This window comes from Rhamphochromis sp. 'chilingali' (assembly GCF_963969265.1).
Source record: "Rhamphochromis sp. 'chilingali' genome assembly, chromosome: 21".
Lineage (NCBI taxonomy): Eukaryota > Metazoa > Chordata > Actinopteri > Cichliformes > Cichlidae > Rhamphochromis > Rhamphochromis sp. 'chilingali'.
In genome coordinates, this window is record NC_137949.1 from 1,337,733 (window position 1) to 1,409,821 (window position 72,089).

Below are 72,089 nucleotides of genomic sequence, written 5' to 3' on the forward strand. Positions count from 1 at the left end.
GCTGCAGATGATTCTGCTCACACCACGTGACAAAGGAGTCGACCACAGCCCGGTACTCTGTCTCATCATCCCTGCTGATGCATCCAACCACCGCAGAGTCATCAGAAAACTTCTGAAGATGGCAGGTCTCTGTGCAGTGGCTGAAGTCTGTGGTGTAGAGGGTGAAGAGGAAGGGGGAGAGGACAGTCCCCTGTGGTGCCCCTGTGTTGCTGATCACCTTGTCAGACACACACTGTGGGAGACGTACATATTGTGGTCTTCCTGTCAGGTAATCAACAATCCAGGACACCAGAGAAGCATCCACCTGCATCGCTGCTAACTTATCACCCAGGAGGGTCGGCCTGATGGTGTTGAAAGCACTGGAAAAGTCAAAAAACATGACCCTCACAGTGCTCGCCGGCTGGTCCAGATGGGTGTAGACACGATTGAGCAGGTAGATGATGGCGTCCTCTGTTCCGAGACGAGGCTGATAAGCGAACTGAAGGGGATCCAGATGTGGTCTTACTATGGGTCGCAGCTGGTCCAGGATGAGCCTTTCCAGGGTCTTCATGATGTGGGAGGTCAGTGCCACGGGCCTGTAATCCTGGGGGCCACTGGGACGAGGCGTCTTTGGTACAGGGACGAGGCATGATGTCTTCCACATCACCGGGACCCTCTGCAGACTCAGACTCAGCATAAACAGTTTATGAAAGACTCCACACAGCTGGGGGGCACAGGTCTTGAGGACAAGGGGACTCACTCCGTCTGGTCCAGCAGACTTGCCTGAGTGAAGTCTCCTCATTTGCATCTCAACCTGGTATTGAGTGAAGGTGATGGGTGGGGGAGGGGTGTCAGGACTCTCACAGGAGGCAACATGTGAAGAGAGAGGCTGGCACAGTGGTGTGGCTCTGGATTCCAGGCTGACTGCAGGTGAGGTTGTGGGGGTGGGAGCAGACACTGTGGTGTCGAATCTATTGAAAAACAGATTCAACTCGTCGGCTCTATTCTCACCTCCCTCAGCTCCCCTGCTGTTGGTTGGCCTGAATCCAGTGATGGTCTTCATGCCCCTCCACACCTCTCTCATGCTGTTCTGCTGGAGTTTCCACTCCAGCTTCCTCCTGTAATTGTCCTTAGCCTCTCTGATCTTGTCCTTTAGTAACACCTGGATCTTCCTCACCTCCTCTTTGTTGCCCCCTCTGAAAGCCCTCTTCTTGTTGTTGAGGAGGGCTTTGATGTCCTTAGTCACCCACGGCTTGTTATTTGGGTAACAATGAACAGTCTGAGCTGGAACAATGGAGTCGGTGCAGAAAGTTATGTAGTCTGTGATACACTCAGTAAGCCCATTGATGTCCTCGGCGTGAGGCTCACAGAGTGTTTCCCAGTCGGTCACCTCGAAACAGCCCTGTAGTTCCGCTATTGCCTCCTCTGACCACCTCCTAACAGTCCTGGTGGTCACAGGTTCCCTCCTCACAATTGGCACATAGCGGGGGGTGAGGTGAATCAGGTTATGATCTGACCTACCAAGTGGGGGGAGGGAGGAGGAGCTGTATGCATCCTTGACGTTAGCATACAGTAAGTCTAAAGTTTTCTCTCCCCTGGTGGGACAGTCCACATACCACAGTCCACAGTCCAATACCAAGGCGTTCCCAGGCCAGCCGAGAGATATAATCTCTCCAGCGTGTCCTGGGTCTGCCCCGGGGCCTCCTCCCGGTGGGACATGCCTGGAACACCTCACCCAGGAGGCGCCCAGGGGGCATCCTTGTCAGATGCCCGAACCACCTCAGCTGGCTCCTTTCGATGTGGAGCAGCAGCTGCTCTACTCTGAGCCCCTCCCGGATGGCCGAACTTCTCACCCTATCTCTAAGGGAGAGGCCAGCCACCCTTCGGAGGAAGCTCAGGTAAAAGCAGAGGAGGGGGGCTATGTGTTTACGTGCATAACGAGTGGTGTTGTAACAGCAGGATCATTCACACACACTGTTCTCCTGATTTGGAGGTTCTGGCAGTCTCGTGCAGACCTTTTTACATCCCGAGGGAGTTTACAGTAGTTATTGTGATAGCTGTTTATATACCGCCGGATGCTAACGTTAGCACGGCTCTCAGCCTCTTGCTCAACACCATAAACAAACAACAGCTTGCCCACCCCGATGGGGTTTTTATTGTCGCCGGCGACTTTAACAAAGCGTGCCTAAAGACTGTGCTTCCTAAATTTGTCCAGTTTGTGGACTTTGCTACGAGAGGAGAACACACTTTGGACCATGTCTATTCAAACATCAGGCATGCTTTCAGAGCGACACCCCTCCCCCACCTGGCTGGATCTGACCACCTCTGCATGTCCCTCACCCCCACCTACACCCCCCTGCTGAGAAAAACAAAGCCCCAGACAAAGACAATAAAAACCTGGCCTGAAGGAGCCCTTTCTCAACTGCAGGACTGCTTCTCAACAACTGTATGGGATTTATTCTCCAGCCACAACCTCCAGGAGTACACGGACACTGTACTCTCGTACATCAGGAACTGTGTTGACAATGTCACCGTCAACAAAAGGGTCAGGGTGTTTCCAAATCAAAAACCCTGGATGAATAGCGAAGTGCAATCCCTCCTAAAAAGCCACAACACTGCCTTCAAGTCAGGGGACAGGGCTGCGTATAGGGCGGCCAGGGCAGACCTGAGTAGAGGCATCAGGAAAGCTAAGGCTGCCTATAGGAGGAGGATTGAAGATCACTTTGCTGACAACGACCCCAGAAAAATGTGGCAGGGGATCAATCACATTACCAACTACAGAAGCAATAACCAGGCAACATCTAGGACTGATGCCTCACTGGCTGAGGATCTAAACCGTTTCTTCGCCCACTTTGAGACGACCAAGCCCTCAGCTGCCACACCACTTCCACCCGCCCCCAGCACTGGCACACTAACACTTAGGGAGCACCAAGTGAGGTGTGTTCTAAGGTCAGTGAATCCCAGGAAGGCGGCAGGTCCTGATGGAATACATGGAAAGGTTCTCAGAGCATGTGCTGACGAACTGACCGGAGTCTTCACTAAAATCTTCAACCTTTCCTTGTCATCAAACACCGTCCCGCCCTGCCTCAAAACCTCCACCATCATCCCCATCGCCAAGAAGACAGCTGTGGCCAGCCCAAATGACTACAGGCCTGTTGCACTTACGCCTGTAGTGATGAAGTGCTTTGAGAGACTGGTCTGTCAGCACATCAGGGCCGGTCTGCCTCCCACTCTGGACCCCCACCAATTTGCCTACAGGACAAATCGTTCCACCGAGGACGCTATCACCATAGCGCTCCACACTGCACTGAGTCACCTGGAGCACCGAGGAAGCTATGTGAGAATGCTCTTTCTGGACTTCAGCTCAGCATTCAATCATATCATCCCGGAGATCCTGGTCCAGAAACTGTCTCACCTGGGACTCTCCACCCCCATCTGCCTCTGGATCAAGGACTTCCTGACAAATAGACCACAGTCTGTCAGACTCGGCCCCCACCGGTCCAGCACCATCACACTCAGCACCGGGTCTCCACAAGGATGTGTTTTGAGTCCCCTCCTGTTTACGCTCTACACATCCGACTGCTCCCCTACCCATCTCTCAAACACCATCATAAAGTTCGCGGATGACACCACAGTGGTTGGACTCATCTCAAGGGGGGAGGAGTCGGACTATAGAGATGAGGTCAACAGACTGACTGAGTGGTGTTCAGTTAACAACCTCCAACTGAACACCACGAAAACTAAAGAACTTATCTTGGACTTCAGGAAGGGCAGAGCAGACCCGGCCCCACTTTACATTCACGGGAGCTGTGTGGAGAGGGTACACTCCATGAGGTTTCTGGGCGTGCAGATATCTGATGACCTCTCCTGGACTGCAAATACTACAGCGGTGGTTAAAAAGGCCCAGCAGCGTCTCCACTTTCTGAGAGTGCTCAGGAGGAACAACCTGGAGGAGAGGCTGCTGGTGACATTTTACAGAGCCACCATAGAGAGCATCCTAACGTACGGCATAACAACATGGTATGCAGGGTGCTCAGCTGCGGACAGGAAAGTACTGCAGAGGGTCATCAACACAGCCCAGAAGATCACTGGCTGCTCTCTGCCCAGCCTGGAGGTCACTGCAAACTCTCGGTACCTCAGCAGAGCTGGCAATATCATCAAGGACCACTCTCACCCCAGCAACCAACTGTTTGAACTATTACCGTCAGGCCGACGGTACAGGTCACATAAAACCAGGACAAACAGATTCAGGGATAGCTTCTTTCCCAGAGCTATCACCGTAGTAAATAAGCACAAAAACAATTGAACCTATTCCATACCGTCACTGTCATTATATTATGCTGCTATTCATACTGTCATCATATTAATGCTGCTATCCTGTATATATTGTACATACTATTGTTTGAGTACTTACGATTGTTTTTTTTGTACTTTTTATATTTTACATTTATATTTATTATTGAAACTTGCACCAAGGGAGTGGCACTCCAATTTCGTTGTACTCTGTACAATGACAATAAAGGCTATTCTATTCTATTCTATTCTACACACACACACACACACACACACACACACACACACACACACACACACACACACACACACACACACACTGCCTGTTTAAGAACTGTGCGTATTTAAAAGTAAAAATAATTATTCTACAGACATTTTTTCCCATCAATGATAAATAGATGAGGTCATTTTATACTAGTATAAGTTTATACTACTATTAAAATATAAACTTTATAGTAATTTAATATCAGGCTTCATGTTTTATAAATCATATGTTGTTATAGGCAATCATGTGAAAATCATAAAACAAGCAAACAAAACTTTATTCATGAGCTCAGAAATACAGGGCTAAATGTAGAGTTTTAAATTTTAATTTTGAATACATTTTAAAATTATTAATAACAACAAATTATATAAAAATATTAATAAAAAAATGAAGGTCATGCTTTAGTAACGAGCTGATTAAACTGCATTCATTCAGCCAAATACTTTCTCATAGATGCTAATCAGAAAGTGCTGTGTGCGCCTGCACCTGTTCAGCTCAGAGCTCAGAGCTGCCATCCCATCTAAATCATCGTCAGGACTTTCTGTGTTAATGTACTGAACCTGTTATAAACAACTTTTTCCAATTCCATTATCTCTACATCACTCATCGGTCAAACTGGTTGGAAAGATGAGACTAATCTTCTGCAATGATAATTCACAGAGGCTTGTTTACCTGCTAATGTCGCCATGTTTCCACATATATTGAATACCGTAGCTGATTTTAAAGCAGTGAACACAGAGCCAGCGTAGGCTTGCCTCACATGCTGGTCTCCCATCAGTTTAACCTGAAAGACCAGATGTTTATTCACAATACAGATGTGCAAACCACCAGGAAAAAAAACTGCTGGCCTCTCTTGACCAGCTGAGGTCATTGCAGATAGACCTGTCCATAAAATGGACACAGCTACAGTTTCCTATGAACACAAAACAAGCTCAGGTTGTTCAGCGAGAACAACCAAAATGTGGCCTCAAGTTAATGTAAAGGGTGGATGCAAACAGTCCGGAAGCATTATGGCAGAGTCTGAGATGAAAGGAGAGATTGCTTTACTTTGGTGTGTTTTCACTGATGTCTATTTTTAGATTTGAACAGACAAGCCCCGTATGCCTTCCTTATCCTGAAAAGTATGCCACTGGGATGTCTTTAGTATTTTCCTAGAAAGCTTGAGAGACGCTTTCTGAACGTTGGGTTTTTAATTAGGAATTTGTTGCAAAAGCAGTCAATCAGACATTTACATTTCAAAAGTTTAGCCTGCAATGTAAAAGGAGGAAGCAGGCAAAGGATAAGGAGAGCCTCATCTGTCAGTTTAACATAAGAAATGAAAACATACGGAAAAAACATCCAGATGGGAATTATTACCAAAACATGACGTTGTTGCTCAGTGTCATCGCCAACATTTTCTACGTGTTAATCAGTGCGTGTTGATGAAATTTATTTCCTGTTTTTATTTGAATAAAAACCTGACCATTTCTTCTTTTTTGTTGACATGCTTTTCAATAATGTAATATTATTAGTAGTAGTATTTAGTACACAACAGTGGCTTTACATTGACCTTGTATAATCTTATGTTGTTGTCAGTAATTGACTAATATAAAAAAATCAATAATAGAAAAACTACTTTTTTCTGTTGTTGTTTGTTGGTTGTTTTGTTTGTTTTAGTGTTGTGAAATGTTAAAAACAAATAAAGACTTCAATTATAAAAAAAAAAATAATAGAAAAACTACAGGAGATTACACACCACACAATTTTATTTTTCATTTATTAACAATTAAAATAAAATTTTTCTGTATTAGCTGAGCTGAAAATCACATTTATTAAGCTTCACTCTATATTTCCTGCTGATAGCCACGCCCACCCACAGTGACTCTGCCCTGCAGTTTAACATCTGCTGGATTAAGTTTAAGACTTAAAAGGCTAGACAGCGCCTGTATCACCTACGACAACTGAGGAAGTTCAGGGTCTCTCCAAAGATCCTCAGGATTTTCTATACAGGCGCTGTGGAGAGCATCCTCACACAGAACATGACATCGTGGTTTGGGAACAGCTGTGTGAAGGACCAAAAAGCTCTCCAGAGAGTGATCCGTACAGCAGAACGCTGCTGCAGGATTGCTCTCCCCCCGCTTCAGGACACCTACACCAGGAGATGCCGGACTAGAGCAGCGCAGATACTGAAGGACCCGTCCCATCCTGGCAACAAACTGTTCCAACTTCTGCAATCTGGTAGAAGGTTCCGCATCTTCCGGGCAAGGACAGAGAGACTCAAGAGGAGCTTCTATCCCCAAGCCATCTGTGCCCTAAACACACACACCCGCCCTCTCACATCATCTATAATTGACTGAGACAGGACTCTCTTCCAAACACTCTAAACCAAGGCACAATGTACATTTCAATTCCTTTCATTTTAAATATGTTTATATTGTCTATCCTGTAAAATAGTCAGATATCTATTCATATTAATGTACAGAATTCACCTGCTTGCTGCTACTACTGCACATTCACCCAGTGTATATAATATATATATATATATATATATATATATATATATATATATATATATATATATATATAATGGTCTTCCTCTACACCCCCCCCCCCCCCCCCCCCCCCCCCCCCCCCCAATTTTTGCACATGTCAAGGAGCGTGTCAGGCTACATTTCACTGTGTGTTATACTTGTATAACTATGCATGTGACAAATAATAAAGAACCTTGAGAACCTTGAACCTTGAACCTAATACTCTTCCTATAGGGTGTATTTATTTATTTTGTATTTATTTTTCTTTATAAGTGCAAATAAATATAGAGCATGGACACATCAAATCACCAGCTTTAGTGTTGACTTGCCTTACCCACTCTGTTCATTTCCACACTGGTTTCATAATGTAAAATTCCCAGTGAAAAACCATAAACATGCTCAGTTGGCATGAGTACAAATGTAATTAATATCAGTGAGTTATTAACAACACATAAAAAGACAGATAACAAATGAATGTCAACCTTATGTGAGAGGAAGATGAAAACAGGAGAGAAGAAATAAAGTGGCCTTTGGACCGCTGCCATCCAAACATCTGCATCTCTTCCTGTGTGACCTTTCTGTCATTTCGGGACAGTGGTGGTTCACTGACCCCTCTCGCTCTCTCATTTTTTATTACCCTCACACCTCCTCCCTGCCTTCCACAATTCTCTTCTTATTTTTGGCGGTAATGACTCAACTTCTTTTGTTTAAAATTAAGCGCTCCAGCACACTCCTGTTATGTCTTTTCTTGCTGCAGCTTTTTTATTCTGAAACATTTTGCCTATCTTTGTCTCTGTGTGTTGCAACACCTTCCCTTTCTCCTCCTGTTAGCCTGATATCCAGTCATTTACTGCAGATTGTGGCACGATGGCTAATTAGACTCCTTTCAAATGCTAATACCTGCATTCTCACCACAGTAACCACTAACACCTCTTTTACTGCTCAACATCCTCGTCACAATGCAGGGAAGAGTTTGCCCACAGCTCTCTCTGGCATTATGTGCTTGCCTGCAAGTCTACTTTTCAGTGTGTCTGCATGTGCTACTGAATGACAACACACCACAAGGGGGAGTTGAGAGGTAGAGATTTGAGACTTTCAAAAATAAAAAATAAAACATCAAAGAGGAGTAAAAAGAAGGAAGGAAGCAAAGAAAGTGAAGGGGACAGAAAAGAAATGAAAGGAAGGGAGGTAAGAGGTGGATGAGTCTTTAGGAAATGAGAAAGAGAGGAACAGAGAGGCACGGAAGGATGAGTTAAGTGAAGGAGAACACAGGAGAGTTAAACAGATAGCAAAGAAGGAGAACTAACATCCACCAGGCTGCACACCAGCCGATTAGGGTTAAGCTGCATTATAGCCAGTTACAGCAAGTCGTTACCTTTGAAACCAGCTGTTTTACATGCAATTAGCATTACACTTCTACTGTTCTAAGATTTCCTTTGAGATAGAATAGAATAGCCCCTTATTGTCATTGTTCATGTACAACAAAATTGGGGGTGTTTTGCACCAGCCGTCCCAGAATAAAATATACAAATCAGACATCAGTGATCTAATAAATTGTAATTTTAAGAAGTTAAATGTCTTTAAAAAAAATAGAATGTGGTTTGAAATTGTGACGTGATGATTTCAGTTTACAGTCGCAGAAGAACTCAATCTAAAGATTGTATGTGGTGAATTCCATGAACTTCCAGTGTTTGGGGAAAGCCCAGTTAGGATTTTCCAGAATGATCTTGTTTTACATGATAATAATGATATTGACAAGAATGGCTTCATATACTGGTTATTAAAAATTAATTCAATTATTGTCAGTTATTTTACCTGTTGTATGAGTCAGGGTTAATTTTAATATCAAATTGTCATAAGGCAAGGCAAGTTTATTTGTATAGCACAATTCAACAACAAGGTGATTCAAAGTGCTTTACAGAGACATTAGAAACAAAAACAAATAAAAAGCATGATTTAAAATTGATTAAAACAAGCAAACAAACAAACTAATTAACAAACAAACAAAACAGTATATAAAATCAAAACAGATAAAATCAGTAGTTAAATGTAAGTTTTGAAATTTAAGCTTAGACAGTCTTTTGAATAAATCAGTTTTACGGTAGTAATAATTTAAGCGTTTCAGTTATTTTGGTTTTAGTCAAATTTGAGCTGATTAATGATCGTGATATTGTAGTAGACTAAATCTAAAGTTGATTCAGTTGATGAATATAGAAAGTGTAAAAGTTTGTTGTGTTGTGTGAGAATTGCTCCACACATGTGTCCACTCTTCTGACAAACATGGAGGTGGCTGAGCGACCCTAAAACAAGCAACCTTCCTGTACAAGGAGATGACTTCTGATTGGATCACTTCCTAACTCACCCCGCCTTTCTACACAACTTCATCATTTCTGATTGGATATCGTCAGAACATTTTCATCTTATTTTATTTCAACATGCATGAGTTTTTATTTGGCTATCAGAGTATTTTTGTTAAAAAAAATGACCGTTGATGAGAACAAAAGTAAGAGCAGTGTGACTGACCCTGACTGATCATTGTTCTTAGGTTTTAAGAAGAAAAGAAAACAAAGAGCTCTGTCCCGTCATCCTAACCCAAGCTTTGAGTAAAACAAATGTTTTTTCATGCTTTTTCATTAACATTATTAGTTTCTTTCTCCCCACAATCAAATTACATTTTACATGAAACACTGTGAAAAAGTATTTCCCCCTCTTCCTCATTACTTTGTATTTCTTGCATCATAATTTAATGTTTCTTCACATCATAAAACTATCCTTAATATAGACAAAGGCAACCCAAGGAGATGCACACATGTCACAATTCAGAAAAAGAGATGCAATACAAGTGTTTAACATCTACATTCTGTAGACTAAGAAGACAAAAGTCGTGTGTAATGATAACACAGCATTTCATTAAAAAGTAGAGCATTGGTGGCTGTGTGATGGTCTGAGGTGCCAGAACAGCATCGGAACAACTTTCTGTAACTAATGTAACAGTAAATGTTGCTTTCTACCAGGAAATCCTGAAGGACAATATCCTCCTGAGAACTGAGGAAAGCAGAATCTTGAACTTTTTCTTTGTGATTTCCTGCCACCAAAATGCATGAGATAGCAATGGAAAGCCCAGGATGTCCTCTATTTAACACATCAGCTCAAAATATAGACCAAATGTCCATTACAAAGGACATAAATGAATAGCCTGGTTCTCAGGAGGATATTCAGTCATTAAGCACACTTCAGTTATGCAACAGGACCAATAAGTCCACCACTGAAGAGCTAAAAAAACACACACAAAACAACTAAACAAGTATTTGAAGTGGTCTAGTCAAAGTCTGGGCTCAAGTCAGACTGAGAGAACCTTAAACAGGCTTTTATACTCAAAATCTTTGTCCAATATTAAAATTTGCTTAATGATCTAAACCAGCGGTCCCCAACCTTTTTTGCACCACGGACCGGTTTATGCCCAACAATATTTTCACGGACCGGCCTTTAATGTGTCGCGAATAAATACAACAAAATAAAACTAGTACCGGTACCGAAAAAAAGATTTATTCATAACACACATGAAGAAGACCCAGGAAAACCGAGTAAACGATAAAAACGATAACAAAATAACGCTGAAAACTGATAAAACCCTGAAAACCATACATTTCACACCTGAGCCTCAACTCTCGCGGCCCGGTACCAAACGACTCACGGACCAGTACCAGTCCGAGGCCCGGGGGTTGGGGACCGCTGATCTAAACTACTTAAGTGATGACTATGCAGACCACTAACAAATTACTTTTACTGTTCATGTACAACCCTTTGGTCTTATGTCAGGAAGGCATCTGGCAAATCTGTGGACCCACTGCGAGTAGTGTAAGTAGTACCAACAGGGTCTTGTTTAAAATTTTAAAAGAGTGATATTGTTTTGCTGGTGAAATTATTTTTGTACCCACAGTTGTTCTGCCACAGAAGCAGAACTGGGACAAAGGGCTGTTCAGCTCAGTTTGGTCAGATCTGCACAGTACTGGGTTGTGGGCTTAATCCCCTTTAACATAGAGAGGATCAAGTACAATCAGAGGGTACATACTGTGAGGAGTAGACTGTGTGGTCATGCTTTCTCCTCGGCAGTATACTACCATCTTTCATAGTCATACATTCCAGATGTGTTAACATAGTAAATTTCCAACAGTCAAAAGAAATTGCAAATTTCACACCTAGAAGTTAATTGTATCTGCAGTCTATAGCATCGACGTTAGCACTTAGCATCACCCCCCCACCCCGAGGACACTCTGTTGCTCCCTGCCACTATCACCCCATCACCGTGGATTAAGTGCTAACTAACCCGCCTTTAATTAACTCATGATTAGGTATTAATATCTGGCATGGGTTCCAGGCTTGCAGTTGTTGCCTTAATAAGTGGATTAGCATTAGCCTGTCGCTGTTCCCTCCCTCCCTCTCATGCTCGCTCTCTCTCTCTATAGATATTTATCCTCCACTCTGTTTTCACCCTCCTACAGTTATCCCTCTTGGCTTTCATTGGTGACTGTTCAAAAGCAGAGTGATCCTCCCAACAAGTTTGTTTCTATGATCAGAGACTATAAACTGCTATGATGAACAATTCCCTGCAGAAAGAGCTGCATACAGTGCAGTGCACAAACCTGATGTAGTCAGAACACAGTGTAGATCCAGTATCATCAACAGCTACTCATTTAAAAGGCAAATCTGTGTCTCCAACTAAACTTATGCTTTTACACATCTTTTGTATTGCATTGCGAGCAGCACAGCTTATTATAAACATGACAAAAAGAACTGAATTTGAATTCTAGTTGCAGAGATTTTCTTAAATCAGACAGTTTGTTGTGTGAACGTTGCTAAAGCTTTGCTTTGCTTTGCTGACTTACATTCATGCATTGTTTTTATTCACGAGGAAGACTTTTCATTAAATACTAATTAAGAAGAAGCCGGCCACTACAGGAAAGTGATTTTTGATAATATTCTCCGACTCATGAGCTTTAGTGCTGTGAAAAATGTTTTCAAACGGTATTTGTCCCCTTTCTGATTTCTTGGCTTCATATACTGGTTATTAAAAATTAATTCAAATATTATCAATTTGTTTTCCAGTTGGTATTGTGTGTGTGTGTGTGTGTGTGTGTGTGTGTGTGTGTGTGTGTGTGTGTGTGTGTGTGTGTGTGTGTTTGGGGGGGGGGGGGCATATTTGTAATAGTTGCACTTACAAAAAAGCATTTCAACATTAGAAAAAGATGATTTCATTTCTTAAGGGAAAGAAGCTGTCTAAACTCTAAACCAACCTGATCCTATGAACATTTGTCTCTGTGGACAAAATCCAAAGAGCAAGTTCTCATCTAGACCCTACGACATCTGTTAGATAACATTTCACACACATTACCACAACTTTGGCTCTTAAAATTTGTCAATCACAAAAAACAGAAAACATGCAAATAGTAAAACCTTGAAAAAACTTTTATAAAATCAACAAATAACCAACAAAGATTTGTGTAATAAACGATTTATCTGGTGATTTTGCTTGAGTACTTGACCCTGAGACTGACTCTGCTGATTATCAGACGCACCTCGGTAGATAATGTCATCAGTCAGGGCCAAACAAAGCTCAGACGTAATCGCAGATTTTTATCACGTTTGGTTCCAAAATTCAGTGGTATACGAGAGATGTCCAGTCAAGACGAGTAGGAGAAACATGGTGATGACCACAAACGGCACAGGGTGTCAAATAAAAACAAACTAGAGATGTGCAAAGCAGCCGGTATTTGTATTTGTTGAGGAGGGAAAATTATTTGTATTTGTATTCGAGTAAAATTCAAAATAGGTGTAAAAATCCAGATTTTTTAAATATTCTTTAATTACATCGATTATAATAATTAGTGATGGGTCAGTCGCGAACGAAATGGCTCTTAGAGCCGGATCTTTGACGTGAACGACGCGAGCCGGCTCCTTATCGCGAGCCGTGGGTTGTTTTTTTTTCTTTCTCTCACCCTCTCTCTCGCACTTTTTTCCCGCTTCACTCCGCACACAAGCCATGTGCAGCTGGGCAGAGGGGGGAGGGGCGGTAGTTACACTCAGTAGCACAGACAGAGAAAGAGAGCCAGGCACAACAACGTCACATTAGAAAGGTATAGTAATCATCCACAACTATTTTCAGTTGTAGATGATAAAGTATATTTACGTTGGCCCCTAGAGACAGAAGCACGTACAAACTTAAAAACACGTAAAAACTCCAAAACACGTAAAAACTCCAAAACAGGTACAAAAGACAACAGAAGTGCTCCAGGATGCTAGGGCACAGTGTTGAGCTTTTGTTACCTAGTGGCTACACAAGCCAGGAAGTACCAACGACCGGATTTGGTGTGTGGTAGTAACAGGTAAATGAACTTTTTTTAAATTATTTGAATATATATGAGTGCCTGTGTATAAATACACAAACAATACACACATGCTTTCAATTGTGTCATTTCAGTGATCTAGTAGCTCTGTTTTGAAGTTCAGTTAACTCTAGGAATGTGTTTTGGAGTTTGTATGTGCTTTGTCTCTAGGGGCCACCGCATATATTTATATATAAACATATATAAATAAAACCACTTTTTTTTGCATCAGTGATTTATTTTGTGCATAATTTTATATTATTGTTAATAATAAATTAATTAAAGCAACAAAACAACCTGAAGAGCCGGTTGGGAGCCGAAATAGTCGGCTCTTTTTAGTGAGTCGAACCGAAAGAGCCGGTTCTCTAAAAAGAGCCAGAAATCCCATCACTAATAATAATTATGGATATGCAATATTGGTTGATGCTTTTCCATAAATCCAGCAATAAACATGTAACAAGGTCATTGTCATTGAAAAGAAAATAACATAACAGCCATTGGCTGTTGTTGTTTATGTTATTGCCAGATGGCTCAGCAGCAGCAACACTCTTCTATTTGGTTCCCCAAATCCATGTGGTTAGTTTCAGCTAAGTTAATAAGTGACAACTACACAAGCACTGTTTTAACCTTTTTAACCAAAGGTTAACGTTACTCTGTCAACAGCCTGTTGTCTAAATGACTGAGCTAACAGAGCTACGTAAACAGAGCGAACATGAGAGCCCCGACTGCAGACGTCAATAATAATGTCCCAATCTTCACGGAAGTTATAAACTGCCTCCGGAACCCAGTTAAGGTATAAAAAAATCGATTCAACAAAAATTGTGACGCAGTTCAGTCTTTTTTTCGATCAGCCGAGCCTTTATGTTATGTTTGTTTTTTTTGAAAGGTTTATCTGTTACACTGTTGTCTCTGGTGAACAGTGAGCAGCGTGTGCAGATGTCTCGACAGATATGGTTCAGGTGTATTTGCAACAGTGATGTTCGGGACAGTGTTTCTTCTGGAACTGATTATAGAACAACGAGCACAACACTCTTAACAAGACCAAGGTTCTTTGGACACTTGAAAGACACAAAGTGGCAACTGTAGTCTGAGAAAAACATGTTAATATTTACCAGGTGTTAATAAGGATTTACAGGCAAGAGAAATACATTTTCCAGCATATTAAAGCAAGCCACCTGCATCACTTAGCAGGTCCTAAGAGTAGCTTTCAGGGAGCAAACTCCAATTTAATGAGAATGTGTCTGAAAAAGGCACTTCCAGCCAGCATCACAGCAGACCACAACAAAGTCTGCATGTTTATTCAAGTATTTACAGCCGGCCTGAAGCAACAAATAAAGCTCTTTATATGTGACCTGATGGCAAAGGTTCACATGAATGCAGTGTGAGGAGAATGTAGAATAAGACATAACTCAATTGGTCCAACTGTTTGTGATTATTTAATTTAAACATTGACTTAAAAACAAATTGCAAATCTATCCTCTGAGAAGGAATGTACGCACTGTTTGTGAAAGGGAAGCAAAAGGTGGATTCAGACGTTCTGATCACAAGTAGAATACTTTATTAATGCCAGAGGAAATGATGCAGTCACAGGTACTCCAAGACAGTAAGAACAATAACCAATTAAAGTCAATAAAATAATGTAAATGAATAAATTAGACAGTTACAAATTATAACAATACAAATCGCTCTACACAGGCACATATAGACAGTGTAGGGCCAGTGTTGAAGAGTATATGAATAGTGCTGTGGCGGTGAAGAGTTTCAATAAAGAAAAGGCTTTTAAAATCTTCTTTGCTGGTCAAATGATGTGTTTCTTATTAGTCTTGTCAGTCTAGTCATTTGTCATGTTATAATAACCAAAATTCCACTAGTCAAACAGAGCGACTCAGAAATAAGAACCATTTATTTCTACCATAGAGCTGTTGTCTTTGGCTGTAAGGGTAAATAAAGTCTCACTGTTAGAGAAACCTGATAATGACCAAATTCTTTTGACATTATTTGTATTATGTCAGCAATACCTTCTTGCTTTTTCTTTGTCCCCCAAAAAAGTTATGTACAAAACGAAGGAGAACAATGTCGGTCCGTACAAAGACAGACTTGACGTCGAGGAAAAAATCAAAGGAGTGAAAGGGTTAGACCAGGGGTGCTCAATCCCAGTCCTCGAGAGCTACTGTCCTGCAGCTTTTAGATGCATCCTTGTTCCGACACAGCTGAATCAAATGAATGGCTTGTTATCAGGCCTTTTCCAAACTTGATGGCATGCTGAAGAGGTAATCAAACATTTGATTCAGCTGTGTTGGAGTAGGGATGCATCTAAAAGCTGCAGGACAGTAGCTCTCGAGGACTGGGATTGAGCACCCCTGGGTTAGACCCTTACGAGCACACAGAGTGGACAAAATACGTTAGCGTGCTGCCCAACTTTCACCACGCTCATATTTATAATTATACGGTTCTTGGAGTGAGTGCATACACTCATGAAGTTTAGTAACTTCAGGTCACTGCAACAAGCCCAGGTATAGTTTAGCGACGGATGGGTACAGGACCTTGAAATGCACCGTGTAGAACGACAGACCATCGTACGAACAAAGGTAAGTTTACCAGTCTCACAAATCGTCTTCATAAATACACATTCGTTAACAGTTTATTAATAGGACCTTTGAGCTCAACGGTAATTAATTAGTAGTGGAAATAATTTCTGCTACAGAAATGTAGCAGTGACAATAAAATTGTATGCTGTAATCTTACTGGGCAATTAGTGATACAAAACAACTGTTTTACCCTGTGAATAAAAGTATATGTTTTTGTCAATGTACCATGGTAATAACAGAAGCGAAACGCAATATTGTGTCAGGACAATTCACTATTTATGCACAATAAACAAAGGAGCATAGCGCGACAATTTCTGTTCAGCGCCAGACTTGCTTGTAACCTATATCACCAATTATGTTAAGAAAAATGACGTATTAACTACAACAGAAGACTGACCTTTGTGGAAATGCTTGGAGCAGACTAACATGTGAGCTGGAGTGTTCTGGGACGTTATATTTGGTCTTTGAATGGCTGCAATCCAGGCCACCCGTCGGCTCTTTGTTACTTCGGAAACATCCATCCATCCATCCATCCATCCATCCATCTTCATCCGCTTTATCCGGGGCCGGGTCGCGGGGGCAGCAGCCTAAGCAAAGAGGCCCAGACCTCCCTCTCCCCAGCCACCTCCTCCAGCTTATCCGGGGGAATACCAAGGCGTTCCCAGGCCAGCCAAGAGATATAATCTCTCCAGCGTGTCCTGGGTCTGCCCCGGGGCCTCCTCCCGGTGGGACATGCCTGGAACACCTCACCCAGGAGGCGCCCAGGGGGCATCCTTGTCAGATGCCCGAACCACCTCAGCTGGCTCCTTTCGATGTGGAGCAGCAGCTGCTCTACTCTGAGCCCCTCCCGGATGGCCGAACTTCTCACCCTATCTCTAAGGGAGAGGCCAGCCACCCTTCGGAGGAAGCTCATTTCTGCCGCTTGTATCCGCGATCTCGTTCTTTCGGTCACTACCCACAGCTCGTGGCCATAGGTGAGGGTAGGGACGTAGATCGACCGGTAAATTGAGAGCTTCGCTTTTACACTCAGCTCCCTCTTCACCACGACAGACCGGTGCAGCGTCTGCATTACTGCAGCTGCAGCCCCAATCCGTCTGTCGATCTCCGGCTCCCTTCTCCCATCACTCGCGAACAAGACCCCGAGATACTTGAACTCCTCCACTTGGGGCAGGAACTCATCCCCGACCCGGAGTGGGCAGTCCACCCTTTTCCGGCTGAGAACCATGGCCTCAGATTTGGAGGTGCTGATCCTCATTCCCGCTGCTTCACACTCGGCTGCGAACCGTTCCAGTGCGAGCTGGATTCCGCTTGGCCTGTCGATACCTGTCGGCTGCCTCCGGAGTCCCACAGGCTAACCAAGCCCGATAGGACTCCTTCTTCAGCCTGGTGGCTCCCTTCACCTCTGGTGTCCACCATTTGGTTCGGGGATTACCACCACGGCAGGCACCAACCACCTTGCGGCCGCAGCTCAATGCAGCAGCTTCGGCAATGGAGACGCTGAACATGGTCCATTCGGACTCAATGTCCACAGTCTCCCTCGGAATGCTGTTGAAGCTCTGCCGGAGGTGTGCGTTGAAGATCTCGCGGACTGGGGCCTCTGCTAGACGTTCCCAGCACACCCTCACTACGCGTTTAGGTGCACCAGGTCTGTCCAGCGTCCTCCCCCGCCACCTGATCCAACTCACCACCAGGTGGTGATCAGTTGACAGCTCAGCCCCTCTCTTTACCCGAGTGTCCAGAACATATGGTCGCAGGTCTGCTGATACGATTACAAAATCGATCATCGACCTACGGCCTAGAGCGTCCTGGTGCCACGTGCACTTATGGACACTCTTATGTTCGAACAGGGTGTTCGTTATGGCCAAACTGTGATTAGCACAGAAGTCCAATAACAAAGCACCGCTCAGGTTCAGATCAGGGAGGCCGTTCCTCCCGATCACGCCCCTCCAGGTCTCCCTGTCGTTACCCAGGTGAGCATTGAAGTCTCCCAGCAGGACAACAGAGTCTCCAGGTGGAGCACCCTCCAGCACCCCCCCCCCCCCCCCCCCCCCCCCAGGGACTCTAAGAAGGCTGGGTACTCTGAACTGCCACTCGGCGCATAAGCGCAGATGACAGTCAGGACCCGTTCCCCGACCCTAAGGCCCAGGGAACAAACCCTCTCGTCCACCAGGAAAAACCCCAACGTACCGGCAGCAAGCCGAGGGGATATTAGAATACCCACCCCAGCCCGCCACCTCTCACCAGGGGCAACTCCAGACTGAGACAGAGTCCAGCCCCTCTCCAGGAGACTGGTTCCAGAGCCCAAGCCATGTGTAGAGGTGAGCCCGACTATATCTAGCCGGTACCTCTCAACCTCAAGCACTAACTCAGGCTCCTTCCCCACCAGAGAGGTGACATTCCATGTCCCTATTGCCAGTCTTGGCAGCCTGGGGTCAGTCCGCCAGGGCCTCCGCTCCTGGCCGCCACCCGGCACACAATGCACCCGACCCCTATGGCGCCTCCTGCGGGTGGTGGGCCTGCGGGAGGATGGGCCCATGTCTCCTCTTCGGGCTGTGCCCGGCCGGGCCCCATGGACTAAGGCCCGGCCACCAGACGCTCGCCCTCGGGCACCCTCCCCGGGCCTGGCTCCAGGGCGGGGCCCCGGTAACCCTATCCCGGGCAGGGTAAACTGTTCCCTCGGTATCCTTTTCATAAGGGTCTTCTGAATCGCTCTTTGTCTAGTCCCTCACCCAGGGCCAATTTGCCATGGGAGACCCTACCAGGGGGCAAAAGCCCCCAGACAACATAGCCCCTGGGATCCCTGGGACACACAAACCCCTCCACCACGATAAGGTAGCGATTCAAGGAGGAGACATGGCTCGAACAATTTCTCTTCAACGACGTAATCTGATAAAACCGATCTCTTTACCCGTCGGCTTCCTGTGGCTGTCATGCGACCGGCTATTGCAGTTAATAATACAACAGCTTCTTGCCATTTTTTGTGTTTCTTTTTATCGCTGTGTAACTGATTTCAATTGAAAGCCTGCGTGCGCTAGTACCGCTTGCTACGAGTTCCCAGAATCCTTTGCGGTTTTGCCCCTGAATGACGCCACATTTTCAATCTCTATACAAATACAGGCCATTTACCATTTATATCTCTCTGATTTAGTCTATTTTTCTTCTTTTTGTGTTTTGTGACCAAAGGCTGACTCACGGATACGTTTTCCAACAAACACTGTTGATTCAGATTTCACAAACTTTATTTTTCACCACACATGTGGAACATGTTCACAGAGCTGCACACATGTTTCCATATGTGCTGATTTAATTCTCACTTCTAAAGCTAAGAATTGTGTTGGACAATAATTCATTTCCATGAAACTTACCAACGTGCTCATTTTAGTAAATTACTTATTTAATTTTATTTGTTCTTACCACCTCTGCAATAATTCAGCTGCTGCATGACTGCTCCAGCATGCAATCCCTCAAAACTACCAAGGCTGCAATAGGGACGATGCCCAAAGAAGAAAAGGTACCAGCCGGTACTTTGGTCAGATCTTTGTTCATACGATGGATGAGCTAGCAACATTATCAAAGAGGGACAAAGTGTTCCTAGTCAGTAGGGTTATGTATTTCATGGATTCATGACTGTACAGTCAAAAAAAAGGAAACTGGGTGGTTGTTACATTTACAAAAGTCTAACTTGTAATTTGAACAAAATAATTTCTTGTTTCTATGGTGAACATAATTAAATCATGTATCATCTGTATGAAATTCAACAACATAATTTGTTCTTGTTGATATGACATGATACAATCTAGTAAGAGTGGTTAATTGCTGAACTCATGAAATTCACAAGATCACACGAGATTTCAAACTGCAGGAAAATCACTGGAGTTGTAGGAGGCAGATATCTACACACACACCATGTGTATGCTATTGCTATTTATTGTGGTTTAACCTGTCAAGGACAGAAATGTAGAGAAAATCATAGTCTTGTAATCATAGCTTTCCTACTTTTGTTAAGCCCGGATTAGTGGCATGGTGGTTAGTGCTGTTGCCTCACAACAAGAAGGTCCTGGCTTCAAATCCACAGTCTGGCTAGTTTGCACTGGGTTCTCTCTGGGAATTCCGGTTTCCTCCCACGGTTAAAGGTCATACAGTTATTAGAGTTAGGTTAATTGGGGATTCTAAATTACCCATGAATGTGAGTGCAAATGGTTGTTGGTCTCTGTATGATAGACTGGCGAGCTGACCAGGGTGTACCCTATCACATCTGGGATAGGCCCCAGCCTCCCTGCAACCCGGATAAAGATAGGGGCATGGAAGTCGTTGTAAAGCCATTAAATTTTTATGTTAACCAGACTTTTTAGAGAACCGGCTCTTCAGGTTGTTTTGTTGCTTTAATTAATTTATTATTAACAACAACATAAAATTATGCACAAAAGGAATTACTAATGTAAAAAAATGGTTTTATTTATACATGTTTATATATAAATATATGCGGTGGCCCCTAGAGACAAAACACGTACAAACTCCAAAACACATTTCCAGCATGAACTGAACTTCCAAAACAGAGCTACCTAGATCACTTAAATTACACAATTGAAAGCATGTGTGTATTGTTTGTGTATTCATACACAAGCACTCATATATATTCAAATAATTTAAAAAAAAAGTTCATTTACCTGTTACTACCACACACAAAATCCAGTCGTTGGTACTTCCTGGCTTGTGTAGCCACTAGGTAACAAAAGCTCAACACTGCCCCCTAGCATCCTGGAGCACTGCTGTTGTCTTTTGTACGTGCTTTGTCTCTAGGGGCCACCGTAAATATACTTTTATTTATTCACTCCACATAAAATGTAATAAATAAATCATATAATACAAAAACCAACTATTCACATTTCAACTTTTAACTATTTAAATTTTCAGCTTTTTCCTTGTAAACAAATTTTAAGTGAAACAACACAAAACACTGCAAACCACAACACAATTAAATATAAATTAAAATATGAAAACAAAAAGAAGATGCACATTCTCTGTCATATGGGCCTGCATGAATAAACTTTCTGAGTCCTTTATCATCCACAACTGAAAATAGTTGTGGATTACTATACCTCTCGAATCTCACGTTGTTGTCCCTGGCTCTCTTTCTCTCTCTCTCCCTCCCGCTCTGTTCCTGTGCTACTGCGAGTGTAACTACCGCCCCTCCCCCCTCTGCCCAGCGCAAAGCACAAGGCTCGCGTGCAGAGTGAAGCGGAAAAAAGGGTGAGAGAGAGAGGGTGAGAGAAAGAAAAACAAACCCACGGCTCCCAATAAGCAGCCGGCTCGCGTCTTTCACTTCAAAGAGTCGGCTCTAAGAGCCGTTTCATTCGCGACTGACACATCACTACTAGACTTAGTTGAAGATTAAGTTCAACATTAAGTATAGGGCTTTGAAGTTGACGTCACGCCGCAATGCATTGTGGGAGCGCGGCACCATTTTAGCAGGCCACGAATCAAAACAAACACACTGTGTTGGAAGAAAGATTGCTACGAATCAAACTTAAAAGCAGCTCAAAAGAAAAAGGACGGTATAGAGACAGATTGCATCAGGATGAAAAGAAGACGGTACTTGCCAAAAATAGCGTGCATTGGAAATGTGGACCAACAGATATCTGTGGATGGTAGAGAACTGGATATCAGCTCGTCCCACAGCTGCTATTCAGGCTAGACGCCTTCTTTTGGTAACATCCGATACATGAGCTCCCTCACGTTGCTTCCAGGTGGGGAAAGAATAAAAAGAGAGCCCATTTTCAATCTTATTCCCTTCCCGATCGTGCGATATAACATGGCAACTCAGCAAGTGCGAACCACTGCTGATGCTATCCATGTGCTTTCCTTCGTTTGGCCTGCTAAAATGGCGCCTCGGCGGTCACGCCCCCTCCCGTGACATCACGCTCCAAAGCCCTATTTAAGTTATCAAGTAGTACTGGGGTAAAAGTTATTGAATAGTGTTGAAATAAAATGACAAAATTGTGAAGGATTAAAATATTCCAAGAGCTCAACTTACTTCATCTAAACATGTTTCAATCACATTGTATCAAGACAAAATGCACAGATTTATTGAATATGAATAAGTTGTGTTGATTTAACTCAGTTATTTAAGTTTCTGCCAAAAACAATTGTGTGCAACCAATGTAGACTATTGAATTAATTAAATCCAACATGTTCTTTTTTTCAGTGTACAACAACATTTTGGACTTGACCAGCTTCCCCTGTGTAAGAGTGGACAGAGATCCCATCATGTGTTACAAGCAAAGAGGAGAAGAACTCTTTGTTCATGTCATTAGCTGCTGGTGCTTAGTCTTCAGCCATATTATTTACCAAGACAGTTTTCTATAGTGTTATCACCATTGTTCACATGGTGACCAATGCCATCATGGTGCAGGTGTGTGACATCATCAGCATTCAAACCAGCATGAAAAAAATCCCCTGACCCAACACCCCATGTTTCATGGAAAATATAGGAAATTTTAATCACATTAATCTCTCAACTGTAGTCCACCATTTTCAAACAATATGTTGACTGATAAAAAGAGACAATAAAACACTGGCCTTATACACCAACAGGGCTGAGGCATACAACTCCGTCACTCCCACCCATCTTCTGCACTTCCTGACCGCATTTATAGACAATATTGACAATCTGACATAGTGCATTATAGAGTATATCTGGTCCTGATGATGTCAACCACAGAGTCTTCTGGAGTTGTATTACTGATCAGTGTGGAGTTCTGTATCTCACCCTCAGCCTTGATCTGATATTACAGATGGTTTCAACGCTCTGGAAGACATCCTATCGTTTCCCTGTTCCTTTTTTTTTTTGCCTGTCCCGTTTGGATCTTTAGCCATCAGAATTGTTGTCTAAAGGCCAAAAAAGATGCCAAGTGGAGGGGGGAAGGGGAGAAGAGATGGTGAGAAAGGGGGGAAGAAAAAAAAGAAAAACAAACAAGACACCTGGATCACCACGATCACCAAAGAGCAGCATAATAAAAACAGCACCATCATAATAAACTAGCTAACAATAGATAACAGTAGATACTTTTTTAATTTCACCTGTTGAGAATGAAAAAAGAAAACAAGCAGAATAAACAACATCACAATAGAATAAACAACATCTCGATGATCTATGGGAATATAACTGTAAATACTTATATACTAAATATTAAACATTATTGTGCAGCACATAAGATCAACAGAACACAGTGTGCTTTGAGGTAGGAGCCAAAAAGGGTGTAGTTTGTGTGTGTGAGCACCCGTGTGTACACCTGTGAGCATGAACCCGCTTGTTTTTAAAAGGTTCCTTCATGTAATGATCTGCTAGAGGGTGTGGGGGGGCCACAGCCCCGTCCACCAGGGCATGAAGCAGGTATGGAGGAGATCAAAACTCCAGACATCCAGAGGCCCCAGAACACAAGAGACCAAGGAAGACCAACAGAGGGGCAGCCGCGCCACTGTCCCAGAAAGAGCTGAGGAGAGCCCCAGATGAGGGCTCACTCAGCAGCCGCGGAGCAGAAGCCAGGGGGGGTTGTAGTGACGCGCCCGTGAGCTCCGCCGGCAGCCAGCCGTGCCTGAGTGACCGAGCCCCAGGCCGAGAGGCCGGGGGCACCCCACCCCCGAAGTGGCCCGAGCGAGCCCCAGGCTCCAGGCCCTGATAAGCAGCCACCAAGGAGTGAGTCGGTGTGTACCTGGACGCCCATCCCCAGACACAAAGAACCACCAACACACCGATGTCTGAGGGCGTCTGCCACTGGCAGGGGAAGTGGTGGGGGGAGATAGGCCTCCACACCTTAGAGGTCCTGAGATGTCCCCAGAGAGGTGGTGTCTGATACCCAACCTGACATATAGACACAGACATACAGGCACACACAGATACAAACATCCATTCCCACCCTCATGCTCTCATATGCAATTACTCAACACTCACCCAACGTGGAGACAGACATAAAGAGACGCTGTACACACGATCACACTCCCCAAGCGTACTCTAAGCCCCAGGTCTAGGTACCCTTGCCCCTGGAGGGGGAAACTGCACCCAGACCCAGGTGGTGTTACCCTTTTTCCTGGGGTGGGGAGAAGCAGACTGCCCCGACTCAGCAGCAGCAGGGAGGCCCCACACACCAGACCCCAGTCCCTGTTCCTAAATGTTCACACCTAGATCTTCCAGTGACGACAGGACAGTTTTTTTGGCTTCACATGTGATTGAGACACTGAAAAGAATAAACAGGCTTCCGCGGGTAGACCGTTGGCTGGGCTTCTAGTAATTTACCTAACAACCCTGTATCAGCGCTGAAGATGCTGCTGGATCAGGCTATTACAAAGAACATATTCTTTGACTGCATTGGTTATAATATCATTAGACCATCAGTATAGAAGAACAGACTCACAGACATACAACTAGATGCTTTCTTCGTAGCCTGGATTACAGACTACCAGGGAGGTCAACCACAGAATATACTTGCATAACGTCTATGCAAGGTTTGATGCTCAGAATGATGTGTTGGTGAGGAAGTCCTTCCCCCCTCGCAATGACCAGGTTCTGTGTCTGACCTCTGCTGATATGAGGAAAGCTCTTTGCAGAGCTTTCCACCGAAAGCTGCTGGTCCAGATAACATCCCTGGAGAGTGCTCAGAGAATGTGCAGACCAGCTGAGAGATGTCCTTACTGACATCTTCAACCTCTCCCTGAGCACTGCTGTCGTCCCAATGTGCCAACAGATGATGCTATCGCCACCACCCTGCATCTCGCCCTCACCCACCTGGACAATAAGGACACATATGTACGAATGCTGTTCATAGCATTCAACACAATCATTCCTCAGCACCTGATTGGAAAACTGAGGCTGCTGGGTCTTTTAAACTGGATCCTGGACTTTCTAACAGAGAGGCCTCGGAGAGTCCGGGAATAGCAACTCCAACACCACCACACTGAGCACTGGAGCCCCTCAGGGCTGTGTGCTCAGCCCACTGCTGTTCACTCTGCTGACTCACGACTGTGCAGCAATGCACAGTTTGAACCACATCATCAAGTTCGCCGATGACACGACTGTGGCGGGTCAACAAGAACGACGAGTCAGCATACAGAGAGGAGGTGCAACAGCTAATGGACTGGTGTAGAGTCAACAACCTGTCTCTGAACGTGGAAAAAACAAAGGAGATGATTGTTGACTTCAGGAGATCACGGAGAGATCACTCTCCACTTAACATTGATGGATCCTCTGTGGAGGATGATGACAATGACCTCAGTCTAATAGACAAGAAAGACATCATTTTAATACAATATCATGTGATCATTTTATTGAATTTGAATTGTGAGGAAATCTGTATCTTATTGATAATTAGCAAGGACAGCCTGTCAACATCTAACCTTCTGTATGTTCCTGGTAGTATAACATAACTAACATATACTTTTCACTTCAGCTAATCTCATGGTTTTACTTTTATGAACAGACCCTTGGGCATCACCAACAGCAGCCATGTCATTAATATATTTCAAAGTACATTTGATTAATCACTGAGATGTTTTTTCCCCAACATGTACGCAATTCTCAGGATGATTTTACCCTATAGAGAAAAATGTGTGTGTGTGTGTGTTGTCACCGGAACCATATAGACATAGTTGCACTTCCACACATCTCTTCATTGAACTCGTTACGTTGACATCTCTCGTGCATAAATGTCAGCGTACCCACCTGAAAGCATTTTGCACTGATTTATGAGAAAGTTTGAACCATTCATATTATAAATCTCTCACCCATGTTATACTCCTCTGCTGGTTTCATCCACCATTTTTTATTTTGTCTCTTTGTTACAGAGTGCTTTGGATTGGGGCCAGTGAAAGGCACTCTGGGATTATCAGGAGGTTTAACTGTCACGACCGCGCTGGCAGACGTGTGGAATTGGAGATAGGACCCAAAATGTGGCAGCTCTGGTGCAGATGAGTATTTATTTAACAAAAGAAAATACAAACAGCAATGGCGTGGGTGAAGGTGAAACAGGAAAACCTAAACTGGGAAAAACTAACAAAACAAACCAGAAACGAAGATGCAGGGAGGTCCGGGGAAATACATACGAAGAGACGCAGGGAGACCGAGGGGAAACAACACAGACGAACCAGCAATTACTAAGACAGAAAATACAACTTAAATACACTCAGAGAACACAGGGAGATTACACACAGGTGGGAAACACAGCTGGGAGTGATTAACATGACGAGACTAGGGAGGCAAACTGAAAACACTCACATAAGACGCAGACCTTCACAATAAAACAGGAACTTACACATGAAAGGACACAAACTAAGAAACGCGGACTAGATACAGGAACACACGGGGGGAACAGGGTAAACACTAATCAGAGGAAGAGCAGAACCAAAATCCTCACATTGAAATTGCAATTTGAATAAGATTTCAAAACAATATCAGGTGGTGCTTGATGCAAGTCATTACATCTGTAAAGACTGAAAAGGGACAATCAGAAGCAGATCCAGAAATTATCCACTTTTCAAGGACTTACTGATACTGATAGTAGAACATGGACTTCTGTACTGGTACATAGCAACACCTTTTTTGCTTCTCACTCTAAAATATCCATGCGATTTCTTCCACTAATCTAGATTTGCTTTGCTGGTGCAGCAGTCTAATCAGAGACGCCCAGATCTCCCTCTCACCTGGGAGGTCTCTAGGAGGCGACTTAGTCAAATGTCTGAACTACCTCAAGTGGCTTTTTTTTAATGTGGAAGAGTACCAGCTCTACGCAGAGCTCCTCCCATATATTCAAACTCTTCATCCTATCTCTACGAGAAAGCCAAAACACTCTTCAGAGGAAGCTCATTTCAGCTGCTTGCATCTCTGATCTTATTCTTTTGATCACTACCCTGTGCTCATGGCCACAGGTGAGGGTAGGAATATAGATCAACTTGTAAATTGATAGCTTTGCCAGGGCTATACTTTGTCACTGATTTGGTTCAAACTTTTATGGATAGAATTTCTGTGGACTATGTACAGGCCTGTTGTGGTAAAGAAAAAGTTGAGCATGAAAGCAAAGTCCATCTGCCACTGAAAACCTAATTACTGCAGTGTATACCAACCTTTCACTGTAGTTGTACAGGAACTGAATATCCTGCCACCCCGCAGGATGCTCTGAGGCACATTGCTTTCACTAGAGAAGGTGTGCAAGTGACATTAAGGAGATCCTTGATGTATTCTTTCCACTACCTGAATAAATCCTCAATTGAGGTCAGCAGCACTCCATCCCCACTGCATACAGTGTGACCAAGAAGCAGCTTCCCCTTTCTGAGTTGCCTGATGGTTTGCCAGGACTGCTTCAAGGCCAATCAAAGGTCTTGCTCCAGACCTTCTAAACCTGTGTTTTTCCTTCAGCTGCTACTACAATCATTATACTCCACTTGGCCTGTCATGATTTCTACCATCATGGCACTTGATTACCACATGGTAATCAATTCAATTCAATTTTATTTATATAGCGCCAAATCACAACAAAAGTGCTCAAGGTGCTTCATAGGTACAGAGAAAAACCCAACAATCATATGACCCCCTATGAGCAAGCACTTTGGCGACAGTGGGAAGGAAAAACTCCCTTTTAACAGAAAGAAACCTCCGGCAGAACCAATTATGAGTACTACCATTTGTAATCAGTTATGACTACTACCAGCTGTAGTTGATCATGACTACAAGTGGCAACTTTTCTTTGCCAGCAAAAAGAAAACAGATTTGTTTAACAGCATCCATTGGATTGAACAATGCTTAGAACACCCGAAAAGTCCAAGGAACTGGAGATGGATTCACGTTGGCAAAGTTTCTTAGAGCCTTTTTTTCTAAACACTTCCAGAATCCAAGCACATCTGTTCAAACAATAAGAACATTTATTCAGATGTTTCACCACTTTGCCAAGCTCTTGAAGAAGATCCCTAACCGTTGCCCTCAGATGAGAGGAAAACCGTTACGATGTTAAGGAACAACCCAGGAACCATCAAGGCAACTGCTGGAACAGTGGGGCCACTTTTCACAATGAAGCAAGTTTTACATCATCACCTACTGAGAATGTGCAAAAAAGAAGCCCATGCTCCAAAGCTGACACCTTTAACCACATGGACAAAGCAAATGCCTTCTGAAGAAAGGTTTTATTTATCAGACAAGAAAAAGACTGAACTATTTTGCCATAGTAACAAGAGATATGTTTGAAGGAGTGACAATTTTTAAACCTAGGGAACACTGTACCTGCTGTCAAGCATGGTGGTAGTAGCATCATGCTCTTATGCTGTTTTGCCTCCAGTAATACAATACACAGCACAAAGTGCACGGAATAATGAGGAAGGAGAAGTACCTCCAAATTCCTCTCTCCAAGAGGACAATTTGGTCTCACCTTTGGTTTGCTTACTCTTTGCTAAATCAAGGTGGACTGACTAGTGTTTCTTTCCTGAGGCTAAGCTCTCCAGCACTGCAGTGTATCAGCTGGATTTCCATTGTTACAGCCCTTGCAAGGCCTCCTATGATTTGGACCCTGTATGGGCACATCTTGCCAACTCTCCTGCTTTAAGTGGCACTCTTTTTGTGCAGATGACTCTACTGAGCAATTAACCAGAGTACTTAAGGTCAGAGAAAGGAGTGCTCTACTGCCAGAGAGCCTTGTTGGGTTGCAGCTAGGGTGGCTCCTTACTCCTATGGAGAGGAGTGCGTATCAGTTCAGTGACCAACTCCTGAATTTCATGCTTCCTTTTCTTTTTGAAGGTGATAGTGGTACGTCCATCACATTCAGTGTAATTAACAATAAGAATAAAATCCCTGAATTCAACAGTTTTGCTTGCCTGTCTTCCCTGACACTTTTTGTTACCTTCCCCCATTGCCTGGACCTTTTAGTGCAACGTAACAGACATTCCCTTCTCTAATACAAGTCTGGAAGATGCTCATCATCTCCCCTGTCTGCCAACTTTCCATCACAGCTATTCCTGAATATTCTCTGCTTTGCAATCTACAAACTAACTCCTCGCTCCTTTTCCACAGACTTGGGTCCTCTGGTTTTTCAGTTTTATCCCGTACTTATGCACACTGTGCGCTATTGTTGTATCGCTATTTTCTCCAGTAAATTTTCTTGTATTTAAGATGTGGTTCTAATAAATTCACTATTCTTTACATAGATAAATAAAAATTTGAAGATGATTCTGGAAATAATTATTACACTAAAAATCTCTGTATATACATGAAAAATATTTCAGTCTATTGTCAATTTTTCACACATATTATTATTTTTGCGTATATTAAACATGTGTAAATATATATTATTGGCATTAAGTAACCTCACCAGCAGACCAGCTGCTGTTCGCGACTGTCACTTCCTGAGCCTGGTTCTGCCAGAGTTTTTCTAGGAGTAATAAAAATCTCCTTATGGTTATACCGGTGACATATAACACCGCTGCAGTAAACACCAGCCAGGTATCAAAGGTCTTTATTCACAATATTAGATGAGGCATAGTTACCTGACTGCTGGCATGTGGCGGCAGCATGCTGGAAAGCGATGGATGGAAATGATGAAGGAATTCAAGCTGCAGGACGTCGCCTGCTCTCACTCTCCATCTGGACAGCTTTATTTCCATGATCCCTACAAACCATGTTGAGACTTGGCTTTAATCACTCAGCAAGGGGTTGTCTGCAAAGGTCAGCTTCATTGATTAAGTGCAGAAGGGGAGTGCTGTCATCTTTTATGCCAGGAATGGCGATCTCTCTAAATTTCTCTGTAGGAGACTGCATTGGAGATGTACGCTGGATCCTCTATTAATTATGTTGGAACATTGCTTACAGAATAAATCAGTCTCGCTTTAAAGGGCTGAGTTCTTCACTAAATAAAAGGACATTTTAAAAAACTCACCTACTAGGTTCAGTACCACCTCCTCGCTTGGATTTCTTGTTTATAACTGTTGTATCTGATACCTCACTTGTATTATTACACTACAGGACATTACCTACAGTATAAGAGTGTGTGTTTAAAGACACAGGGTATAACACAAAATGGGTTGGCAACATGTGATTTGTTTAACAGGGTTTCCCCAGACATGTCTTGACGTGTCTGGCCTGGATGTTTTTGCCCAATACATTCTTAAAAATGCAGTTTCTGACAAGACACTTAATATGGAAGCCTGGAACTGTCATTTGTGACCAGGATTTGTCCTTTAAGGTGGAAATGAGGCACTAACTGTATACAGCGGCCCCTCGTTTATCGCCGGAGTTACGCTCTAAAAATAACCCGCGATAGGTGAAATCCACGAAGTAGCCAGCTTTACTTTTTAAAATTATCATAGATGTTTTAAGGCTGTAAAACCCCTCACTACACACTTTATACTCTTTTCTCACACAGGCATGAACATTTTCACACTTTTCTCTCTTGTTTAAACCTTCATAGAAAAATAAGTCCAGTAACCGAAGATCAAACCCTGTTTTCAGGTCCAGAACTTGGGAATAGAGCAGCTGCCAGAGGATTCAACATTCATGAATCATTAATGAATCAATGAATCAGAAGTCCAAGTTTTTGTGTGATGGTTAGCACCATCATCTGCCTTTTGGGTGCTACCACAGCTGCCTTTGACGGCGCAAAACGTTTCGTGGACATCGTTGTGTTTGTTGGGGAGAAAATTTCATTTCAGAGTCACACTGCTAGCAATCGAAGATTTATGTAAATTTAACAACCTGAACACATTCTGTACTGTACAGGAGACATAGCCAGGGACCACTGTAAAGGCTAATTTACATGATGGAGCCCTGCTCTTAAACTGACATAGATGTAAACTGTCTAAACAGCTGAAAGGGCTTAGAGTTTTTGAAAGATGTTTTGGTTACTGGGTCGGTCGGTTGGTTGTGGTTAACAGACTTACATTAGTTTATGTTAGTTAAACAGTAGTGGAAACAATAGCACTGTTCTGAACATCTGCTTTGCCACCTAAATGCGTGGCTCGGTACACCCGGTTTGTCAAGGAAAAGTTGTAGTTTTGGATCAATCTTGTTGGTCCGGTGATTCAAACAGACTCTTTTTTTATAAAGTGCTTTACAACAGAAGATGGCGCTACACATGTTTTTAAAACCTTGGCACTTATTTCTTAAATCCACACAGAGTTACATCTATGTCGTTTTTTGAGAGCAGAGCTCCATGATGTATTAAGCTTTATATGTGTAGTGTTTCATTTACACTTTCAGGCACACATTAAACATTAAATTATCAGGTTGTTCTACAAACTCCCTGGAGTATGTTACAAGGTTAACTCACAATACTAAAACATTTTGTGATGGCACCTTTAGTGAAATAAAGATCATTACTGTTTGCTATAAAATTAAAACTTTGCCATGCCTCTGCACTACACCATCACAGAATTAAACTCACTGTTTAATGTAACGGTCTGTGGATGTTTTAGCATCTGAAATGTAGCTGCTTGTTCTGTTTTGTGAGGACTGCAAGGAGCTTTGAGCAGCACTTGGTTACATGTATCAGTCACTGACTGCTTTTCTACTCTATTGGAGCACTTTCTTACTACAAGCCTCTTTCACACACACACACACACACACGCACATTTATGTAAGCTAAATGAGAGTGTGCAAGCACTTTTCGCCTAACGTTCACACACAGGAGCAACTCAGGGTTCAGTATCTGCCTCATGCAGCCAGGGGATCAAACCTTCCACAGACGTATGATTAGCCAACACGTTCTCACTCCCAACTCGTCAAACGTGTGACGCATGGTCAGGCTCCCTCTGCTGCACTTATGGACGCGCAGGGTACCCCTCTCGCGTCGGGAATTGACGTGAAGGGTCCTCCGATTGAAGAGATTGCCGCGGAAGTGCCTTTTGTCGGTATATTTAGACATTTTCCAAATCACATTGTAGTGACGTATACAGAACACAATAAATTATATAATGTAAACAACTACCTGAAAAACAGGTAGAACAATACTTTTGTATGGTTTATTGCATTTACGGAGGGAGTGATGTATGCTGGGTAATGGCACAGCTAGCTACTGGGTGACTTTATTCACCCGCTTCGGCTGTTATCAGTCCATACAATGGGCGTCATTAGCACAAATCAGTCCCATAGATATGGGCCATCTCCTGCTAGATTGTTCAGAAGGTTGTTCTCATCCATCCAGATGGAGGATCACTAACAGGAGCGTGGAAGACTCCAGAATCCACTCTGGCTGGAATCCGGTGGATACAGCAGTGTTTACAGGTAAGACCATTTAAACGGACAGCATTTATAGAATGACCATTAAACGTCAGCGAGTGTCAGTAATGTTAATGTGGTTATGTTAGTAATACACCGAGTGCTAATATAACAGCTTTAAGATGCATTTGTAGATGTTATTACGTGTTTTACCGTCTTTATGGTGCTAGCTTAAAGTTACGGTGTAAACGTTAGCTTATATTGGAGGAAAGCTGTTACTGGTTAAACGATGTTAGCACAGAAATATTAGCTTCTGTCATGACTGATGAAGTTACTAGTTAATAAAGTTTCCAGTAAAGTGATTAATCGCAGCCACAGATTGACAGCAAATATCTCGATTAGCTTCAGTGCATCTGTAATAAATATGTGCAAGTTTCAGTGCTTCGTTTAAACTGTATGATACTTATACTGACCCAGGGTCAGTGTAAAATACAATCCTAGCTGTGTGAACAAAGCCTGGCTCCTTTAATCCTGCATGACAAACCTCAGGATGCAGGTTATTATTACTCTTTCCTGCTGGCACACCTGTCACACCTGAGAGTCAGCTAGAAACTTACAGTGACGTGGACATCATGCAAAGACCGCCAGACTCTGTAATACTGCAAATGATCAGTGACTCAGGTTAACACTAAACTTTAAACGGTACCTCTGTGTCTCTGTGTGCTGAACATCTAGGATTGGGTCAGGCTGCATTGACTGTGGGACTTTAATGTGTTAAAAGCAGGTTGAAGACGGCTCAGAAACATTTGAAGATTAAAATTTAGCATTATGGCTGCTGGTGGTTTGTAAAGCCTCTACTCAGCTGTATTTTTGTTACTAATTTATGTTTGTTGTTGTTTAACACAGATTTCAGAAGAGCAAATATGCTTAATAGTTTAACTAGATGTCATTTGTCAGTGTGGGACTGCTGAGTCACCTGAAGAACTCATTTCATTCATTCTCCACATGATGTTCATTTACAGAAATGTTTCACAGGAACTGATTTCTCCCAAAGGTTGAACTAGTGTGTTTCCATAGATTACCTCTGTATGAATGTACTTCTTAAATGAAGGCAAGTGTTTGTCCTTTTTTGTTCCTCAGGTACAGTACGTGATATCAAGGGCAGGCGGTCAACACTGGGGGTAGACAAGAAGCAGACGTACATCCAAGAGGGAGCTGCAGTGAGGTCAGAGATCAGAATCTGAAACAGCTCAGGTTTATATTTTAGAGGTTATAAAAATCAAAATGTATTATTTAAAGAAACCTTTAAATAATAGTCATAATTATGATTATTATAACAAATATAAAACATTTAAGTGGATTTTCTGTTACACATATTGTGTTAGCTCTGCAATAAACTGGCAGCCTGTCTTTGTCCTGTATCAGCTGGGATAGGCTTCATCCTCCCGCAACCCTGAATTGGATACATTGTATTCCAATGATGTAATCTGATCATTTACAAACTCAAGGTATCTAATCAAAATGTAAGTAATAATTATAAAATGGGAAAGCAGAAATAAGTGTGACATGAATGTAAATGTGTGAGCTGACATAGAGCTACATGCAGTCTGAAAAACCTTTGTTGTCAAGTTTGCAGGTATATCAGCACGAGACATTCTTACATAGAAGAGACGTTAAAGTCTCTGACTCAGTGAAGCATTATTGGTCCCGTCTGTTTGGATAAATATAATAACCTGATGTTTGTCCATTTATTGACACATTTTCTTAAGTGCTTATCCAGCTCAGGATCACAGTGGAGCTGCAGCTGGATATGTTCAGTAAATAAACCTTACAAAAGTTAACAATAAACCTGCATCCATGTACGTTGTTGTCCACAGGATGAGAAAATCAAACTGGAAGACTGTGGAACATGTTAATAAATGTTTGTGTGTTTATGCCTGTGTCTTTCACAGGAGGCGCTGGAAGGTTTCCCTAATAGTTCCTGGTGAATCAAAGCAGAACCATAAAGGTTGCTGGATTGCATGATGGCCTTACCCCTGAGCCGTCATCCTGTTAAAGGAGGAACCAGTTAGAAGCTGTTTTCAAAGTAGCTGAGCAGATTTCATCTCAAGTAAGCAATTAACTGTTTGTTCGTTTGTTCTGCCACTTAAAGAGCATTTAAGGACGTCTTTTGAGTGTCCAGCTGAATTAATTCTACTGGCTCTCATGGTCATTTGTTATTATAGACATATTTTTCATGTTCATCCAGCTATTTAGTAAATTCTATCTATTTAGTAATATCCGTCAGCTATAAAATGTAATATAAATATAAAAATATCTAAATATCTCCTGCTCCTTATATTTTAATGATGTAAGTCTGTTTACATTAGCATTCCTCACATATCAATGAGATGCTGTACAGTACAATCCTACTGACACAGCAGAGGGATAACGACGGCTATTCAACATCGTTACACGACACATTCGAGCTGCATGATGCAGACAAAGTGACTAAATCATCTTTTTGTGGTTTATTGTCTTCAAACCAGCAGACAAAGCTGATGGCAGAAGATGTCAGAGAAGAACTTCAGGCCGTGGACTGGAAAGGTATTTTTTTCTTGTTATCAAAGACATTTGGAGTGGCAGCTTCTACAACTGGTTGTGCTAAAGTACAGCTTACAGTCTAAGAAGTCACAGTGTTGATATTCAGCACAAAGAGAAAAGCTCACTTGTTTGAATTTATTTACAATCATAGTTTTATAAATTCTGACTGTAAACATCTTTTACAGCTTTGATATGGTTTGACACTTGATATCAGGTTTAATTTAAAGGTTTCTGTTTCCCAATGAGCCATTTACACTGACCAGTGTTTCACTTTAACTGTAACACATTCATTATTTAGATTCAACAGAGAAATAACTGAATGTAAAAATGGCAGCCCTCAGGCAGGTTTATAGAGATACATGCATGCATTATGAAATTTATGTATCCCAGATAATTGTTATTCATCTAGTCATGGCAGACCTACCTCTTCCTCCCAAGTTAACTGCAACCCAAAAGAACTAGTGGGGCTATTTACACACTCACAACCAGTGTGGGGTAAAAAGAGCCACCAAAAAAGCTGTCAGCCACAGATGTGCTAGAAGAGTTAGAAACTCTACTTATGGAGAAACTTTCTAATTCTAACAGAGGACAGGTCCTCCTGCCCAAATAACATGATATAACCCCACATACAGCCCAGCCATAAAATGAACCAAGTCATTTAATTAAAGACAGCATGGGACCAAATGCATGTAACCAGCCTGCACCAACCTGACATTTCTTCCTCCTGAATTAAATGAATGAATGGATGAAAGTTAAATGACTACAAACCTAAAGCCACTAGTTCCCACACTGGAGCTCCCTGACACTGTGTGTTAACCGTATTTAGCTTGTATCAACAGTTGTAACAGGCTAAGCCACCTGAGACACTGCATTGAATTTGTTCCTGTCTTAATGATTTCAACTCAGATGTTCTGCTTTTTCATTTCAGTAGATCAAAGCAGCTCGTGCTCCTTCTGCTTCCAATTTAGAAGAAGAAGAAGAAGGCGAAGGCTTCAGCAAAGTGGCGTTCATGGTCTCAGTGAACAGTCACGGTCACACACTGCATGTGGTTTTAAAAGCAACATGTCTGTTCACCACAACAATGGAGATGTGTAATATTAGTGCAGCTACGGTTTGTTTTTGAACATCAGTTCTGTTTTCTACTTTGATCACTTAGACCAAAAAAGTGTTGTTTTCAGATTCTTTCTTTTAAATCTATAAAGCACCTGCTCATTTTTTATTACAATTAGTTTCACATAAATGTTAGTGTTTCCTTTATGATCTTTTAATGCTTACACTACACTGTACACATTAGAGACATTTCTGTTACCTGTTTCTGTTGACTCAGAGTTGTGAAATGTTCTTTTATTTGATACACAATATGAAGTTCATAATTTTCTTACAAATAAAACTCTGATGACAAACATGAACAGCTGTGCTTATTTCTGAGACATGAGTTTTTGAATGTGTTCATATTTAGACAGTGTGCATCTGTCTGCTGAAACTGTAATGGTGAACCTGAGGTGATGGTCAACAGAAGGCAAATATATATCAGTATAAAACAATATTGAAGTAATGTCTTTACCCTCTGCAGCGTGTGGACGCTGTGCACGCAATCACCTTATTCACTGTAGTAAACATGCACCGCTAGCTCACGTGACTGACTGTCTCCATGGTTACATCGTATATTATTAGCTATGTAAACAGCTTCCAAAGATACCGCCATAGCTCTCTGCAGCTGTAACACTTTCACACTTTGCAAATCATTTCACGTGTTTGATAGTTATGAAGACAGAATGTGTTTTTAAGGTCATGCTAGGCGGTTGCTATGGTGGTTGCTGTGGACTTGGGTGGACCGCGTCCGATTCCTGTTATTAGCTGTCCGCCGCAGGAAGGCTGCGTTCCATTTACAAGTAGTGACAGTCTGCCGCAACTCGAACTCAAACCCCGCTTTGTTCTTTAATTATAGGCCTTTTATAGCCGTTCATGACACACACACACATAAAGCATTTTGCCTCAACATGAGAATGCAAGTTTACCTAACCTAACCTTAAAGTATCTGATATAGGATAGAAAAATGAAGCAACCAGAGATTTAATGATGAAGACTCTGGGTTCTGTAGTTCACGTTTTACAGTCCTGAATGACTCTTTGCATATGATTTATTGAAGAGGACTTTAGAATGCACTTTACATTTAGACTGTTGCTGTTTCTTTTTTACATTGTTGCCGTGTTATGTCATGAATAAGGTTCACCTGCTGGGGGTTTGATGGATCAGCTGGACAATACAGTCAAAGACAGACTTCATTCATCATATGCAAGAATCCTAGTTGGATTTTTGTTGTCACTCGTGTTTTTGAACCAAATATTGAAAACAATTCTGACAGACTGGATACCTGGTCAGGGTGTACATTACCTTGTACTCAAGCATCCCAGGACAGAGCCCTGCCCCACCATGAGCCTGGGTGGATCCGTGGTTATAATATAAAAGGACCGATACTGAATATGAATATTTCATGGAAATTGAATTATAATACGAATTAGTAATAAGGGTTTCTCTGCGCCCTTATCTACCCCATACTCAAAGAGCTGCGGGCAGAGAGGGTGACAGGAGTGGATGGCACTGAAGAGAAGATGCTCGGTTTCTGGAGTCTCCTGGTCCTGTCAGTATTAGTAGGATGCATCTGCTGTGTCTTCTCGTGGATGCTCACCTACCTTGACTCGTTCCAGCCTGGTATGGATTTCCCAACACTGCGGATAGTGGCCCACGTCAGAGACGTTTAATATTGATTACATATGTCTGAATTGCTAACCCTAACCCTAGCTCAACAGACCACAATGCCCTGGACTGTCAGTATTATTACATGCTGTGAACATAAGTACCTTTGATCACAGTTTAAAAGAGAAGGAATATTGGAAAGAAAGATCAACATTGTGATATTGTTTCTTCCAAACTGACCAGAAACATGCTTGTCAGACTCTCACAGCAAAGGATCAGACTCACTGTGCATGACAGCTCAGGCCAATGATGTCTGTTAGATTGTCAGTTGTTTAGTGCTTCTGTACAGTGAGGGTCACGTCTCTATTTCAGAATAATTAATATGCCGAAAACACAAAGTTGATTGTCTTCCAATATTCTAGCATAATTAAAAAACTTTGACTTTGTAAGTACATATTATTAGTCCTAATGCCAGCATGATTCTTCATAACTCCTGCTTTGAAATACTGAACTTTAAAATGTACCTGATGAAAGATCATTTACAGTGGCACTCTGTCAGGATCATTCTGACTGTAAGATCACTGTATTAATCTGAATCCTTCTGAAATGTGCTGTGAATGAATGCTGATGCAACTCACTGTGGGAAAGCTGTTAATAAAATGAATCTGTGACACATGCAACACATTCACAGAGGAAGACGACACAAAGGGAGGACACGCAGAGGCTGTGTTGAAGTCAGAAATCCAAATCTTTATTAAAAAACAGGCGGCGGTTACAAACAGGAAGACAAGCAGTCCATCAAACAGTCTACAGGGTCAAACATACAGAGAATTCAAACAGCAGTAAAAAATAACTGGACACTGAAAAACTTAAAGCAATGTGTGACGCAATAAAAGGAAGCAGCGCAGTATATTCACTGAATTATCATCAATTACAAAAGAGAAAAACGACGATTTTTAAGGATTATTTTCTTAAATGCAGTTAGAGTGTGGCTGGTAAAGATGGAAACATACAGAATGTAAACTGTGTGAGCTTGTGAACTTTGTTAGTAACAAATGAGGTTAAAAACCCAAAACAGACAAAACACAGAAAGAGGCTCTCACTATTCGTTCATAATTAGAAAGAAACATTCTGGTCGTGGATTTTTACAGTCTTAGTTCCGCTCGCTGTCATCATTATAATCATCATGATCAATGGCGAGGTCCTGAGGTGGGCGGGGCTGTCTCTGGTGATGTCACCATGAAGGAACAGCATCTGGCACGTGTTGGTGAAACATCCCAGTACACTGGTGTAGTTTCCTCTCCAGCTGTTTGACATGTGACACTTGAACATTAAGGGGAAGAAGAAGAAACAGTGTTAGGTCAGGTGACCACATGGTTTCTAAAGTAACTGACAGGAAGTAACCAGGCCGTTAGAAATGGATGGCATGTGTTTAGAGTTACTGGAGTTGGGTAACTCTACTTACCAAAAGCAGAAGCACACAGATGAAGGATCAGATGCTGAATGTTGCAGGAACATGCTCATGTGTGGTGGTCATTCAGTGCTGCAGGTTAGACAGTCCAAGACTGATATGCTGCCCATCTGAGAGTTTGAAAACACACATGCAAAGATTTATTTTGTGTTACAGTCAAAGTTGGATGTTCATTTTTGTCCTTTAAAAATGTTTGTGTATTTGAAAGCACTAACATTTAAGGATGACTTGGATCGTCTCCTTTAAAGGGGAGACAAGTGTGTCCACGGATCCACGTCACTTTACCTGGATGATGACTCCTCCCCCCTCACTCTGAAACACTCCTAATATAACCAAGCAAATAAATAATATTGAAGATTTACTTACATCATTACAAAAACATCAAAAACATCTCCTTTGATTCTATTTCTCCATTCCTGCTGAACATCAGGCAACAAATATCTCAATAAATCACAGTAAAATGTAAAGCACATGTTTTCTCTGCTTTGTCTAACCTCTGCAGAGCCTCTGTCAAGAAAAACATATCTGTAAGCATAAAACAAATATACATTTCATAACACGTCACTGGACAAACCTCGGTCAGTTGATTTCCTCTGTGCAGTGCAGATGAGCATCAGTCAGCAAGTCAAGGTGGTGAGATGGACTGGTGTCCTTTGTGACTCTGCTGGTTCTTCTGAGGAAACACCACCGTTTCTCCACACTGTCACCATCTGTGAGCACAAACTGCTGCTCTGCCAGCATGTAGGACATCACATATCACACACAGGGGTGAAGAAACATCAGAGCTCAACTTTGGATACTTTAGATCTAAACAGATCAAAGTAGCTCTTAGTTTCAGCAATCAGTGAGCAGACAAACATGATACCAAACTGATTCTGTATGAATACAATATGGTATTTTCAATACAGGTGTCAAATTAATTTATTAAAACTAATACAGATATATGTATATATATATTTTTTGATAAATTAGTTTGCTAAATTATAAGAATATATTTTTTTTCATTTAACAATTGCAACTGAAAGAAATTAAATATTGAACAAAAATATATTGTCACATTCTGAGCATGCTCAGCATGCTGAAAGACTTGAAGTTGCTACAGATTTTAAGAAGTGATAATTATAGGGAAAAAACTTCTCTTTTTCATCCGTTTAATCAAACATTTGATGCCTCAGCTGTCTCAGTCCTGTAGCGTTCTGCAACTACAACTAACCTGAGGCTTGGATTTGGCTGCAGGTGCCCCTGTACATCCTTCTCAGCAGCACACATGTGGGTACCATTTAATCCCACTTCTTCCTGAGCTTTGCTTCATCACAAGACCAAAGGTGGCATCCCGTGTCAGTCTTATCATCATCCAGAAGAAACATTTGAAGAAACATCATGGAGAAGAAACATTTACGCGCCTCCTGGTTTTGTTTTCTGATCCTGCAAAAAGACTGAGGACAACAAAGCCCAGAGAACACGAGATACACAACATCCAACATTCAGACTCAACAGCCTCCATAAATGAAGAGCACCAGGTTGGTTCAGTTATAGTAGATATAAGCATACTTCACATTACTGGGTATGAATAATAATGAGGAGGCAAACTTTGAAGATGCAGAGCATGATGTCCCATCATCAGACTGTAAACAAACATCCACCAGGCTTCTTTGTTGCCAAAATTGATGATTCTCCCATCAGGGATCAGTAGAGTGTATTAACCTGTGGTATAAGCAGCAGTCACTGAAATATTACTCTTTCAGATAAGAAATCTAGCACATAAAAGCCAGGGTGGGAGGGATCTCTGCAAACTGACTTACCTCTGCAAGTGTGAAGCTCAACAAAAATCTGACTCTCCAGTCACTGACAAACAAAAACTCCAGCTGGGAGATAGAAAACGCTGTCTGGGTCTTGCTGGATGTTGCTGGTCAGAGTCCACACATTAGCAGAGTGCTTCTTGGTCCCACTGACCCATGTGGACAGTGACTGTGGAGAACTGTTCTGGAAAACAGAGAAGAGAATTAAAATAACAAAAAGCCAAACAGGATTTCCACAAAGACTCTCTTGGAATCAGCAATCAAAAAAAAAAAAACACTGGTTCATATTTCAATTAAATATGAACAGGTTCCTTAAATGTACGCAGTTCAGATCTGATTTAATTTAATTTCCTTCACACAGCACATTCGTCCAGGCTGACAGGTAAACATAGAATTAATCTCAGGTAACATGACTCATAGTAGAGTTTCAGTAAGAAAGATTGCAGGCTCTAATATTATTACCACACAATCCAAGGACACACCAACAGCTCAGATTTGTAGAACTATTTAAACAAATGTCTTCTGAATATTCAATTCAGGTTCACAGTGGGAAGGGGGGGTGTCGTGGAATTTTTTAAATAAAGTCTGCAACACAGAAAGAGCTGTGATCAAGCTATTTATTACTGCGCCAACACACATCAAACATCACAGTTCAGTCATGTCAGCGCTGCCACAGAGGTCGTGCTCCTGCTCCTTTATGCATTCCAAGGAAGAGGAAGTTAAACTGATCACACCACACTTCACGTGTCTTGCTATGAAACCTAACGTATCAATGGTTAAGCTGTTTTGTGCCCTTGGCCTTATCAGCACCTGTAAAGGGAGTTGTTTTCTCAAACTGCTGACGCTGAAGTAAGTTCATCTAGTTTTAGAAACTTTCACTGAACAGTAACAGTGTCACAACTAAGCACATGCATAAGCACTTAAATACTTTAAATGAGAATAACAGAACATTTCTATTACAGAGGCTAGAGCCTGTCCCAGTAGTCATAGGTAGAGCACACCTGGACAGGTCACCAGTCTGTCAGAGGACTAACACAGAGACAGACATCAGAGTAACAAATCTATTTAAAATTAATGTAAGTTTGCTGCAGCTGTATGTATGAACATGTGTTTCTGTGCTCACAGTCCACCTCTCAGGAACCTGCAGTTCACTTTTAGTCTACTTTAAACAGACCTCACAAAAGGCTGATGTGGCTGGATCAGTAGTCTGATTTGAGTACGATACCTTTGGCCAGGGATTACTCTGGTGCATCGCTTCACTGCAGTCTTACGTATTTTCCCCACACCTGAATAAAAAATACTGATATATACAAATAACAGCTTCAGCTGATGCAGCCTGACCCAATCCTAGATGTTCAGCACACAGAGACACAGAGGTACTGTTTAAAGTTTAGTGATAACTTGAGTCACTGATCATTTGCAGTATTACAGAGTCTGGCAGTCTTTGCATGATGTCCACGTCACTGTAAGTTTCTAGCTGACTCTCAGGTGTGACAGGTGTGCCAGCAGGAAAGAGTAATAATAACCTGCATCCTGAGGTTTGTCATGCAGGATTAAAGGAGCCAGGCTTTGTTCACACAGCTAGGATTGTATTTTACACTGACCCTGGGTCAGTATAAGTATCATACAGTTTAAACGAAGCACTGAAACTTGCACATATTTATTACAGATGCACTGAAGCTAATCGAGATATTTGCTGTCAATCTGTGGCTGCGATTAAACACTTTACTGGAAACTTTATTAACTAGTAACTTCATCAGTCATGACAGAAGCTAATATTTCTGTGCTAACATCGTTTAACCAGTAACAGCTTTACTCCAATATAGGCTAACGTTTACACCGTAACTTTAAGCTAGCACCATAAAGACGGTAAAACACGTAATAATATCTACAAATGCATCGTAAAGCTGTTATATTAGCACTCGGTGTATTACTAACATAACCACATTAACATTACTGACACTCGCTGACGTTTAATGGTCATTCTATAAATGCTGTCCGTTTAAATGGTCTTACCTGTAAACACTGCTGTATCCACCGGATTCCAGCCAGAGTGGATTCTGGAGTCTTCCACGCTCCTGTTAGTGATCCTCCATCTGGATGGATGAGAACAACCTTCTGAACAATCTAGCAGGAGATGGCCCATATCTATGGGACTGATTTGTGCTAATAACGCCCATTGTATGGACTGATAACAGCCGAAGCGGGTGAATAAAGTCACCCAGTAGCTAGCTGTGCCATTACCCAGCATACATCACTCCCTCCATAAATGCAATAAACCATACAAAAGTATTGTTCTACCTGTTTTTCAGGTAGTTGTTTACATTATATAATTTATTGTGTTCTGTATACGTCACTACAATGTGATTTGGAAAATGTCTAAATATACCGACAAAAGGCACTTCCGCGGCAATCTCTTCAATCGGAGGACCCTTCACGTCAATTCCCGACGCGAGAGGGGTACCCTGCGCGTCCATAAGTGCAGCAGAGGGAGCCTGACCATGCGTCACACGTTTGACGAGTTGGGAGTGAGAACGTGTTGGATTAGCAGACATCCCGCTTTACCTCCAAAGCCACAGTCACCTGGTAGTTGCCACATGTATTTTTTCATTGGTTTTTTGTGAGAAAGTGAGCTGCATAGGGGATTGGTGAACAGGAGAAAGGTGAGACGAATAGAAAGGTTCTCAGATGTCCACAGGCATCATACGTCAGACCCTCAGTTGACCTGCCAATGACCCGTTAGCGTCAGAGGCCTGTGTGTCTGTGTGTATTAGTGCATTTGAATTATGTAAAGAGACAAATGGTGCAGGAGTTACAACCCCGCGTGATTAGAAGGTGGGGTTTTTCATACTCATGTCTGTTTAAACATCGTTTAGCCTGACTGAAGCACAAATCTGCACTCGAGCGTCCATTCTCTGCACACGTCTGTAGGAGTAGTGTTTCTTATTTTATTTATATTTACAACAACCTTGCAGACAATCTGAGGTCTGCTCAATCACTGCTAGTTCACTTTATTAAAATGCAATTTGGGAAAGCCCATCCACATCATGGAATACACACCTCTGTAGCTGTTTATTCCTGCATTTATTCTCTATTATTCTATATTTAATTCAGCTTAAATACCTTTATTGTACGTATGCATTCCATGTGCAAGAAGAGGTCAAGGTGAGATTCACATAGGAGGAACAACAGGTGAATATATCTTGCCTTCACATCCTCCTTGTGCTCCCTGCAGTCCTCAATAACGCTGACCTGCTGAATACTTCCATACAGCCAGCCCTCCCCAGGGTCTCATACACCTAGGCTTGACCTAACCCCCAACCCCCAAGCTCCGACCATCAAGGACCAAGACCCAGTGAAACACTGAAGGGTCACGGTCAAGGGCTAAATGTTTGCTCTCACGCACACACAGCAGCTGTCATCATCCATCACCTGGGTGTGTTTTAGAGTCAGTCTACTTCTCCATGTCAACACAGACACTATTGATTTCCCATTCATCTCCACCAAAGACCTACAGGAAAGAAAAAAGTAGAACAAAACAAGAGGGGACATAAAATATGGAATAGCAGATGAGAAAAGGACAAGAAAAAAGTCCAGATGTACTCAAAAAATACATGATGTGAAGATATGCAGAAACGAGGTTAAAGAAAGGACAGGCAAGGAAGTGAAAAGAACAATTAATACAAAATTAGAAATTAAAAGGGTGTAAGGAGAACTGAGGAAAAATAAAATAGATGGAAAATACCCTGTTAATTTCTAAAACACTGATGCTTCTCTGTAGCCTGCAGACTTTACAGATGCAAGTACTCGGTGGACACAGCGCTGCACTCTCAAGCTAATTTATTTCCCCAAATGAATCTAGTTCTGGAAACTGAAATTCAGAGCAGCAATTGTTGCTGGGCTAGATGTGCTGAATATTTTGGCAGAAAGTATTTGCTCACATAAAACTGGACAGATGCTGTAAGCGGAGCAGCTTGGAAAGTTCGTAATGGTTTGTGAAACATATTTCAGAGCACTCGGGTGCATTTTGCCTTTCACAAAATCCCTGACAGACTAAAGCATCTCAGTGTTTCCACAGTATTGTATTGCAAATGATTTCCTTGTGTCTGCTGTCACTCTATTTTTTTCTCATTGTTCTGCTGGTGAAAAGAAGAGGAAGTTTGTTTTGTCCTGTTCTGGTGTCTTCACTGACCTTCAGCCAAAGGCTGTAATTGCTATTGTGCATTGCACGATCCCCCAAGTCATGTTTCACCACAGTGTCTACAACCTGAAGAGCGATTGTGTTTATGAATATGCAGATGGTCATGGTGACGAACAGAGTAATTTGTCACTCAGCTTGAGAAATACAACTGTCCCCTGGATCCTTAACTGGTTTGAATGATGTCATACAACAGGAAGGCAGTACACAATCAAACCGTTCTCCAACTGGGCACGCTGGTCTAAAGCAGGAAAAGCTCTCCATTTTCAGACCTTATCATCTGAATATTACTGCTCATAAAATCGAGCACTGTGAGTGTATGAAGGTGTCTTCTTTTAACCAGAATGTTGTGTCTACTATGGTTTTGGAGATGAGATGGAGAACCTGCAAAAAGGACGACCGTTTGGTAGCAATCCATCGATCAAGCTTTTTTGGGATATTTGTACATTTTGTGTACTTTAACCCCTTTTTAATAATTCATGCGCATGCTGCACTCCATCTGAGGAAATTTGGGATTCAGTGTCTTACCCAAGGAAGAAAAGCAACTGAACTACTGATCTGAATGTTTTTAGGGGTCCCAGTAAATATAATCTGGAAAACATTAATGAGGAAAGTCACCATCAACTGTCTTTCTGAAACATTTCAGTCTTTGGGCAGAACTCCAAGCACAACGACAAATATCAAGTATTTCTAATTGTCCCCAACATAATTGCTGCAGTGAAGTGGGGTGGTGGCATCATGCAACCATCTAGGAATGGTAGCATGATTGGAGTATGGAAATGAAGAAAACCTGCTCAAGAGTACAGCAGAGCCCAGCAACAGCTCAGCTAACAGCAGCATAGTGAACCGGCCAACCATCACAATTCTGGACAAATGTGACCCACACTCAACCCTAACATCTGTACATCTAACTGTACATTACACACATTTCAGAAATTACCAAAGTTCAGGTCTGCTTGTAAGACCTGTGTAGAATGGAGCCAAACAGGCTTTTACAATGTAACAACAAATGCATGAGTGCATTCACACTCATGCATTTGTTGTTACATTTAAAAATTGTTATATTTAAAAATGGTTAGCCTCTCACGCGTCTATAAGTGCCTTGAGGTGACTATTGTTGTGATTTGGCACTATGTAAATTAAATTGAATTATTTAGACTGCATATAAAAGCTGAGAGATGGTTTCACCGTGTGTCTGTGTGTATGACCATGCTGGCCATGCTCTTGTTGCTGCAGCAGGCAGGGGGCAGGGGGGATGGGGGCATTTATCAGTCCTCTAAGTGGCTGTAGGAAAAGCAATGCTCGCTGGGAGTCGAGCTGACAGCAGTTTTCCTCGGATCGATCTGCAGCGCTGCTCCAGTTTATGACAAAAGAGTTCACGACACGGCAGTCACAAAGTCAATACCATGATAAATACTCTCCCTCCACTCGCTTCTGTATGCCACTTTACCAGGCATTTGGCCTGACAGTTATTACTCCCGCGGTAAATCCACTGACCAGAGGGGAAGAGAATAGAAGAACAGGCGCTCTGCTCCAGGTCTCCGTGCTGGATTTATGGACCCAGGTGGACCAAGTTTACTTAATTTAAAGAAAAGATATAAACTTTGTTCGATGCTCCTCTTGATGGCGAGTCACTGCTGCAGGTTTACTCTTGGGAAGGTGAAGGGAAACCCGTTAAATGCACAAACGTATCCTGTGCTTACGTTCACATTTACCTGTATGCAAACAAAGAAATTATGTCTGTGTTTTTTTACATCTTTGTCCAATCTTGTGGGTGATTATTAGGATGCCTGAAATAGTTTTTTCCTTTGGTGAGAGTGTAATTTGAATAATTATTAGCAAATTCAAATCTGGGATTAAACCAGCCACTGTCACAAACACTCGTTTGTTGTGACCAGCTAAAGCACTGAAACTTTCCATGGCACGATTGTTGCAGCAGCAGGGAAAAAAATCCCAGTAGTTCAATTTTCCATAAATTAAGAATATTAGGAGATGTTTTGTGTTTTCCTCTGGATCCTTGTGTAGCACTAATCCAACATGTTTACAGGTGAAAGTAGCCTTATCCTTGCATACGACTGGAAAATAGTAATCAACATAGCTGATTATGCAGATGAACATGACACTGGTACATATGAATATTTTCAATTATTCTTCGCCTAATAACTCAAGTCTGGGGTAAGATTAATGTTTTTTTAAACAAGGCATTATTGCGTTTTGAGTGGCAAGTCATCGTGTTACAGCATGACTCCTAATCCTGTTAGAGACTGAGAAACACCCAAGAGATCATTAAGATTTAAGTTGTTGCATCAATAAAACATTGGCATGGACACTAAAGTACTTTGCATCACATCATGCAGAGTATCTCAGGTATGTGGCACCCACACTCAAGGATTTGGGGCCCTGTGAAAAAAATATCACTTTGGCCCAAACATGCCAGCCCTGAAAAAAAGAAACTGTACAAACACGAATCAATATCCTGCTTAGGTAAATAGATTTTTGATTTTGTGCAAGATTATTTTGATATGTGCAAGCCATGTGTTTAATGATCAACTCACCTAAGTCTTCAGATTTCAGTGGGGAGTGTGGGAGATGGGAGTGGGACGGCTGTGCCTGAGCCAGAGGTTTGATGTTTTTCAGGTTGGCAGATAAGCGTATGCATATGTACATCAGTATATATATATATATATATATATATATATACATATACACATACATATACATACACACACACACACACACACACACACACACACACATATATATATATATATATATGTGTGTGTGTGTGTGTGTGTGTGTGTGTGTATGTATATGTATGTGTATATGTATATATATATATATATATATATATATATATATATATATATATATATATATATATACATATGTATATATATATATATATATATGTATATCAGTATATATATATATATATATATATATATATATATATATATATATATATATATATATATATATATATATATACATATATATATATATATATATACACAGTGGGGCAAAAAAGTATTTAGTCAGCCACCGATTGTGCAAGTTCCCCCACCTAAAATGATGACAGAGGTCAGTAATTTGCACCAGAGGTACACTTCAACTTTGAGAGACAGAATGTGAAAAAAAAATCCATGAATCCACATGGTAGGATTTGTAAAGAATTTATTCGTAAATCAGGGTGGAAAATAAGTATTTGGTCAATAACAAAAATACAACTCAATACTTTGTAACATAACCTTTGTTGGCAATAACAGAGGTCAAACGTTTACTATAGGTCTTTACCAGGTTTGCACACACAGTAGCTGGTATTTTGGCCCATTCCTCCATGCAGATCTTCTCGAGAGCAGTGATGTTTTGGGGCTGTCGCCGAGCACCACGGACTTTCAACTCCCGCCACAGATTTTCTATGGGGTTGAGGTCTGGAGACTGGCTAGGCCACTCCAGGACTTTCAAATGCTTCTTACGGAGCCACTCCTTTGTTGCCCGGGCGGTGTGTTTTGGATCATTGTCATGTTGGAAGACCCAGCCTGGTTTCATCTTCAAAGTTCTCACTGATGGAAGGAGGTTTTGGCTCAAAATCTCACGATACATGGCCCCATTCATTCTGTCCTTAACACGGATCAGTCGTCCTGTCCCCTTGGCAGAAAAACAGCCCCATAGCATGATGTTTCCACCCCCATGCTTCACAGTAGGTATGGTGTTCTTGGGATGCAACTCAGTATTCTTCGTCCTCCAAACACGACGAGTTGAGTTTATACCAAAAAGTTCTACTTTGGTTTCATCTGACCACATGACATTCTCCCAATCCTCTGCTGTATCATCCATGTGCTCTCTGGCAAACTTCAGACGGGCCTGGACATGCACTGGCTTCAGCAGCGGAACACGTCTGGCACTGCGGGATTTGATTCCCTGCCGTTGTAGTGTGTTACTGATGGTGACCTTTGTTACTTTGGTCCCAGCTCTCTGCAGGTCATTCACCAGGTCCCCCCGTGTGGTCCTGGGATCTTTGCTCACCGTTCTCATGATCATTTTGACCCCACGGGATGAGATCTTGCGTGGAGCCCCAGATCGAGGGAGATTATCAGTGGTCTTGTATGTCTTCCATTTTCTGATGATTGCTCCCACAGTTGATTTTTTCACACCAAGCTGCTTGCCTATTGTAGATTCACTCTTCCCAGTCTGGTGCAGGTCTACAATACTTTTCCTGGTGTCCTTCGAAAGCTCTTTGGTCTTGGCCATGGCGGAGTTTGGAGTCTGACTGTTTGAGGCTGTGGACAGGTGTCTTTTATACAGATGATGAGTTCAAACAGGTGCCATTCATACAGGTAACGAGTGGGGGACAGAAAAGCTTCTTACAGAAGACGTTACAGGTCTGTGAGAGCCAGAGATTTTCCTTGTTTGAGGTGACCAAATACTTATTTTCCACCCTAATTTACGAATAAATTCTTTACACATCCTACCATGTGGATTCATGGATTTTTTTTCACATTCTGTCTCTCACAGTTGAAGTGTACCTCTGGTGCAAATTACTGACCTCTGTCATCATTTTAAGTGGGGGAACTTGCACAATCGGTGGCTGACTAAATACTTTTTTGCCCCACTGTATATATATATGGAAAATAGTATGTACATATGTGAAAAGGGACTGCACGCATCAATTACTTGTTGGCTAAAATAACACAAACACATTACTTTGTGTTAGAAATGAAGTAAGCTAACTAAAGCTAGAAAAGTCAAGCAGTTTCTTTCATGTGGACTTCACTGTGAGTTTAATTTCCACCCACTTTCTTTTCTTTCTTGATATTTAGACTTCTCTTTTAACATCTTACTGGCACTCGGCATCAGCTAGTGCTGCTGCCTGTACCAAACCAAATGATGAAGTAATGAGGGGGCCAGGCGCAGCATCAGAAGCTGACGAAACTAAAAACAAAATGAATGCCAGGAATGAAACATGTTTATAATGTTAATGTTAATCTTCTATGTTCATTTCTAGTGCTGCATTCTATTCTTGGACTCCACTAGAGTAGCTTTGCATGATTAACAGTTCAAAATAATCCTTATATATCTGTTTTAACTTTGTATTTAGATCTTCACATTATAACTGATTTCAAACACAGGTTTCGATATAACTACAGTTTGAACACTTTACTGGACTAAAACCATGTTTGTGCTCCCAAAGTGTCCACTGTGGCCCGTATAGGTCTGGGGAACGCTGAAGGGCTTTTATTCCCAGGGAAGAAAGGAGAAATGGAACGGGAGATTATTTGAAAATGGAACAGAGCAACTACCTGGAACATACCCAGTGAGTGTAAACAGAGCGTGTGCGTGTGTGTGCGTGTGTGTGTGTGTGTGTGTGCATGTGTGAGTGTGTGTCTTTGATGGCCGCTGGGGTGAGAAAGCACAGCAAGCAGGAAGTATCTACTGTAAATATGTGCAGTTTTGTTCAGAGGAGTATTATTGATGTTGAAGAGAAGTGGACAGCCTGATGCATCTATACCACAAATCACACTCACACATTCATGGAGTATCTTATTTCATGTACTTTAGTTCTTTTTAATCACACTCCAATAGATGAGTCTGGGGCGGTTTTGGTTTCAGTGCCGTTCCCAAGGATTCTTTACTTGTAGTGTGAAGGAGCCTGAGATCAAACCACCTGACCTTCTGATTAGTAGATGATATGGTCTACCTCCTGAGCCACTGCTGAAGCAGACATTATATTGCCATATCATTTAGGCTTTAAATGACTGAAGAACAATGACAGCAAGTCTGGCAACAATGATGTTTATCAGAAGCTCCTGTTGGTGATTTGCTTCCTGTCATCACCTTAGTTATAATTAATCTCTGGCTTCTTCCACAGCGTGTCCTTGTCCTGTCTTCCTCCTCTCGACTCCCTGACAGCAGATGCTGCACCTCTCTGTCCTGCTAGACCTCAGAGGATCACAGAGAAAGAACAATACAGCTGGGCCAAAAAAGGAAATGGTTAGATGTGGATTATTAAACAACATCTGTGAGAAGCTGGTGACCTTGGACCACTCACAGTGTGTTTCACACACTTCATCCAGGCTAAGGGAACGAGGCTCCAGGGAGTGGTCAGTACACTATGTCACAGTCACAACAGACTCAAACCAATCCTGCATCCTACCTGTTGGACCTGTTGCTCTCAGGTTGACCCTACAGGTTTTACTATTATTGATTCTAAATCAGGGAGTTTTCAGTCTCAGTTTTCAGTTTTATTTGTCATATGCAAGTTAGCACAGGGTCAACATCGCGATGAAATGTATTTGACGAGCAGAAGACAGTCACTCAGCAGCATGGTACAGGAGAAGAAATAAATAAATAAAATAAAATAATAAAAAATAAATCGAAAAATAGTAAAGAGCAAAATATTAATAAGATAATAATAATAATAATAATAATAATAATAATAATAATAATAATAATAATAATAATGTAGTAAAGATGTAGTAAAAGAAAAAAGAGATTTTCAGTTAACTGAATAAAAAAAAAAAAACACCCAGCACGCCCCTGCGGGCGGTTTATCCTTCAAGCTCGGGTCCTCTACCAGAGGCCTGGGAGCTTGAGGGTCCTGCGCAGTATCTTAGCTGTTCCCAGGACTGCGCTCTTCTGGACAGAGATCTCCGATGTTATTCCCGGGATCTGCTGGAGCCACTCGCCTAGCTTGGGAGTCACCGCACCTAGTGCTCCGATTACCACGGGGACCACCGTTACCTTCACCCTCCACATCCTCTCGAGCTCTTCTCTGAGCCCTTGGTATTTCTCCAGCTTCTCGTGTTCCTTCTTCCTGATATTGCTGTCATTTGGAACCGCTACATCGATCACTACAGCCGTCTTCTTCTGTTTGTCTACCACCACTATGTCCGGTTGGTTAGCCACCACCATTTTGTCTGTATCTGGAAGTCCCACAGGATCTTAGCTCGGTCATTCTCCACCACCCTTGGGGGCATCTCCCATTTTGACCTCGGGACTTCCAGGTTATACTCGGCACAGATGTTCCTGTACACTATGCCGGCCACTTGGTTATGGCGTTCCATGTATGCCTTGCCTGCTAGCATCTTGCACCCTGCTGTTATGTGCTGGATTGTCTCTGGGGCATCTTTACACAGCCTGCACCTGGGGTCTTGCCTGGTGTGATAGACCCCAGCCTCTATGGATCTTGTGCTCAGAGCTTGTTCTTGTGCTGCCATGATTAGTGCCTCTGTGCTGTCTTTCAGTCCAGCTTTGTCCAGCCACTGGTAGGATTTCTGGATATCAGCCACCTCCTCTATCTGCCGGTGGTACATACCGTGCAGGGGCCTGTCCTTCCATGATGGTTCCTCGTCTCCCTCCTCTTTCTTGGGTTTCTGCTGCCTGAGGTATTCACTGAGCACTCGGTCAGTTGGGGCCATCTTCCCAATGTATTCTTGGATGTTCCTTGTCTCATCCTGGACTGTGGTGCTGACACTCACCAGTCCCCGGCCCCCTTCCTTCCGCTTAGCGTACAGCCTCAGGGTGCTGGACTTGGGGTGAAACCCTCCATGCATGGTAAGGAGCTTTCTTGTCTTTATGTCAGTGGCTTCTATCTCCTCCTTTGGCCAGCCTATTACCCCAGCAGGGTACCTGATCACGGGTAGGGCGTACGTGTTGATGGCCCGGATCTTGTTCTTACCATTCAGCTGACTCCTCAGGACTTGCCTGACCCTCTGCAGGTACTTGGTGGTTGCAGCTTTTCTAGCGGCCTCTTCATGGTTCCCATTTGCCTGCGGGATCCCCAGGTACTTGTAACTGTCCTCTATGTCTGCAATGTTGCCTTCTGGTAGTTCAATCCCCTCAGTTCTGACTACCTTCCCTCTCTTTGTTACCATCCGGCTACACTTCTCCAGTCCGAACGACATTCCAATGTCATTGCTGTATAGCCTGGTAGTGTGGATCAGTGAATCGATGTCTCGTTCACTCTTGGCATACAGCTTGATGTCATCCATGTACAGGAGGTGGCTGACAACTGCTCCGTTCCGTAGTCGGTATCCGTAGCCAGTCTTGTTAATGATCTCACTGAGGGGGTTCAGGCCTATGCAGAACAGCAGTGGGGACAGAGCATCTCCTTGGTAGATCCCGCACTTGATGGTGACTTGTGCTATGGGCTTGGAGTTGGCCTCTAGTGTTGTACGCCACATCCCCATTGAGTTCCTGATGAAGGCTCTTAGGGTCCCATTGATCTTGTACAATTCTAGGCATTCCAGTATCCAGCTGTGGGGCATTGAGTCATAGGCCTTCTTGTAATCAATCCAGGCAGTGCACAGGTTGGTCAGTCTGGTCTTGCAGTCTCGGCTGATTGTTCTGTCTACCAGTAGCTGGTGTTTTGCGCCTCTGGTATTCTTGCCAATTCCTTTCTGTGTCCTGCTCATGTATTGACCCATGTGCCTGTTCATCTTAGCCGATATGATGCCTGACAGGAGCTTCCATGTAGTACTGAGGCAGGTTATTGGTCGGTAGTTGGAGGGGACCGGTCCCTTCTTGGGGTCCTTGGGGATCAGGACCGTCCGACCTTCGGTTAGCCATTCCGGGTGTCTCTCGTTAACTAGCAGCTGGTTCATTTGTGCTGCCAGACGCTCGTGGAGTGCAGTCAGCTTCTTCAGCCAGTAGGCGTGAACCATGTCGGGCCCTGGTGCTGTCCAACTCTTCATACTGGAGACCCTTTCTTGGATATCTGCCACTGTGATGGTTACTGGACCCTGTTCAGGGAGGTCGCTGTGGTCTGCCCTCAGATCCTCTAGCCACTGAGCATTGCCGTTATGGGTTGCATCCTTCTCCCATATGCTCTTCCAGTATTGCTCCGTCTCCAGCCTTGGTGGTGCTGTTCTCTTATTGTTCCCTTGCCACTGAGAGTACACCTTTGCTGGTTCTGTGGAGAACAGCTGGTTTATTCTCCTGCCTTCTATCTCTCTGGTGTACCTCCTCAAGCGGCTGGCCAAGGCTGTGAGTCTTTGCTTGGCAGTTTCCAAGGCCTCAGGTATGGACAGCTTGCTGTATTTCTTAGGCACCGTATTTGTCGCACCTTTCTGCAACTCCGTTAGTTGGCTAACCTCCCTCCGTGCTACTTTGATCTTGTCCTCTAGCCTCCTTCGCCATGGAGGGTACTGCCCCTTGTGGCTGTTCAACTTGTAGCCAAGCATCTCACTGATCACTGCTGCCGTATTGTAGATCAGCTTGTTAGTGTCGGTAATCGTGGTTGTAGGTATCGTCCGTAGTGCTGCATTAACATCATCTAGCAGACCTTCTGAGGGTACTTCACGTAATCTTGGTAACCGGCTACGGGGGATCCAGGTTTCAAGCTTGGCCATGATCCTATTTTTCAGGTCAGTTCCTCTCACACTCAACGATCCTTCTCCTATCGCACTTGGGGCTATGTACCCAATCTCGGGTGGGGGTGATGATATCGCCCCCCTGACCTGGCGTCCTGACTCCTCCTTGCCGTAGCATTTGTGTTGTACCTCGTCAATCTCTAGCTGTGAGAGCAGTCCCTTCTTTCGAATGTTGGAACACTGAGCTACTAGTTGTTTCGCCGTCATTGTGGATGTTGGGTATCGAAGAATCCATAGGTCCCTCATCCTATTCATGTAGCCCCTTCCGCCGGGGTTACTTGTGTAGTAGCATTCCAACAACGCCCTGTTTTCGTCTCTTGCCCACCGATGCCTTCTTGTTCCAGTAGCCCACTTTTCGTCAGGGTGCCCTGGTTCCTCAACACCTGACGCATATATATATGCATATATATATATATATGCGTCATATATATATATGTATATATATATATATATATATATATATATATATATATATATATATATATATATATATATATATATATATATATACACACACACTAGTGATTAAATAAAGAAAATTTTAGATAGGAATGTAACGGAGGGTGGGGGTGGGGGGCAGATGGGATATTGGGACAGGAATGAGCAGCAGTACAAACTGAACAGTACAAAAGTTTTTGGGGTTTTTTTTGTTGTTGTTTTTTTGTGGCAGTTGTTACAATATTGCACTTTTTAAAAAATATAAATATCAATAAAGTGGAGTGACCAGTGCAGATTAAACAGAGTACTTGTGAAGCTGCAGGGTAGCTTCTGAGTGCTGTGTTGTGTGTGTTTAAGTGTTGTGGTTGAGGTGTCGTATGGCTTGGTGGTAAAGACTGTTTTTAAGTCTTGTAGTCCGAGCAGACAGGCTCCTGTAACGTCTGCCAGATGGTAACAAGGAGAACAGCTGATGTGCGCGGTGGCTGTGGGCCTTGATGATGCTGTGAGCTTTGAGGAGGCATCGCTGGAGATAAATGTCCTGAATGGCAGGAAGCCTCATGCCAGTGATGTGCTCTGCTGCCTTCACCCTCTGTAGTGATTTACGGCTGCTGGCAGAGCAGTTTCCGTACCAAACTGTAATGCAGCTCGTCAGCAAGCTCTCGACTGCACACCTGTAGAAATTTGAGGTGATGTTGGCGTTCATGCCAAACTTCCTCAGCCTCCTCAGGAAGTAAAGCCGCTGGCGAGCTTTCCTGATAGCAGTGTCTGTGTGAGGGTCCAGGAGAAGTCCTCAGTGATGTTGACTCCAAGGAACTTGAACTGCTGACCCGTTGATGTGGATGGGCTGGTGTTCTCTGACTGGTCGTTTCCGGTAGTCCACTATCATCTGTCTAGTTTTGCTGGTGTTGAGAGTCAGGTTATTTTCCAGACACCACTCGTACAGCGCCATCACCTCCTCTCTATAGAAGAAAGTGTACTTTATTGGTCCCCGTGGGGAAAATCCCTCTCTGCATTTAACCCATTCACTCAGTGAAGCCGTCTCATCATTGCCTGTTATGAGGCCTATGATGGTTGTGTCATCCGCAAACTTGATGATGGTGTTGGACTCTTGTTTAGCAACACAGTTGTGTGTGAACAGGGAATATAGGAGGGGGCTAAGCACACAACCCTGTGGCGTACCTGTGTTTAGGATGAGTGATGAGGAGGTGTGCTTACCAACTCTCACCACCTGGGGCCTGTTTGTGAGGAAGTTTAGAATCCATCTGCAGATCGGTGTTCCCAGCCCAAGGTCGACGAGCTTCGTGGCAAGTTTTGAGGGGATGATGGTGTTAAATGCCGAGCTGTAGTCGATGAAGAGCATCCTTGCATATGTATTCCCTTTCTCCAGGTGAGTGAGGGTGGTGTGCGTTGCCAGGGCGATGGCATCCTCTGTGGCTCTGTTTGTCCGATAGGCAAACTGAAGAGGGTCCAGTGTGTCAGGGAGGGAGGAGCAGATGTGACCTTTGACCAGCCGCTCCAGGCACTTCATGATGACGGATGTCAGTGCAACAGGAAGGTAGTCATTCAGACAGGAGACCACTGATTTTTTGGGAACAGGAATGATGGTGGATGCTTTGAGGGATGTGGGGACCACTGACTGCCTCAGGGAGAGGTTGAAGATGTTGGTGAACACCTCTGCCAGCTGGTCGGCACACACTCTGCGAAGCCAGCCTGGGATGCCGTCTGGTCATGGAGCTTTGTGAGGATTGACCTTTTTAAATGTCCATCTCACAGCTTCTGTTTTCAGAGTTAAAGTTACAGCCTCACTGTCCTCCTGAGGGTAGAGGATCTGCTCTCTGTTGTCTGCGTCAAAACGAGCATGGACGTGGTTGAGCTTGTCTGCGAGAGATGCCGTGGGCTGAACACTGCCTGTGAATTGGATTCTGATTAAATACAGCCAGTCTATCCCTATTAATGGCCTACATACTACTGGCTGTTAATGTGGCACTTAGATAACCATTTCTTAATAAGCCATCACTCGAGCGTGATTTCTTCTGCACACAGGTTAATCACAGAGCTCCACAGGGTTCTGTGCTGGGGCCAGTTCAGAACTGATCCCGTCTGTGACTGAATACATGTAAGTTCAACCATACACTGAAAAGTTCTTTTGGACTCCTGACGACAAGCAACAAATTATGATGATGTTATGTTCTGTATGTGGTGTACAGTGTTGGGACTAACGCGTTATTAAGTAACGCGTTACAGTAACTATGTTATTATTGTGGTAACAAGCACGGTAACTAGTTATTATGCCAAAATCAGAAACGCGTTAACTGTTACTGGGATTTAGATAGGCTCGTTATTCGTTACTTCGTGTGGTGGCATCACGGAGCTTCCACAGATTCAGTAACATTAGCAAGTGGTGGAGGCAGCAGGTGGATGAAGGAAAAGGGAGGCAAGAGGAGAGACCCGAGGCGGCCGCCGGTCCGAGTGTGAACTGAACTTCAGGTAAGAAGTTATGACCTCCCTCCTGTAGGCAGACTCATCCCCGTCCGAGATGAGTCCAATAACGGTGGTGTCATCTGCAAACTTGATTAGCTTGACAGACTGGTGGGTGGAGGTGCAGCAGTTGGTGTACAGGGAGAAGAGCAGAGGAGAAAGAACACAGCCCTGAGGGGAGCCGGTGCTGATGGTCCGGGAGTCCGAGACATTCTTTCCCAGCCTCACATGCTGCTTCCTGTCCGTCAGGAAGTCAGTGATCCACCGGCAGATGGGATCAGGCACATTCATCTGGGAAAGCTTGCCTCGGAGATGGTCTGGAAGGATGGTGTTGAAGGCAGAGCTGAAGTCCACAAACAGGATCCTGGCGTAGGTTCCTGGGGAGTCCAGATGCTGCAGGATGAAGTGTAGGGCCATGTTGATGGCGTCGTCTACAGACCTGTTGGCTCTATATGCAAACTGCAGGGGGTCCAGGAGGGGGGCCGTGAGGGTCCTGAGATGGGAGAGAACTAGGCGCTCAAAAGACTTCATGACCACAGATGTCAGAGCCACGGGTCTGTAGTCATTTAGTCCAGTGATCCTAGGTTTCTTGGGGACAGGGATTATGGTGGAGGACTTGAAGCAGGCGGGCACATGACAGGCCTGCAGTGAGGAGTTGAAAATGCCAGAAAACACTGGGGCCAGCTCGTTTGCACAGTGTCTGAGGGTGGCAGGAGACACACCGTCTGGGCCGGGAGCTTTTCGAGCATTCAGACTCCTAAACTGCTTCCTCACATCTGCTTCATGAATATGAAGAGTTGTGGTGGGAGGAGGTGGTGTGAAATCCTCTTTTGTGTGGGGTGAGGAGGGGGGTGTTGCAGGTGAACAGTTTGAAGGTGGTGATGGCTCTATGGAGGGGGGAGAGGTGGGGGAATGAGTGTCCAAAGTGTCTCTATTGTTGGGGCCGTTGGAGGTGTGAAGGCTGCCTGATGGCTCGTCAAAACGGCAGTAAAAGTCGTTAAGGGTGTTGGCTAAGAGCAAGTCATCAGTGGAGTGGGGGGTTTTAGGCTTGTAGTTGGTGATATTCCTAAAACCTTTCCACACAGAGGCCGAGTCATTCTCTGAGATCTGCTGCTGCATCTTCTCAGAGTGCTGATGTTTAGCAATGTCCACTTCTTTAGTGAACCTGTACTTGGCCTCTCTGTAGCAGTCCCTGTCTCCGCTTCTGAACGCCTTTCTCTTTTCCAGCCACAGCTTTTTGAGTTTAGGAGTAAACCAGGGTTTGTCATTGTTATAACTCACCCTGGTGCGTGATGGCACAATGCTGTCCTCACAGAAGTGGATATAGGAGGTGACAGTGTCCGTAAACTCGTCCAAGCTGTTAGAAGCAGCCTTCAATGTGTCCCAGTCTGTGGTCTCCAAACACGTGCGAAGCTCCTCCACAGCCTCGTTGCTCCACAGTTTTTTAGTCCTCACGACAGGTTTGGAGAGCTTCAGCCTCTGTCTGTACGCGGGGATTAGGTGGATCATGACGTGGTCAGAAAGTCCGAGTGAAGCGCGGGGCACCGCACGATAGGCCCCGCTGATCGTGCTGTAACAGTGGTCTAATGGCCTCTCCTCTCTGGTCGGGCATTTAATATACTGCTTATATTTTGGAAGCTCATGGCTCAGATTGGCTTTGTTAAAGTCCCCAAGAGCAATGATGAGAGAGTCCGGGAATGTCCGCGGAGAATCTGCTCCGCGAGTGCGCACTGAGCTGCCTGCGCATCTGCGTCTGGCGGGATGTAAACAGCGGCCAGGATGAATGAAGCGAACTCCCGCGGAGAATAAAACGGTTTGCAGTGGATAAAAAGATATTCCAGAGAGGAAGAGCAGTGCTGAGCAATCACTGTCACATCTGTGCACCAGCCACTATTGATGTAGAAGCAGAGACCTCCACCTTTGGACTTACCGGAGAGAGCGGCCTGCCGGTCCGCGCGCAGCAGATGAAAGCCCTCCAGCTTGAGCGCGCAGTCTGGGATGTTCTCACTGAGCCACGACTCCGTAAAACATAAGACACAGGAGGAGGCAAAGTCTCTGTTCATGCTTCTCATCAGGGCCAGTTCGTCAATCTTATTGCCGAGTGAGCGTACATTAGAAAGGAAGATCCCAGGAAGAGCAGTTCGCAGTCCGCGTCTCCTCAAACGCACGAGTGAGCCGGCTCGCTTCCCTCTCTTTCGGCGTCTCGCTTTCCTGGTCAGAGTCAGCAGTAAATCTGCCGCAGATGCGACAAATATTGGAAATAAATCCACAGGCGTTGTAGTCCTGTAGTTAAGCAGCTCTTCTCTGGTGTACGAGTATCCAGAGGAGTGCCCAGACACAGAGAAAATGCACAAAAACAAAACAAAAGTAACGCACTGAAGCACCAGGGCGACCATCCGCGGCGCCATCTTGGTCTTCCTCCTGTTTCTACTTCAATCATGAAACTGATTCAATGATCAGCTGATCGGCTTTTCTCTCTTGTTTGTTTATCGCCCACTTTGCACCAGAAAGAGGAAACCAGCGGATGTCGCGTTAAACAACAGCAGCACGTTTAAGCTTGATCAGCTGTTGTTAGAATTTATTTAATATTAATTTCAAGTATCAGCTGATGTTTGCTGGAGCCACAGCTGTAAACCTGCTGGTCATGATGTCGGTTTGGATATGTGGTGAGAGGGAAACATGAAGATGAAACCAGATGTCCTTACTGAATCATCAGAGCTGAACAGGTGATGGAGAAACAGGTTTACCTTTTAGGTGACATGGATGAGTTGAAGTTATGAACTGTTTCTGAGAGACAAATAACACCAGGATCCTTTTCTAAGTAGCTGACAGCTGGTAACTGTGCAGGGGCGGGTCTAGGAAAGTGTTGCCAGGGGGCCAGGTAGGGCATTAACAGGGAGAGGGGGGCACAAAGACATACTTTCTTATTCTCATTTAAAATGTCTCACTTTTAAAAAATAATCATCTGAATCTTACAACAAACGATTGATAGATTGATGCATATAGACCATCAGAACAGTGAACATCACTGTCACAACAGTGTTTGTTTTCATTCAAAGGCTTTATGGTTTTTCCTATAATGGCGGCCGGTCTCTAGTCAAAATGCCCGGGCCAATTTTCTGTCCCAGTCCAGCCCTGTATGCAGCTCACCTGCAGTCTGCTGTTACCTACATCTTCCTATTCAGAAGGCAGGATTTCCGAGTTCTGAGTACAATCAAAGCACCACAACTGCAGTTTTTGTGTTGGATGTAAAAAGCGCACATGACGCTGTGACGTAGGCTAGAATCATGGCGGCGGTCAACGGCGGTCCAGGCGTGGGATTTCTCTCGTGGAAATATGCACATTATCTTTTCCTTTCTATTGGTAGGTGGTACAGTGCACTGTGGTAAGTAAGCAAGCTGGAAGACTGGCAGTCTGGCTGGGTATCCAGTTGCGGAAGCAACACATTAACAAGAGAATTCTGAGTAAAACCAAAGTTACTTTCCCTAGTAACTTGTTACTTTGAAAGTAACGAGTAACTTGAAGTAACTGAGTTACTTTTGATAGAAAAAACGGCAGCACAGTGGCACGGTGGTTAGCACTGTTCCCTCACAGCAAGAAGGTCCTGAGTTCAATTCCACCATCAGGCCGGGGTCTTTCTGTGTGGAGTTTGCATGTTCTCCCCGTGTTTGCGTGGGTTCCCTCCGGGTACTCCGGCTTCCTCCCACCGTCCAAAGACATGCAGCTTGTGGGGATAGGTTAATTGGATAATCCAAATTGCCACTAGGTGTGAATGTGCGAGTGAATGTGAGTGCGAATGGTTGTCTGTCCCTGTGTGTTGGCCCTGCGACAGACTGGCGACCTGTCCAGGGTGTACCCCACCTTTCGCCCTGTGACAGCTGGGATAGGTTCCAGCGCCCCCCGCGACCCTGAAAAGGATAAGCGGAAGCGAATGGATGGATGGATGTAACTAAGTTACTAATTTAAAGTAACTTACCCAACACTGGTGGTGTATACATTTAAATAAATCTTTGATCGGTAGCAGCGTGACTCTGGAGTGCTGCACTGTATGTTTGTAAGTTTGCTCCCCAACAAACACAACACATGTTGATGAATCATTGTGCACCATCAAATGCACCCGTGGGAGAACCCAAAAGGCAAAGGAAGATGCTAACCATCACACAAAAAGTTGGACTTCTGGACATGCTAAAGGAAGGTAGAAGTTACCGTATTTTTCGGATTATAATATAATACTGGACTTATCTTTCTACGAAGGTTTGAACTTCGAGTGTTTAAACAAGAGATAAAAGTGTAAAAATATCCATGCCTGTGTGAGAAAAGTGTGTAAAGTGTGTAGTGAGGGGTTTTACAGCCTTAAAACGTCTATAATAATTGTAAAAACAATAAAGCTGGCTACTTTGTGGATTTCACCTATTGCGGGTTATTTTTAGAACATAACTCCCACGATAAACGAGTGAACACTGCATACAGCAGTCTACACTGGTCCCTGACCATAGATAGGTCACTAATGATGGTGGATTAACCTGGAATAAGTAGTAACTTTGAAATGAGCATTAACAGGGGATGAACACTCACTAAACAACATTTTCTTCTACAATGACAAATGAAGAATCTCTGCTTTGGAAAGTTCAAACACCACCTTTGAATGTTGGGTGTCCAAAGATTTACAGACAGAGGGAGAGGGAAAAGAAAGAAGAGGAAAGAGACGAGCAGAGACGAGCTGTGTCTGCAGGCAACACAGCAAGCCATAATTAATTACCACAGACAGGTAAGTATTAAAAACAATATTCCATCTCACTGAGGCCTTGGAGGTCTTTGCATCAATAAAATGAGGTATTCATCAGATGAGGCTCTGTCCAAGTAAAGCTTCATGAAAGTGAATGGTGCCTTGTGTGTTTAATTTATAGCAAAATTCCTGCATAAACTGGGAGGTTGTAAAAAGTCCCAATTAGCCATCTGCGATTGTCTGGAGGAGATTTGATATATGGGCCTATCAATACAGCAAAACTGTATGCTGGGCTCTAATACCAAACTGTAATCTAGGGCGCACATGGTTCATAAGCACCCATTGACTCTGTGTGTGCTTTTACAGACCATTAGGGAGAGCTGTTTCAGTGAAGGCTGGGCATAAAGTTACAGAATGACCATGGCACAGAGTGTGCATTTATCTGCTCCTGAGTTTCACACAGACACTCTGAGCTTTTACTGTCTGCCTGTCAAACAATTTACAGCTAAAATGTTAAGGCTAACACCAATCTCACGTAGCTTCAGACTACTGCACACCTGTGGAAAATAATAAGGTGCTTTATTATTATTGTATCGCTCTAAAAATACTAAATCTTAAAACTTCCTGGTAACTGTAAACAGTACTTAATTTAAAATATGAATCAGAAGAATTCATATCAGCTGACAGCATCTAGACATATATTTATGTCTGCTCACTTTCCAAAGGAAAGTGTGTGTGGATGGATAGAGACAGAGAGGATTTAGCTGTTTTGTGAACGTCTTTGTCAGGTGAAGTGATAGAAGGAGGACAAATGGGAATAACGGTATTAATGTAAGAGAAGAAAGTGAAGAGCTGATGGTTGGAATGAGCAGAACATAACAAACAACAAAAAAGAAGACGTCTGTGAAGGTTCTCAGTCATCCAGGTCATCGTAGTCTACAGAGCTCGGAAAGACAATCGTCTGGACTTCTTTAAGTTTCCTTGAAGACGTTTCATCCGAGAAGTGTCTTCAGTTCTCAGAGCGACTGGTAATGATTCTAAGCCCTATGGGAGCGAGCGTCCCCTATGGGAGCGAGAGTCCCCTATAGGAGCGTCCCCTATAGGAGCGTCTCCTATGGGAGCGTCCCCAAGAGGGTCATGGACCCCCTATTGATCCTCTGTCTGGCTGATTGTGACCCACACCCGTTTTCAGACCCGGGCTTGTGTGATTAGGCAGACATGTAAAAATAAGTGCGACCCCAGCTAACCTATTTATACCATGACTATAAAGTATTTTATCACTTCATTGATTTTACCAAAACTTTTCATCCATGTCATTTGAATCAGTTTCATGGAGGGAAAAAAACTAATAATGATTTAAGGAACCTTAAATTGCCTTTTGAACACCACTGAACATCAAAATGATCAGCAAGCTCTAATTATCCTTTCTAGTGCAGAATAACCCCGCTATCACTGATGTAACCCATACGTCCTCCGAAGAACACAGTCTTTCTGGCTTGCTCCATCTTTGCTCGTGCAGCAGCTCAAGCCTGTCAGCTTTGAAGAAGTCCTCTATAAAGTAAATATTCTGCAGGTCTTTGTGTTTTCGGATAGCTTCCTGGAATCCTGGTCCTGTTTTATGGTGGACTGCAGGATGATTTGACCGTGGCTTCTTTATCAGTCATTGTTTACATAAATGCTGTCCATGTAGTTTTGACTGGCACATCTTTAACATATTGAGTCTGTTTATGCTCTTTGTCTTTGACTACAGATGTTAAGGTTCAATCTGTTGTTTATTCTGTTCTAATTCGTCACTTTTTCTTTCGACTCCTCTTTTTCTTATAAAAGATTACATCATCTTTCAGTGCTTGTATCTTGCTTTTTCAATTTTTTTAAATTTCAGAATCATTCATCTCCACCACCCTGGTGATGTTAGCCTCCATAACTGAGTTCTTACTCAATTAGTTACAGCAGTTGTACATTTTAGAGGACAGCTTTTCAGTAGCTGTAACCGGAGCTGTATTTCCAGTTACTGGAGGTTTTTGCTTTGGAGATGGTGCCATAAATTTTGTGGGAGTAAATTTTAGAAGTTTTCCTCTTTAGTGTACTGCTGTTGCTGTTTGCTTCTATCTGTGAGCAGACGTGGTCATATCTGTTAGCTTGAATCAAAGCCTTAGCCAGCATCCACTCAGCATCTTTTTAAGGTTACAGCTGATGTTTTAAAATACAAACTTTGCTAAATCCAAAGTTCACATTGCAGTTTTGCTTCGTCTTATCAATAAACAGTGTTGGGAAGGTTACTTTTAAAATGTATTCCACTACAGATTACAGATTACATGCCCCAAAATGTATTTTGTAACGTTTTCCATTACATTACTCAGTGAGAGTAACTTATTCTGAATACTCTGGATTACTTAATATATTATCATGCTTTTTACAACTACATGGATGTACTATTGCTGTGTGATTTATTACTATTACTGAAGGCTACTCGCCATACCAACACCAACTCGATGTTTAAATCTTAATATAAATGAGCAACAGTAGGCAGTGGCGGTCCTAGCCTGTTTGGCGCCCCGGGCGAACACTCCCTCTGCCCCCCCCCCCCACACACACACACACATAAAACATATTAAGGATTGTACATTAACATAAAACCGTTGTCGGAACCACACTGAATTTCACCAGAGAAACACACACACACACACATGAAGAGAGAGAGTATGCATAGTATGCAAATGGCTACCAAACAGCCATCATAATTCGTCATACAATGAGAACAGGACAAATCAACAATTGACACTGACTAATTAATATTAAAATCTGTAACATAATGTATTGTTTGGAGTTTAGTCTGTTACTGTTGCTATTTTTACCATTTCTTCTTGGAGCAACTGTAACTCTCATAACTTCCTTAGAGATTAATAAAGTATTCTGATTCTGATAGTTTCAGGATGAGCTGCCATTATCCAATCACACATCTGCTTACCTGCATCTTTTGCTCGTTCCTCCTCCTCTTCTTTTCTCTTTTTTCTAAACTGAGCACCTGATGGCTTTGAACTTTTCTTGTCCATCTTACATTGGTTTTAATTTTGCGCTCCAGTATGAACACAAATCCCCCAACCCGAGGATCACCACAACATGATCTAACAGACCTTAGTTCACAGATTCACTTTGTCTAAGGTGCATTTCTGGGATTTCACATAACCCAGGATTCAGATCGTGAATCCATAATGGGCTTGGATTTACAACATTATGAATGAAATGTGCTCTATTTGGGAGCAGCCGGCCCCTCCCCTTTCGACGGGTTGTGTGTGAGACTTTAAATCAGGGGTGTCAAATTCAAATACACAGTGGGCCAAAAAACTGGAACAAACCCATACGGAAAAGATATATATAAATCTTATAAAGTTTGTATCTGTCTTGTGTGAAACTTATATGAAAAGCATATAAGAGTGAAAACAGATATAAGATCCCTTGAAAAATTATTTAATGAAACTTGTATGTTTTGGATACTTCCTAAAACAATATATGAAAGTAATGAGAAAGTGGCCACTTTCATGAGTAATCACATATAAGTTTTTACTATTTCTTTTCCATATGGGAAGTCGCGGGCTAACATTAATATTTATTGAAAAAAAAACTTCCTCCAGATATAAGAATGAATCTCTTCTTATGGACTCAAACAAGCTTTGCTGAAAAACTGAATATGGAACAAGCAAAGCTTAATACTAAACAATATATATATTAGCTGTATAATACCAGTAGGCCAGCTCTAATAGTAATTTGGTATGTCTTTGGCCAAATTTGGTCCGCAGCCTAATTACATTTGGCCCGCGGGCCAGAGTTTGACACCTATGCTTTAAATCATCAAACTGTAAATTTTAAATTGTTATTGATCCTTTACCCCGAGTCCTAAACTGTATATTTATTTTCTTACTCTTCTTATATATATTGTTTGTTTACTTGCACTGCTGTAACTGGAGCCTCGTCGTCTCCTCTCTGTATATGCTGGACTGTCTGTAGCGGAGATGACAATAAAGTTTACTTTGACTTCAGCAGCGAGCAGGCGCACCGAGGGCTCTCGCGCTCACTTTTCGCGTACAGAATTTCGAAAAAACATCGGTGCAAATTATAAGTCTATCATGATGTCTGGTGTTTTCGTGTTTGTTGGTTTGTTTTTATTTTGTTTTATTTTCGGAGTTGGTTATTAGATGTTGCTCCAGCCAGCCAGAGAATCCCCCGCCGCCCCGCCCTCTCCTCCCTGTGCAGCAAGCAGCAGGCGCACCTCGCAAACGGAGGGCGGCGTTACTCCCAGCAAATGGGCGATAGAAAACCGATCGGTGCCTGTGCCATTCCCAGTACGCGCTGGCTGACCTCGGGACAGCATGAGTACGAGCATTTTTTTGTTTTTTGCCGATGCCCGTGATGCCGCCCCCCACCACAATGCCGCCCCGGGCAACCGCCCGTGTCGCCCCTATCAAAAACCGCTACTAACAGTAGGTGGACATTAGGTAAGGCTGCACTTTTTGCAGCGATCTCGTGTAGAAAACTATTCGCGTGTATATAAAACAGGTCAGCGGCTCTGAACCGTAGTAAAGGGACCTCTGACTAATACGTCGGGTTCGTGTCGGCTCGTAGCTGAAAACTAGCTTTACTTTGTTGTCTGGGTCAACTTTGCTAGCGAGAGACAGAGAGAGGCATTGAAAGGCTGCTCCAACTGAACTTGTTGTTTCGGAGGAAAACACGAACACAGCGTACAGTCGAGTCTTAACAGCTTACAGCTGGGCTCGTCAGGCTCTCTTCTTGGCTGCAGTGGTTATTATTATATTTACATGCTTCCAGCTCCCGTTTCTGCTCGGTGACAGCTCCTACTTTTCCTTTTCCTCCCTCGCTCACAGAGACATAACGGGTACAGCAGTCCATTCTCCCTGCAGCACGGACTACACTGCCCATCAGGCTACATGCTGTAAGGCGATGCCTGTAACACTCTGCTATTGCCTTCATATTAAATCATTTTTAAAAAATATTTCTTCACGTCATTATGAGACGCGAGGCTGAGACACAGACATTAGAGCCTCTTGATGCGTGTTTTGTTTGGGTTTCCACTGGCGTGGAATTACCAAAAACAGAGAGGGTATAGCCTAACATATGAAACAGGAAATGATCGCCATGTAATCCCTTTATTTCAACAAAGTAACTGTATTCTGAATACCACCTTTTTAAATGGTAAATACAGTTACTCATATTTTGTATTTTAAATACGTAACGTATACATGAATTCCATTACTCCCCAACACTTTCAATAAATGTTAATATTTCAGTCTAATGTTCTTTAGTGTTAGCTTGCTAAGACGAGTTAATGCTAAGTGGCTAAGCTAATAGTTGCTACACACTACCTCTCCTTGCCACTTTCCTACGTGTTCGAGAATTATACCAGGGAGTCAAGTGCTTCTGATTTGAGGCTCTATTTTTCACAGGAGCTACAGTATCCAGAGTCATATGTAGTGAGGAGGCAAAATTATTAACAAGATAAGATTTTTAGTTTCCAAGTACTTTAGTACGATCTTTATATGCAGTAGAAGGGCACTGCATATTAAACATTGACTTACCTACTTGAACCCACCCAGTGTTTAGCACGGTCCCACTGTGAAAACCCTGTTCTGAGTTTGAAACCAAGGGACACTGCACACACACATGTTAATAACTTGGCAGTATCAAGACTTGAAACTAGCAAAGTCATGAAACGCTTTTTAAATTTCACCTTAGACACATGCAGCATTGCATGGTCAAGCTCGTTAGGATTCTTTCTTCTACTAAGAGCTCTTCTTCTTTTGCTTCTAATTAGGTAAACGTAATTTCTGTATTGTAAAACTTTCCCATGTTCTTTTATTTCGTATAATACTTCATATCCTAGTTTTTTCTTATCTTTTTGTTGTTTGTGAAGCACTATGGAGAAGCACTGTATAGATAATCATAAAACAAGGATGTAGGAAAAGAAGCTTTTTTGTTTGCTTGCTTTCCTCACCAGTTCCCTTCTCCAGTATTCCAGGAATGTGCTTACAACTGTTTCTATTGTCAGCAGGTCAGGAGTGGATAATTCTTTGTTTTGAGTATTTACAAGCTACAGTAGTTGAGAGCAAAATGTATTAAGAAAACCCAAATGACAGCCTGAATCATAACAATATATTGTGAAGGCCTGAGAACTAAACTTATGAGCACAACACAACAACAGCTGGCTGTAAGGTGAAAGCCATACAATACACTGGTCGTGTCATATGTGGGCTATAGAAAAGCTCAGTACTCAGAACTTCATAATAAAGAGTGACATTACATTAAAACAGGTGACTCTCAGACTCATCTTATTATCATAGTATTTGTCAGTGCTGAGCACACCCAACAAAGAAACTTAAACTATGGAAGTTGATCGTGGAGATCCAGGTGGTCCTGAGGGTCGTTGATCCTGTGAGTCAGCACATGAACCAAAAAAACCGAAAAAAATGTGGTTAATAACCATCATCAGGTGGGTTTAGGGTGAAGCCAGTGTTGGACATTAACACACATGAAAAAAAAATATGTAGAAAGTGACATCAATGTGAAATACAGACTGGGAGTGTCTGCAGAGGTGCAATATTTCCACAGTTTCATCCTCCCCTCTCTCTCTCTCTCTGTCTCACTGAGTGTGAACCTTGTTCGTTCAGTAGACCTGATGATGGGTCAGTCATCACAGCAGGGCATGGTGATGCAAACTCAGTCAATAGAGGAATAATTAAGTTCTCCCGTGGCCATCTGTGTAATCATGATGAGGAAGTCCAGTATTAACCTGGGACTATGTGGACTGCTGTACTATGTGTGCACACAAAATGTGCAGTATGTGTGTTTTCAGGTTAGGTGACCTGGTCCTTGCTGCCTCTCCTGACAAACTGAAGGATGCTTCTGGAATGCTTTTCTTTTACACCCACACTCCTCTGATCGTTTTTTCCCTGGTAAGTGGAGAAACTGGAACAAAAAACAGACTTTTAAACCATTTCTTCTCTTTGCCATCCTCCTCTCTCTCCTCTTGCTTCCTTTAAGCTTTTTTCTCTCTTCCCATCAATTCCATTCTTTCATTTCTCCTTTCCTCCTCTTTTTGTTTTTAGACTTTTATAGCCCTCCTCTATATATGTATAACCACATATGTCTATTTGCATACTTTCACATGACTATGTAAAAGTAATTTGTAGATACACCGAAGGTCAAGGCTGATGGGAAAGTCTTCCTGGGTGCTGTTCAATTTATTTATAATGGGTTACATCAAAAACATAATTCAAACATCTGCCACACACCGTTGTGAATAAATAAATAAATAAAATGTAAAAAATGTGTGACTGCCTGTTTTTACAGCACATTTACCAGGACCATTTTTTTAATGAAAGAAAGAGTTTGGAATGAAACAATTTTCCCATTTCATAGACTGCTGGTGTTACTATCAGAACCATGAAAAGCATACTTACACTTATGCTTAGTATAGCTCGCTCTGCAGGCCTACTTGTTGTTCCGAGAGTATTTAAAAGTAGAATGGGAGGCAGAGCCTTCAGTTTTCAGGCCCCTCTTCTGTGGAACCAGCTTCCAGTTTGGATTCAGGAGACAGACACTATCTCTACTTTCAAGATTAGGCTTCAAACTTTCCTTTTTGCTAAAGCATATAGTTAGGGCTGGACCAGGTGACCCTGAATCCTCCCTTAGTTATGCTGCAATAGACGTAGGCTGCCGGGGATTCCCATGATGCATTGAGTTTTTCCTTTCCAGTCACCTTTCTCACTCACTATGTGTTAACAGACCTCTCTGCATTGAATCATATCTGTTATTAATCTATGTCTCTCTTCCACAGCATGTCTTTATCCTGTCTTCCTTCTCTCACCCCAACCAATCACAGCAGATGGCCCCGCCCCTCCCTGAGCCTGGTTCTGCTGGAGGTTTCTTCCTGTTAAAAGGGAGTTTTTCCTTCCCACTGTCGCCAAAGTGCTGCTCATAGGGGTCATATGATTGTTGGGGTTTTGTTCGGAATGTATGACTGTAGGGTCTACCTCACAGTATAAAGCACCGTGAGGCGACTGTTGTTGTAATTTGGTGCTGTATAAATAAAACTGAATTAAATTACAAATGATGTGCCACACATCCAAAAACTAAATATCTAGTGAGGATTACAGCAGTGTTTATATGAATGATGTGACGGAGTGGCTGGATGTGGAAGCAGACATTGAGAAACTTCTACAGTTGAGTTACATTTTTGAACATAAGCATGCACAAGTATGAGATGATGGAGAGAAACAGATTTAATAAGATATAATTCACATGAGGAAAAGTCTGCACACCAGTATCAGGAAAGCACTAGAAAGGGAAGAGAAGGGTTAACCATCTGCCACGAAGGCCTGCCTCACTGTTTAACTCTTAACTCCAACAAGTCCAGAGTTTAAGCCAGCTCCTAGAAAATGATGGATGTAGGTATTGGCCACGCACACTTTTTCTTGCAGCCACTGTGCCCCCAACCCCCTCGACACACATGCACACACAACTGCCGTCACTTCTTTTCTTTCACCTTTTCTTAAAGATGCCTGCAAGATGAAAGGCTGCGGCCCTTGCCTTATCACTGTCTTTAGAGCTTGTGAAAACTTGGCTATACTGCAGCTTTTTAGAGAGAAAGAGGGGGAAAAGAGAGAGAGACAGAGGGAAGAGAAATAGCGTTGGGGATTATAGTTCTGAAGACAAACCTGACTATTCACACTTGGCATTAGCAAGACAGCCCGGGTACAAGAAGGATATTTTTTATTCCCTTCAATTTAACTTTAATTACTCAAATCTCGGCGAGGGCACACAAGAAAAGCCCAGGCATTTGTGTCTGGGAGATTAGCAGACTGCCCTGCCAAGTCCTTGCCGGCGCTGCATCGTTAGATAGAATTCAAATTCAAATCCAGGCTAAAGACAGTGCAGCTGTCGCCCCCCTGGCCTGAAAACCCCCTGGATCAGGAACGAGCTGTCCTCCCTCCTCCTTGCTTTCCCCAGGAGAAACCTAATCCTGCCTCCCTCGCTTCATCTATTTCCATTGCTCTGTCTCTCTCTCTCTCTGATGACTGTGACAGCTCGAATAAAGCCATTAAAGCCTCTCTGAAATAATTAGTAATTAAAAATAAAAAGAGTGTGTTGTTTTGTGTTCCTTTGGCATGTTTCCCTAGGAGTCGAGGCTAGTGTTCTAAGGTGTCAGGGTGACGTGTCTTTCACCACTCGTCAGATCTTTTTCTGAAGTGTGGCTAAAGAAGGGATTTTGTCACAGACGTATCAGGTTAAACAAATGCTTCCCATTCACATTTCCTTCTGTTTCCTAGGGAAAACTTCCTGGGCTTTCCTCTTTCCTCAGGAAGTTTGATGAAATGCCTAAATTCTGCTTCTCTGTGACTTGTGATACCACAAGTCTTTGCTGGAGCTTTTTAATCTCTTTAATCTTGTCAGCGTAGGACTCTAGGTCCTCTTCCCCACTTCCTTCGCGCCTTCCTATATCTGAAGCCTCTTTGGGAAGATGGTTCAATGGAAGACTCTCACACAGCGCTGAAATCCTCACTAGTTGTTCGCCTTTCACCCCCAATTGACTTTGTGAACACCTGCAATGCCTTTGATAAGTAGCTAGTCTTATCTCCCTTAGGAAAGCAGACTCCATTATCGTGGGTTTGGGGGCACATATTCCCGTCGTGCTGTGGGCCGCAAATGATAATCCATGCTGCCACACCACCAAAATCCTGGTAAAGTGATCCTAAATTGACAAAACCCTTGGATATTCTGGACTAGGTTAAGCCTCATCTCATTAGTGCTACAGTAGCTTTGGATAAGGGTTCGTCAGGCTTGTGCCACTGCTAAGAATGTCATCAGCACTGCCGTCCTTTCAGTTGTCTTCTTTTAATCCCTGCAGACACAGCAATGCAAGAGGAGCAAGGAGTTTGTCATTTCTCTCCCTTCAAAGTCTTTAGGTAATTTCTTCACAGAGTCGTGTGGCTGGGTCTTTGAAAGCATCGCATCAAGCCATGATATCAGAGCAGACAGCAGTAACATTGTCCACAAAGTGTTGCAACCGCTTATTCCTTTGGCTCATAAGAGCAGTAATTGATTGGCGTGATGGA

At 43.0% G+C, this 72,089-nt stretch overlaps 2 long non-coding RNA genes across 3 annotated transcripts; one reads left to right on the forward strand and one right to left on the reverse strand.

Moving 5' to 3' along the window:
* Window positions 1-31,903: 31,903 nt before the first annotated feature.
* LOC308389016 lies at window positions 31,904-36,181 on the forward strand. Its single transcript, XR_013970204.1, has 5 exons — window positions 31,904-32,267; window positions 33,342-33,426; window positions 34,154-34,311; window positions 34,730-34,787; window positions 35,713-36,181. It is a non-coding gene; the product is annotated as an uncharacterized lncRNA (long non-coding RNA).
* Window positions 36,182-38,547: 2,366 nt separating this feature from the next.
* On the reverse strand, window positions 38,548-43,284 carry LOC308389553. 2 transcript variants are annotated; one of them, XR_013970301.1, is made up of 7 exons: window positions 42,768-43,284; window positions 40,755-40,935; window positions 40,166-40,656; window positions 39,527-39,683; window positions 39,168-39,275; window positions 38,947-39,062; window positions 38,548-38,804 (listed from the first exon to the last, which is right to left on the reverse strand). It is a non-coding gene; the product is annotated as an uncharacterized lncRNA (long non-coding RNA). The 2 variants fall into 2 exon arrangements; XR_013970302.1 differs by having other exon boundaries at window positions 38,550-38,804; window positions 39,238-39,275.
* Between the last annotated feature and the right edge of the window lie 28,805 nt (window positions 43,285-72,089).